The following is a 60,948-nucleotide window of genomic DNA, read 5'->3' as shown; positions in this document are numbered from 1 at the left end:
TTAAAAATAATAAAATGGTGATATCTAGTCATGTGAGGTCCACTTAGGGCGGATGGAGTGCTCCATATGCAATTCCTAAGGTAAAGGAGGTGACACATCAAAGTGGGAGTGGGTGAATTCAAAATTGGTATCATTTCGAAGTGGATTTCGAATTCATAAGTTGGATTTCAAATTCATAAGTTGAATTTTGAAATCATTTCGAAATGACCTTTCAACTTTGTGCAGTTGTCTTCAAATGGCCATAACTTCTTCATTTCAACTCTGATTTCCACACCATTTAAAGTGTTAGACTCCTGGCTTCTGAATATTTGAAACAATATATAGTGTGTATAAAATGGACTCTGATAAATGCTTTAAATTGCCCTCAAAATTAGAGTATATATTGCCATCAGATTTTTAACTTCTAAATTTCTATGCAGTTGAATCTTGTTTCATGCCTCATTTCCCATGTTTTCTTGTCTTCTTTCTTACTCCATAATGGTCATTTCTCATTTTCCAAACTAATGATATCCTTATCTTGCCTTTGCTTATGGTCCATGAGTCACTCATTTACTTCCTCATTTAGTCATTTCTTGATCTTTCAAAATCTAAAGTGATTCAACTTGCACCATTTTCTTCTGTTAAACCTAAGATAAGTCTCCAAAGTAAAAAATTATGGCTAGGACCTTAGCTTCGATTTAGGTCAAGTTGGGTGATTTGAATGTCATTTGGTGCACAAATCATATCGAATATGTGCCATTAGAGCACATATTTTGGCTCAAATCACTAGGTAGATATGTATATCTCATCTCATCAAATCTCCTAACCAGTAGCTCCAAATAAGTATGGTATGGCCTCAACTTCATATCTCTAGTCTTCCAAGTGCCCTGAATTTGACTAAGTACAAGGTTAGGGTCACCGAACACCCCCATTTGTCTGATCCCAAGCTTAAGATCAATCTCTAAACCAAGGATGCATGCCTCATGCTTTACTATGTTGTTCGTAGCAGGGTCACTATCATAAAATGTCAAAAGAACTTATCTCAGGATATGGTCACCATGAGGGGATATCAACAATACACCAATCCCATACTTGAAGTTGTTAGAAACTACATCGAAATACATACACCATCCCGAAAAACCGGTCACAATAGAAATCTCCTCATTTGGAAAGTCATCATCCACTGCTCTACTGCCAGATATTGAAAGTGAGGCCAAATGATATGCGACAATACTCTCCTTAACAAACTTTTGAGAGACATATCGGATGTCAAACTTAGTCAACAACACTAACCATATCATCAATCTACCTATAAATGCAGGTCTGTCAAACAAATATCTCAAGGAATCTAGGTGAAAGATCAAATATATAGAATACCCTGTCATATAATGCCTCAATCTCTGGGTAGCCCAAACCAATGGTAAAAAGAAGCGCTCAATCATAAAATATCTCATCTCATACTCCAACATCCTTTTATTTAGATAATAAATAGATCTCTCATTTCCTAAGTCATTGAGTTAAGCTAACGTGCATCCCAAGGCCATGTCTGAAATTGACAAGTACAAAAACAATGGGTGTCCTAGTATAGGAGGCATTAAAACTAGAGGAGAAAGTAGATACTCCTTAATCCTCTCAAAAGCTTGTTGACAATCATCATTCTAGACTATAGGCTGGTTCTTCCTCAAACGATGAAAAAGAGACTCACATATGTCTATTAATCTAGTTATGAAACGATTGATGTATTGTAATTTGCCCAGAAAACCCCTAATCTCTCTCTTAGTATTTGGCACTAGCATATCAAGTATGACTTTGATCTTATTTAGATCAACCTTTATACCTTACTCACTAACCATATGTCCTAGTAATTTCCCAAAAGTCACTCCAAAGGTGCACTTCTTGGGATTTAACCTCAATTTGAACTTTCGATCATCTCAAAGAATCTTTCTAAAACTGCTAAGTAATCTGTTCTATCTTGGGATTTCACAATCATAAAATCAATGTATACCTCAACATCCCTATGCATCATATCACTACAAGAAAAAAGGTCATTGTTGACATATATTATCTTGACTAAAGGTGATATGTGTCAATATTGCCTATTTAAATGAACAACTATGACATATAAAATTTGTTTAAACCAATAATGACATATATAAAATTTGTTGAATTCTTTCATGACTTATTAAATAGAATTTTGATAGATAATTTATAAGTCAATGTATAGTTAGTATGTTCATATGTCAAGGTACTTAAATAAAAGCAATAATGATAATAATTTGTTTGATATGGGTATATCTAATTTACTTACTAATATTGTAAATTAAAATGACAACAATCAATTTTGATTAAGAAAGTCAATTTTTATTTAATAAATTTTTTTAGTAATGTGAATATCAATTTTCATTTTTTTTTATCAAATTGATTAAATCTTTTTTTAGTCCCTATCAATAGCAATGAAATAAATTTTTATAAATCATTTTTTATTCATTAATTTTAGTAAAATAAAATTTGTTACATTATGGTTTTTTTATAGCTAGATATAAATAAAATCAATAGTAATAATATTAGTTTTCAAAATTTTATTTTTTAAGTTAACTCATACAAATTTAGACATTAGGAAAGAAGAAAATTAATTATGGTAAATTGACATTATAAAAGTTATAAATATATTCTATAAATTGATTCTCATAAAGTTGATTGATAGAATAAGAATTTAAATTTTTTTGTGATAAGATTAATGTTGGTGAAATCTGAACCGTTTATTTTTTAATATTATCTCTACCATTCATTTTAAAGAACCCTAAGAGATCATTTTTTTCTTTCTCACTTCTCTGCCATCACCATTCTTTTTTTTTTTTCTTATTTCCTCCTTCCTATTTCTTTCCCCGTTCTCTCTTCATAGCCATGTCACTCACCCATCTCAACAATACCGCGGCTATCAGTTGTAATGGAGGTGACGCCATTGATCGATGTTGTCTATCTCTCTATCTCTCTTTCCCTCATTTTTTTTCCTCTCTTTATTTCTTTCTCTCTCACTCTCTCACCTTTCCATCTTCATTATACCATCCCTCATCGTCATCGTCGGCTGTGCCAATCATAGTCAACTGCACACCATTTCCACGATCCCACTACAGCGACTCCTTCTACCACCATTCTCATCGTCCACTGTTGACAACCACTTGTCGCCACCCATATTAGCTCCACCACACCTTCTCTTCATGCGCCACCTGTGGTCGTCGTTACCTATTCAGACGATGGGTTTGTGGAGAGGGAGTCTCCTTCTCGGCAGTGACAATGTGACGATCAACATGAGAGGTGATTTTCTTACTACCCAAACAGTCTGATTTCTATGCAACGTTTCTTCCATATTTGACTTTCACATATTTAAGTCTCTTCCTGTTCCCCCACCTCAACATAAAATTTGGTTTCGAACCTCTACACCTTTTCTGATTCTTCCCTTCCTTATCCATTTCTATATCTCTGCAACAAAAATGACACAACATTAACAACACCCATCTCGATTTTCTTGAGAAAACACTAGAAAATATAAGGGTAAAAAAAAAAAACTACAAACTCCAAGAAAACGTTCTTCCAATCACCTTAAGATCAAAGAAAATCCTTCAAAAATATCTATAATTACTCTGCATTTCAACAAATAAACAGTGACCCATCAACGAAATCTCAAACAAAAATCAGTGAATGAAGCTCCAAAGATTAGAAGAAGAACTACAAAGAGAAGAGTCCATTACATAGTAGCAAAAACATAGAAAAATAAGCAAATTTTCTGAAAAAAAAATACTCATTTTCCCTATAAAATAAGACAACCCCAGATTAGTTTTTCCAACTTTTTGCCTCTGCAAGATGTGTTTGGATGCCAAGAAAAATGAAAAAAAAAAAAAAAACCCGGCGTTCTTGTTTTATTTTCTCTAAGGCCTCTCACCCAAAATCCTTCCCTCTTCTCTTTCTGTTCAGCTTATTTTTATTGCTTTTTTATTTGTATTGAATTGAATAGTGGATCTAAAATAAATAAAAAAATTATAATTGTTTAAAAATTTGATGACCGTTAGATGTGAAATGGAGGGTCAGATAAGGTTCCTCTTATGTAGCTTAGTGGGTTAAAGGCCCAAGGGTTTTGGCTATATTCCTATTTGGGTGGTGTTAGGGCACGTGAGGTTAGAGTGAGACTGACCCTTCCTCCCCCCCTTTCTCTCTCTCTCTCTCTCTCTCAAATCTATTATGGATTTTCTTCAATTGAATCAATCCACATTACCCCATTCTTATCCCTTGTGACAAAAATGAGAATCATAGATGCATTATCTATTATGATTTATTAGGGTTTTGTAATTGTGTTGTTTGACATTTGGCAACATTGGTGATAATCTTCACTCTCTTCATGAAAAATTTAGAGGGATTTGGTCTATATGCAAGTAGGCATGAACATAAATGTGATGATATATGTGGAAAATGTATCAAACTTCTAATGGGTACGTATTTCCTTTTATGAACATAAATTACCATTGCACCTCACCACACTACCACCAACTTTGTATTTGCTTGTAAAAAAATAATAGGAAAAAATAACTATTAAAGTGAAAACTTTGAATATCCTATTCTGAAAGTTTGAATTTGTTTTCTTTTTTTAATTTTTAATTTTCTAGGATTTCGCAATGATCATGCATATGATAATTTGTTTTTAGAATTTGAAGGTTCAATTATCATTTCTATAAGGAATTAATTCAATAAACTATGGGTTGTTCATCTAATTGTGTGTCATGTTTTATTGTTGTAAAAATTATTGCAATTAAGATAATTGGTGAATTTTACTCTATTATCTAGTTCTTTGCCGTCTTCACTTTTTCTTTTCCCTTTTTACTCTCTTTGAATATAGAAAAATAAGGAAGATAACTAAAAAAAAGGCATATTAGAATATCTTATTTTAGATTTTTTTTCCCATTCTTTTCTAACATTTTATAAGTGTTTCTTTGGTTTGCAATTTTGAAGCTTGAAATTCATGTTCAATTTCATTTTTATGTTTCAAATTGAGTTTATAAGCATCAATGGTTAATGCAATTATGTGTCTCAATTTTGTTGCACCAAAAATAATCTGATATCTAATGATTTTTTTTTAAACTTTTGTTTTCGTTTTATGCTTGTAAAGGCTAATGTTTTGTTTTCTTTAAATTGATTTCTTTGTTGATCCATAATATTTGGATGTTTTAATTGAAATAATTATGAGTAGATTACCTTTAAATTTTATCTCTACTATTTTCCTTTGCAATTGTATAGAGATACCATTGGACTTTTAATGCAATCTGAAGAAATAGAATTGTATATTTGGGCACACAAAAACAATTTGCATAATGTGACATGGTTTTTTCTTTAATACGGTTAACTATTTAATTTTACTTATTTATGCACTTGAATTTTTTACTTGGGCTCTTTTGGTTTGGTTATTTCTCTTTGTTTTTTTCTCTTTTTAGGGCTAAATTTTAATGTTATGATTCATGATTGTTTGAAACTCTTTCTTTTGTTAAATGTTGATATGCTATTTGATTAATAAGCAATAAATCAACCCTCACAAAATTTTAATTCTTCGATTCATAGTCACAAGCCAACTAAAATTGTTTCTGTAGTCCTTAATTACCATTGTAATGGTATGAAGTATTTTCTTGTTGCTTATATGGGGTCTTCAATTAATTTATGCCATGAAATTTTTTGTTTTAATGAGCACAATTACATTAGGATGAACATTATATTGGGTGCCAATGCAACTCTTATATTTTGTTATTAGTTGCTTTATTAGTTTTAGTTTTTGCTCGGATTAAGAGTTCTTTAATAATTGATAATTGGATGCTTTGTCGGCTTTAATTGTTGATAAGTTTTGAATTTGATGAACATCTAGAGAGGAACATCTAGACAACATTTTCATACTCATACGTAGTTGTCTATCTATGGAATATTGGACATTGTATTTTAACAAGGCATGATAGATATAAATAATATAATTTGCTATTTGTCATTCTTAGTTTACATAGCTTTAAATGGAAATCTACACATTATTTCTATGAACCTTATAGATGTATTCTCACATAACTTTGTGTCAAATATGTTTTCAATTTCACATTAGTTGGAAAAGAATAGTAGTATATTGCATAACTTTTTCCCATTTATGAAGTGTGCTTGATTTTCTCTTTAATTTTGGAGATTTTCCATTTCTTAGACCTTTTTTTTGTTTATTTAATTAATTTATTTCTTTTAAAAATTTACAAATTTAATCTCTCAACTAGATAGCTTGTGCATTTATTAGTTCTTGAAATAAAGACAAAATTTGCACACATAAGATCTATTATCCTATTAGAATTGAAGGAAAATATCCTTGATTTTTTATTTTGTTAAGTTTAGATGCATTTGGTGCTTGAAATTAATAGTTAGTGTGGTTTCTATGAATTTGAATTTAAATATTTCATTATTTATGATTGAGATAATTAAAATTTATGCTCAATTTTAATTTTAACGATTTCTTAGATAATGTGAGTTTTTATCTATTTAGAAGCCAAAATAACATGAAAGATATATTTGAAACTTTTGTTTTCTCTTTTCCTTTTTGCATTCCTTTTAGAAATTAAAAAGAAGTATACTTTTATAGTTATTTAGGTCCATAATATAAAAACACAATAATTAAACTTAGAATTCAATCTTAAAAATATTTCATTGTAGTTAGATATCTAATTTCTCAATTTGAGCTTTTCTTTTTGTTAACATCATTTGTTTTTTCTATCATAGGTTTGAGATAGAGGTGTTGGCAATTTTGGGGTCTTTCTAGAGGGCAGTGCTTGAAGATTAATGCTAGAGATATGGTTTCTACAAATTGCATATATGTTTGATGTATTCTTGCAATTGAAAGTATGTTATAATTTGAAATTTGCTATTTTGATACTTGTTACTTACTTTTCTATTAATGTTTGTGTCTATCCTACTAGGTATTCAAGAAATATAGCAAAAAGAAGAAGATGATGAAGAATTAGTGACCACCTCTTATGACGATAGTATTGTACTTTTCAATTTAAGTTTATATATTATCTTAATTGAATGTTTGTAATTAGTTTTTTTTTTTTTTTTTTTGTATATAGAAAAGAGAGAGTAAGTAGAAAAAGATTTATTCCATTGTGTTTTTAATATTTAAATGTATATATAATAATTTTTTCCCTTGAGTAATAGTTTATTTACATTGTTTTAGGACTTAGTTATTATTATCATAATTAAATATGTATCAAATTTAACTTGGAAACAAGTTTCATATGGTAACAAGTTCATTTTCCATTAAAACTAAAATTATAGTAAAATAATATTAAATTTGTCATAGGCAACCTTCATAGATGGCCAATGCCTAACATTGACATTGCAATAGCTAGAAACCTTGACATATTATACTTATCCTTAACATTTGTTGTAGCAACCTTAATAGAAGAGCAAGTTAACATTGACATAAGATCAATAAATCTTGACATATGTTGAATCCAACCTTGACAAAAGTGAAAGAAACATTAACATATGTCATACTAACAAAGATTCCATCATTGGTAGAAATAGAAACAACCTTGACATAGGTAAATGTCAAGGTAGCTTTAAAGTTTTCTTGAGACTAGCATAGATGACATATATAAATTATAACATACCTTGACAGATATACCCTACCTTGATGGTGAAAAACTGTTAATGAAAGGCTTTTTTCTTATAGTGTATCATGAAACAAAATAGTAGTTGCTCTTTGATAAATGACTTATGCATTCTTCAATCCAAATGGCATGACTCTATAACAATAGGTACCCCACTCAGTGATGAAAACAGTCTTCTCCATGTCCTCTGGAGCCATCAGAATTTGATTATACTAAAAAAACCCATCCATGAAAGACAATATCGAATGACTTGCAGTGCTATCAACCAACATATTGATGTGGGAAGGAAAAACATCCTTAAGACTAGCTTTATTAAGGTCTCTGAAGTCAATACAAATTCTAACTTTGTTGTCCTTTTTGGGAATAGGAATAACATTAACCAACCACTCAAGATACTCAACCATCAATATAAAACCAACACTAAGTTCTTTTCGAATCTCCTCTTTTACCGGTAAACTCCAACGAGGGTGCAATCGTCTCAACTTCTAATTAACCGGTCTAGCATGTGGTAGAATAGGCAAGTGATGCTGGACTATGGAAGAAACCAACCCTAGCATATCTTCATATGACCATGTAAACACATCTAAATACGCTATGAGAAACTGAATAAGGTCAATCGTCTCATCTGTAGACAATGAAGTATCAATCTGGAGTCCTCGAGGCTAATTCCTAATACCAAAATCAATAGTCTCATCTACAAGCTCAACTTTGCTACCTAAATGACTAGAAAGGGTCTTTGAATCTGAATAAGGTGATTGAGGCTCATCATCTATGTCGAAAAACATTTGATGTGGATGGATGTTGTGACAAGCTAAAAAGAGAACCATACACACAGGGAAATACTCAAAATAACTCATATCCATAGATGAAATTGTGGGTACATCATAAAAAATAGAAGAGACAAATCCTAACATGACATCAAAAGAAACATCATGCCCAACAGACGGGCCAACATTAACAGATTCAACGACAAGAATAATAAAAAACTCAGGTACCACTAGCCGAGCTCCAAATGGTGGGGTGACCTCGAGAATCGATGGATCTGTCTCTACAACACTCTCAACAGCCATCACACCAACATGTCAGACAACTTAACTACTGACACTTCAACTAATCTCGACATTTGCGTCACAGCCAATAGGTCCAACTTATGTTGATAATCATCCTTGAGAGTTGCACCATCAAAGAAACCCTTTACAGGATTTGAACTCTCATACTCATCAATCTCTCTAGGAAAATATGCTAGCGTTGTCTAGGGAAGATGGAGTTGCCCTCATAGTAGTGCAAGGACATAAGACTCCATCAACAAGTTGCATCTAACTAAACAGCTGCTCTATAGTAACTTGTGCACTAGTAGAAAGATCATATATCGACACTTCCATAAAATGTGTAGTAATAGTAGAAGTGGGAACAAAATAATATGATCAATCCCGACCATATGGTCATAGAGGATAATCAAAATGTAGGTGCCTCAATCAAGCCAAAAGGCGAGCTTAGTGCAAATGAGCTATATAAATATAATCTCAATGAGTAGGCTCAAACGCCAAACCAAATGGTAAGTCTCAGTTTGCATCAGACACAAAATCAAAGGCTTCCTACTGCCTCCTACCTAACCCCAAACTGGGCAAGTAGTCCATACTCTGCATCATCCCTATCACAGCTTCGCTACCAAACTCATCAAAAGGTAATGGACAAATCTCTAGTAGGATTATCAAACATCTTGATGGTCTGGACCTTATCAAAGGTAAATCTAGTAAAAAACAGGTCGTCATCACTATGACTAATCTCCAATATAGGCTTTGATGAAAGAGCAGTATCATAAGATAATCGAACTGTGATAACTTGACCATAATGAATAAACTTCACATTCTGATGAAGGGAAAATGATATCGCTCTAGCCTCATGGATCTAGTAATAGGTTGATATCGTGGGTACTTTCAAAACCTGGAATAATGTTGGAAATATAAATTACCCAACCTGGATGCCTAGCATCAATGTCCCCATAACCTTTTTGAGCGTATTATCATACACTTTCACAGTTTGTGTAGAATGACCAAAATCAACTAGTCCAAAGGCCAAAGCTATAATAGTAGATAAATGATAAACATTTAATGCCGATTCATTATCCAATAAGACAGATGAGACTCGACAACCTGAACAACCAATAGTGATGTAGAGAGGTTGAGTATGGTCAATGCCCTCAGATGGGAGGTCATTATCAGAAAAAATTATGTAGAAGGCCCTGCCAATTGTCAACATATGTATCAACCCATTCAACAAAGTGGTAGTATCAATCTGTATCCAACTCAAAGCTCTAACTAATGCCTCATAGTGAGTAGTGGAGGTGGCTAACAAGCTCCAAATAGATATGCAGGCTTGATAAGCCTGCAACTGTCTCACAATCTCAAAATCCTCATTTCTCACTTCATCGCTAGAAGCCTCTCCATCAAAAGGTCTAGTCACTATTGGAGGTTGCTTTCAGGTCACTTTCCCACGCCGAATCACATATTGAATCTCCTCGGAGGGATCAAGATTTGAAGGATCAGAAGTAAGAATAAAATGGGTGGTCACACTATAATGAGAAGTAGGAGAAGGAATTGATAGTTGATGCGGAGCCCTAACATCTGAAATCAAAGTAAAACGTGACCTCTGCTCATACATGACCTCATTTAGGGCCAAAACAACATACGACCTCTGACTTGTTAGGGCAACCCCCCTCTCGATAGCCTCTCCAAAATGAGGTCAAATGTGATATGCTTTCGGTCAAATAACCCCCAGCCCATCATGTGGATACTATCCCTAACATCATTATAATTAAGACAATGTAAACTAGTAGGTGGTGATACTATGTGTGTAGAGTGGGTTGGTAAAGGGTTCGTGGCAACACTGGGCATGGCCAGGTTAACCAAACCTTGATCAATGAGGTCCTAAGTATCATGTTGAAGATCAGTCCTATGATTTGTTAGATGCCCTGAAGCTTGGTAATAAAGACCATGCTTATATAGTTGAAAATGAGAAGAAATTGGTAGCGGTAATGGTCTAGAAGACAAATGAGTCAAAATACCTACCTTAGAGAGCTTTTAAAAAGCTCAACTCAGTGGCATCCCTAAGTCTAAGAATTGCCTCGTAAATTTAGGCGTAAGAGGCCTCTGAGGCCTAACTTCGACATATCCTATAATCAGTCTTGCAGTGGTATAAACAGCCATATGGTTGTTGTGGTTGGGATGAAGGTAATGCCTGTAGAGTCAACCATGGCTACACAAAAGGTTGTGGAAACTGGTACTGCGGATGAGGGAACTTGGCTTGAATTGTCAGTGGTCTGGCATGAAACTATCTAAATGATCGATAGAAGAAGGAAGAAACACTCGTTCGTCCCTAATAGATGATAGAGTCTACCTCCACTGATCGGCTAGATGAAATAGGCTTCTTCCCCTTAGGATTTGAAGGGAAATAATCAATTTATAACTCTCGGGATATGCCCTCCTTTACACTAAAAATTGCCTGGCTTAAAGATCGAAAGTCTTGAAAAGTGTAGGACCTCAGGCGCTACCAACTCTCCTAAAAAAAATTGTTATTAGAAAAAGTGTATACCCTAACCTTATAGTGTATTCACCCAAGCGCCCACAACGAACACAAGGGGAGTTGATAGACGCATCCAACCCTCTGATCTGCCAACAATCTCCTCCCCAGCAACACCCTTGGGGTTCAAACTAGTGACCTCAACTTTGATACCAATTGAGAAAATAAAGGCTATGCTTAAATGAGAAAAACACCCAAGAAGGGGGTGAATTGGGTTTTTTCAAAAACTTTTTCAATACAACAAATTCAAGCACAATATAATAAAAAATAAAGAGATAGAGTTAGAGAATTCAAACTCGGGATTTTATAGTGGTTTGACACTTCCTTGCCTACGTCCACTCTCCTCAAGCTCCTAACCGAGTGAGGGTTCCACTAGCTTGAAGCTTCAACCAAGCTTCCAATCCTTTACACTTGGATTTCGGCTCTAATTGGCTCTTACACAATTTCTTCAAGATTCAAACATCTTGAAGGCTTTAACATTTAAGTTTTACAAGAATGAATCCCTTAACCTAGCTTAAAGATAGCTCAAATACAAATCAAAGATAGGATGACTCACAAGGGTGCACTAAAAGAAATGCAAGTGAGGATTTAATACACTAAGAAATAAATGAGAGCTTTTAAGGCAAGAACAAGTAGGTAGAAAATTGATTGCAAGTGTTCTCTATGTCATAAATGAAGTGGAGCTCTCAATTTATAGGTTTCTAAGCTCGGGAGCCAAGAAAAGCAAAAGGCAGCCTCAACCGATCGAGCTGGGGGTCGACTGGTTCACTAACCGTTGGAGCATTTAATGCTTTGGTATGTTACCATTGCCTTGACCGGACCTCGACCGAAGGTCGATCAGGAAGGAGGGAACCTCGACTGGGAAAGAAAGGCTACTGGAAGAGAGAGAGTGTTTTTGACACTCCTTGATTGGATCTTGATCGAACAAGGGCAACCGGTCGACCGATTCCCCAACCGGTCAGCTGGTTGGCCAGAGCCTTGACCGATTTAACCTTTTGGCCCCGAAAACCTATCTTTTTCATTTCTTTTCTTTTCTAACACTTAGGCAAGGTCTTTAGGTAAATTAATATGCCAATTTTGAAATGTTTTTCCTAAGGTACATTTCATAAAACTCGGGTTTTAATGAAATTGCAACTTTAAAGAACAAATCGAGTTTTCCAAATATGCATAAAAAGATATGTAAACTCTAAGTGCACCCATGCATTCATCTTACATTTGTTTCTTATGATTAAAAGTCTTCCGAAAGACTCGATCTTGTATTGATTTGGTCATTTGATGAATTTATGAATTTATACCTGAAATTCTTTACCATTCAAACCAATTAGTCAATTAACCGTGGTTTGTTATCATCAAAACCAGATTAGGAGAACCCTTGGGCTAACAATCTCCCCCTTTTTGATGATGACAAACCTTAGTTATCTAGGAAAAGAAAAAATCTCCCCCTCAAACCAAACATGGATCAATCAATCAAAATTTATGAATTTGAAACCAAGATAATCAAGACATGAGAATTTTCAATAGGAAACAGTGTAAATCATGAAAATAGCATATCATATATATATATATATATATATATATATAGTAAAATCAAATGTACACGAAACATAAACATATAATCTAATCCAAATAGATATGACAATGATATGCATGTAGGTCTCCTAGATTCTAGATATTTCTTCCCCTTTGGAAACATAAAAAAGAAACGAAGGGGGTCTCAATGAAATCAAGGCTAAGGAGGTGGATGTGGAAACACGGAGCGAAGGTAAGCCATCATCTTCTCATGCTGACTCTCCTGGCGACTCTCAATGCGCTTAATCGTCTGTTGGAGATGATCAAATGTAGTCTGCTACTGATCCATGCGATCCTCCATATGCTCAAATCTCTGCTGTAGATACTCAAACTGAGAAGTGAAGCTAGTCTGATATTGATCCATGTGATCCTCCATGGAGTAGAATCGAGTATCACTGACTACTGCAAGCTCCTCCATGCGAGTGCCAAGTAAGCTGATAAATACATCAAAGGTGCATGATCAGGAGTGTGAGGTGCCTGATGAGGTGATGTCTCATTGTGAGGAGGCTTGGTGAAGGATGGTTGAGAAGATGGTCGCGCTATAAACTGGCTTAGACATCATCGGCTCAGGGAATGTGGCCTCAAACTGAACACCCTTAGACTGGAATGGAGGGATGTCAAGCTCGGGCTCTCTCTACTCAAAGCCTCTCCTAGGGTCTAACCCACCCTCCATATCTCATATCTCGGCCTCTACTCCGAGATGCACCTGTCCCTATTCCCAGGCTTGTGTTGGTGGTTGCTCTGTTCTCTTAATCCAGGAGCCATCGGGGGCCTTCTCAAACTTCATCAATCCCAAGGATTGCTCATCATAAGTGTCATAAATACTGGAGGCCTCAAAATCTGTCTTCCTGCTCAAATCAACCCCGACATCCTTGAATACTCTAGTGAGGAAGCTGCCATAGGGGAGTACGCGGGTTGAGCTCTTGCAACGTGAAATCATGTGCATCATCATCAGATATCCCACGTGAATCCGTTTCCTCGTCAGAATAGAGTCCACGAGGAATGCCTCAAGGTAGGAGACCTCATCTCGGAGCCCGCCTCGTGGTAGTAGGATGGAGCAGATCATGTGGTGAAGGACTCGGCAAATCACGGTCAAGCTATGTGTCGTTGGTTTGCCCATCCCTTGGGTGTCTACAAGTCCGCACATCCTTTAAATAACATTTTTAGGCTCGAAACCTGGCACAGTGGGCCAAACCTTGGACTCATACATCTTGAGTCCAACTGGAACAATGTTGAAAATGCGGCAGATGCTCTCCAGGTCTAACTGGATCTCAACACCTCTAACGGTGGAAATGATCGATCCACCAAGTCCATATGTCACTCTCGAATAGAAAGCACACACCGGAGTTGAGAAAATCAGCTCCAAAATCGTCACTACGGGCAACCAACCCATTCGACTGAAGAGACCTCAAACCCGAAATGCCGCGGTTGGGAGAAATTAATACTTCTCCCTGGAACCACTTTCCTTTGAGCGAACTTCTGCTTGTACCTCTGATAATCCTTTACGGAACTAAAGAGAGTCGTGTCAAACCTCGCCTTTCAACGAGCCTCCATTTGAGTAGGCTGAGACGGCTCAGCAGGGCGCTTGCCTTATGCCCTAGAGGTAGCTGTTTCTCTCATAGGAGCCATCAGAAGAACAAAAATGAAAGAGGTGAGGCAAATAGAGAGAGATACAAGCACAACCAAGAGAAAATGAATCCAATCAAAAGCTCTAGGCACTCGAAAATGGAGAAGAAGTCGATTGTGAGGCACGGAAGCACTCCAAAGCTAAAACCCTAGCCTCCAATCGTCCCAAAATCCACTTCAAAGCTTGCAATCGGTCCAATATCTTGCCCAAAATGGTCTTTGGAAGTGGAAATGTGAAGAACCTTGAAGAAATTGAGGAGAACAGTGGAGAAAACAAAGCACGGGAGGCTCTTTAAATTCCTAGCCTCGACTAATCGGTTGATCGGTCATGATCCGATCGATCGCCTGGTCAACGGTCAACGTAGTTTGACTTTTGTCATTTTGTGCATTTTCTCCTTTTGTGATCCCTCCCTGCCATTTTCAGTTGAAATCCCCAATTTTTTATGCCCAATGCCAAGGGAATTTTGATTTTTGGTCCAAAATTGACCATTTATCTAAGTATATGTCTATATGATGCATATGACGTGAAGAATATACCAATTTTTTTTTAAGGATGTACCAAATTTTATGAAGAATATACCAAATTTTGTAAATGATGTACCAAGGGTGTCAAAGTCCGTTTCGAGGTGGGGAATGATTTCTAATCACTTCCCGAGGGTTTCCAAAGGAAGAAATGGACCATGCGAAGGAAGATAGGCGTCCCGTTAGCTTAAGGATTAGATGTATCAAATTTCTCAAGGATGTACCTAGGCTTCCAAGGTTCATTTTGGAGTGGGGAATCATCTCCAATCACTTCCTAAAGATTCCTAAAGGAATAAATGAACCATGGGTAATAAGATAGGGGTCTCGATAGCTCAAGGATTGGATACCAAAGTTTTTTAAGGATGTATCAAAATTTTTCAAAGATGTACCAAATTTTGTAAAGGATGTACCAAAGGTGCCAAAATCCATTTTGAGGTGGGAAACAACCTCCATTCACTTCCTGAGGGTTTCCAAAGGAAGAAATGAACCATGAGAAAGGAGACAGGTGTCCAATTAACTCAATGATTGGATGTATCAAATTTTCACAAAGATGTACCTAAGGTTCCAAAGTCCGTTTTGAAGTAGGAAACAAACTATAATCACTTTCCATAGATCCTTAAAGGAATAAATGGACAATGAGTAATAAGATAGAGGTCTTAGTAGCTCAAGGATTGGATGTACCAAAATTTTTTAAGGTTGTACCAAATTTTGTAAAGGATGTACCAAATTTTATAAAGGATATACCAAGGGTGCCAAAGTTTGTTCTGAGGTGGGGAATGACCTCCAATCACTTCTTGAGGTCTCCAAAGGAAGAAATGAAACATGAAAATAGAGATAGGTGTCCCGTTAGCTCAAGGATTGGATGTATCAAATTTTCTCATGGATGTACCTAGGGTTTTAAAGTTCGTTTTGGAGTAGGGAATGACCTCCAATCATTTTCCAAAGATCCCCAAAGGAATAAAATAACCATAGGTAATAAAATAGGGGTCTCTATAGCTCAAGGATTGGATGTATCAAATTTTTTTAAGGATGTACCAAATTTTATGAAAGATGTACCAAATTTTATAAAGGATGTACCAAGTGGGCCAAAGTCCATTCCAAAGTAGGGAACGACCTTTAATCACTTCCTAAGGTTGTCCAAATGAATAAATAGACCATGGGAAGGAAGATAGGTGTCCCATTAGCTTAAGGATTGGATGTATCAAATATTCTTAAGGATGTACCTACAGTTCCAAAGTTTGTTTCGAAGTAGGAAACGATCTCCAATAACTTTCCAAAGATCCCTAAAGGAATTAATGGACCATGGGTAATGAGATAGGGGTCCTGATAGCTCAAGGATTAGATGTATCAAATTTTGTAAATGATGTATCATGGTTGCCAAAGTTCGTTCCAAGGTGGGGAACAACCTTTAATCACTTCTCGAGGGAGATAGGTGTCCTGTTAGCTCAAAGATTGGATGTATCAAATTTTCTCAATGATGTACCTAGGGTTCCAAAGTCTGTTTCAGAGTAGGGAACAACCTCCAATCACTTTCCAAAGATCCTTATAGGAATGAACAGACCATGGGTAAATAAATAGGGGTCCCGATAGCTCAAGGATTGGATGTACCAAATTTTTTAAGGATGTACCAAATTTTGTGAAAGATGTACTAAATTTTGTAATTGATGTCCAAATTTTGTAAATGATATACCAAGATTGACAAGGTTGATTTCGAGGTGGGGAACAACCTCCAATCACTTCCCAAGGGTCTCCAAATGAAGAAATGGACCATAGGAAGGGATACATATGTCCAATTAGCTCAAGAATTAGATGTATCAAATTTTCTCAAAGATGTACCTAGGGTTTCAAAGTCCGTTTCAGAGTTGGGAACGACCTCCAATCGTTTTCCAAAGATCCCTAAAGGAATAAATGAACCATGGGTAATAAGATGGGGATCCTGGTAGCTCAAGGATTGGATGTACCAATTTTTTTTTTTTTTTATGGATGTACCAATTTTTTTTATGGATGTACTAAATTTTGTGAATGATATACCAAATTTTGTAAATGATGTACCAAGGGTGCTAAATTCTGTTTTGAGGTGAGGAACGACCTCCAATAACTTCCCGGTGGTCTCTAAAGGAAGAAATTGACCATGAAAAGGGAGATAGGTGTCATGTTAGCTCAAGGATTGGATGTATCAAATTTTCTCAAGGATGTACCTAGGTTTTCAAAGTTTGTTTCGGAGTAGGAAATGACTTCCAATCACTGTCCAAAGATCCCTAAAGGAATAAATGGACCATGGGTAATAAGATAGGGGTCCCAATTGCTCAAGGATTGGATGTACCAAATTTCTTTAAGGATGTACCAAATTTTATGAAAGATGTACAAAATTTTATAAAACATGTACCAAATTTTGTAAAGGATGTACCAAGGGGGCCAAAGTCCATTTCGAAGTGGGGAACAACTTCCAATCACTTCCTAAGGCTATCTAAAGGAATAAATTGACCATGGGAAAGAAGATAGGTGTCTTGTTAGCTTAGTGATTGGATGTATCGAATTTTCTTAAGAATATATCTAGGGTTCCAAAGTCTGTTTCGGAGTAGGGAATGACCTTCAATCATTTTTCAAAGATCCTTAAAGGAATGAACACACCATGGGTAATAAGATAGGGGTTCTGATAGCTCAAGGATTGGATGTACCAATTTTTTTTTTTTTTTGAGTATGTACCAAATTTTATGAAGGATATACCAAATTTTGTAAAAGATGTACCAAGGTTGCCAAAGTCTGTTCCGAGGTAAGGAACAAACTCCAATCACTTCCCGAGGATCTCCAAAGGAAAAAATGGACCATGAGAAGGGAGATAGGTGTCCTATTAGCTTAAGGATTGAATGTATCAAATTTTCCCAAGGATGTACCTAGGGTTCCAAAGTCTGTTTCGAAGTAGGGAAAAACCTCAAATCACTTCCCAAAGATCCCTAATGGAATAAATGGACTATGGGTAATAAGATAGAGGTTTCGATAGCTCAATGATTGGATGTATCAAATATTTTTAAGGATGTACCAAATTTTGTAAAAGATGTACCAAATTTTATGAAGGATGTACCAAATTTTGTAAAGGATGTATCAAGTTTTATAAAAGATGTACTAATAGTGCCAAAGCTTGTTCCAAGGTGGGGAATGACCTCCAATCACTACTTGAGGGTCCTCAAAGGATAATATGGACCATGTGAAGATAAATAAGGGTCTCAATAGCCCGAAGATTGGATGTACCAAAATTTCTTAACAATGTACCAAATTTCCTTAAGAATGTACTTAGGGTTTCAAAGTTCTTTTCGAAGTAGGGAACGACCTCTAATTATTTCCTAAAGATCCCTAAAGGAACAAACGAACCATGGGTAATAATATAGAGGTCCCAACAGCTCATGGATTAGATGTACCAAATTGTTTTAAAAATGTGCTAAATTTTGTGAAAGATGTACCAAATTTTGTAAAAGATGTACTAAATTGTCTTTAGGACGTACCTTGGGTTCCAATGTCCATTCCAGGGTAGGGAACAACCTGCAATTTCTTCTTGAGGGTCCCCAAAGGAATGTATGAACCATGAGAATGGAGATAGGGGTCTTGGCTCCTCTAAGAATGGATATACCTAGAATTCCAAAGTTTGTTTTGGGGTAGGCGAGGACCTTCAATTACTTATCGAGGATCCCAAATGAATATATACACTATGATAAGTATGATAGTGGTTCTGGTTCCCCTAAGCATGAGTTTACCTTTTTTTTTTTTTTTTTTTTTTTTTAAGATGTACCTATTTTTTATGAAAAATATATTTTCTTTTATATTTTATTTTAATTTAAAATTAAAGATTTTAACCAAACAAAAAGTTAGATCCACAGTCAATTTAAAATCATAAGAAAAATGACAAAAACACCATTACTTATTGTGATTTTGATATGATAAATTTAAAATGAAAATAAAAATAAAAATAATGTAAATAATAAAATAGTATTACAAAGATATTTTTACTCTTACATGTGATAGAATTTACAAAATAAATAAATCTTTTGTTTAGAATTAATATAAAAAATCTTATATCATATACCTCTAAATAATAAAATAGAAATTTTAAATTTAAACCTTAATTTATCAAATGCATTATTATAACTAATATTTAAAATCATCAAGTATATTATTTGTGAAATAATATTTTCATTTTTGTCCATTATATATTTTTATTTTTATTTAATTTGTTATATTAACTAATTTTTTATATTATTATTTTAAGTTTAATATGTAAAAAAAAAAAAATTAAAATCAATAAATATGGAGAATTTAGAGAGTAAAAAAAAAAAAAAAATTAAAGAAGTTTTATGAGAAAATACATGAACATATTAAAAAGCATATAAAATAAAAAGAGAAAAATAGTGATAAAAACTATAATAGGTGACAAAAGAATATAGTGAAAGGAAAGGAAAGAAAAAAGGAAAAAATTGAGAAAAAAAAAAAGCTGAGAATATGACAAGTGGTGAGTGAGATATATTGATGTGAGATAAATAATAAAAATAAATGCTACATGTACTTATCAATAGGTGATATTAAATTGTTGTACTTTGTCCTTTATTTTTGAGAGTATTGTAAAACGAATTTAAAAGCATTATTGAAATGCATGACAATATTCTTTTTTTACACTAAAATTAAAAAACAAAAAGTAAAATTTATTTATTTATTTTTTAGTTGATGAATGGTTGCATGATTTCCCTTTAAATAAATACGAACATAAATAAACCAAGTAAACTTGACTATGGTATTACATCTCCTCATCTAGATCCTCCACCTTCATGTTACATATTTAGAAACGAACCTATCATGGTTGGGCTTATGCACTCAGCAGTCGCAATTCATAATGAGCATTGAGATTCACAAAATTGAAAAGGAAAACTAAATACTTTATTGAAAATAAAAGAGGGGAAAAAAACAAACAAAGCCTCCCCTATGAACGAATACGTAGATCTCGCTACATACATAAGCCTACTCTTTCAAAGCAGAATTTCCAACATCCATAATTTTTTTTTTAATTAAAATTTATGCAAATATATCAAAAGAAATATTTAAAAACAGAAAATTTTGTGGTTGGAGTGGGAAGACATGACATCCAAATATGAGTAACTTGAGGTTGGAAATGGGCAGTTTTGACTTTATCGAGGAGTAAATTGGAAGAAGGGAAAAAGGATTTTGAAAAGGCGTGATGATAGTTACAAATTAGTAAGGCTGAGTTGAGACTGAAAAGCATCTCCAGGTTTAAAACCTAATAAAAGCAAATACACACAGAGCATAATAATACCCATCAATCAGTCATAAACACAATCTCATCATCACAAATCACCCAAATCCCACTGCTCGCCTCACCCTGCACGCCATGTGTCTCCTGAACCGGACTGCTACTGAACCGGTTACGAAGGGTACCAATGCATAACGGAAATGCTAGGACAGATTTGGATGGATGGAGACTACCTGCCGGAGGGTGGTGCTGTGGTGGCCGGCACGTGTGGATTGACGCGGTGGGAGTAAAGCCGGCGCCAGCGCCGTCGTGGGTCTGTGTCATCGTCGTCATCGAATTAGTGGAGAGTATCCAAGTCTTAATCATTTCTCCACAAATGGCTGCATACGCAATCATTTGTATCGCCTCTATAAATAGCTCTGGGTCTCTCCTCTGTCTACATACCTCTGAGACTTGCAGACGTTGGCTTGCTCAAAAGCTTCAACTAGAATGGCGTTTAAAACTAAGTTTGTTCTTGTGGTTGTAATGGTGGTGGTGGTGGTGTTCTTGGTGCTGATAGAACAAGCTTCTGGTTTGTCTCCCTTTCTTTGTATCAGTTTTGCCATGAAAAATATTTAACTGTGATTCCTCCATTAATGCCAATGAACTCTTGAGCTTATGGAATATGAGTGAATCTCTCTTTATCGACTCGGCGAAGTCTTAGCTTTGTTTGCTAATATTACACTAGTTGGTTTAGTGATTATAATGTCTGTATTTGGCAGATTCTGGTACTGGGTATGGACAGATTTTCGGTGAAGCAGCTTCCTATAAGATTCAGAACAGAAAGGTCTCGTTTTAACCCTAGCTAATTTGAAATGACGTACATGGTTTGATTTTTTTTTTTTTTTTTCAACATAAATAAAGATTTGTAATATTAGTGCGATTTTTGCCCTTCACTCTTGCAGGTAGTGATTGCTGTGGAGACAAAGGAGGAGGCTTTGACGAAAGACGTGCATGGATCCACAAGGAGTGCTGGAAATGGTGCGGAGAAGTTGGTGGATTGGGAACTAAGGAAGGTTCCTTCCGGTCCAGATCCGCTGCATCATAACGGAGGAGGTCCCAAGAAGCCTCGAACTCCATGAGAGTGGCAGAGAAGTGTGAAGGATGAAGAGCTAGCTCTTCGTAATGTTTTGTTCTACGTAGGGATAGTAGTTGGTGGATATATACTATATATACCTAGTTAACAAAATGGGGCGAGGTCTTTTGCCTACTAGTGAAGCCTCATGTTTATGTTCCTTTTCTTCTTCTCTTCCTCCTTCTTCCTGGTCTAGCTAGATATGTTTTCGTTCTTTTGTCCTTTTCTTTTCTTGCTTTTGCCCATGAGCAAACACTTAAAAATGTATGTATTTTCTGCAACTGTGCATGTTAGTATATGTATATCTACTGTGAAGTGCTCTTGAATTAATTTCTTTTGACAGTACTGAAACTGGTTTAGGAAAAAAGGTGGCGAGTAGGAAGGAAGGGAAGACAATTGAGTAGTGGGTGATCAGGAGTGACATCAGTGTGGGACAGAGACGTGGTTTGATACCCCAAGTGTCACACTCAAGCATATGACCATTTGTAGCGAGGAGAGCATTTTCGGACTGACATAAATATGTCCAGGCTGATGGGAAGTGCTGGGGCTCGCCTTCTATCTCTGTGTCTGCCGATAACAACCCTTGCGATTCTATTTTAATCTAAGTTATCACGTAGGGGGTGCCCCCTAGCTGTAATGATGCTTAGCTATAGGCTATACATAGCTAGGACGACTCAAATATTTCCTTTTTCTCTTCTTTTCACTCTTTCATTTCTAGGCTCTCAAGGACTGCCTGTTTTAGTTTATGGTTCGGTTTACAAAACATCACAAGATCACAGTACATATTGGTACATTTTAATCAAAATGTGTTTATGAAGCAAGGTGATCGTAATGCGGGAGAAGGTACTGATTGGAAGCCAAGAAACAAGGAAGAAAAAGAAGAGAGGTAGGCTGTGATCGAAAGTGAAGTGAATTAATCCAGGTCGAAAGGTATCGTACTTTACAGTCACGCCAAGCTTGGCTAATTGGTCCCTTTCACATGCATCACCTGACGTCATGCAGTACATCCCCTAACTAACTACTAAAGAAAAGGTTAGACAGAAAAAGAAAACAGCTGGTTGATCATGAAACCAAAAAACCTAAAAGTAAAAAAATAGAGAGGAAGATTAAAAAAAAAAAAATTAAAAATAGATTTAAAATTAATAAATTAAATTATATATTATTTTAAATAATTTTAAAATATATAAATTTTTAATTAATTTTTATTATATTTGATTTTTTTTTCTATCATAAAACCAAATGGAGCCAAACATAATTTAAATCTAAAAGTTTTATTTGAATGATTGTCAATAATTCATAGGTGATTTTTCATATTAGATGCAAATTTATAATTAAATATGATGAAATCCTCTTATTCTAAACATGTGGATTTCATATTAAGGAAAAGGAAAAAAAAAAAAAAGAAGAAAAAAAAAGAAAAAAAAGAAAGAAGAGGTATTTGATACCTTAGTCAGGAAGTAGGAAGGACTGAAGGACCGAAGGAGAGGTGTTGCGAAAAGCCCAACCAGATGACGCATATATTTATGAAAGGATTATAAGGTAGTTAGGTTGAGAGGGAAGGTGGCTAAAAATTTAAAAAATCACTGCGGAATTCTGTCTCAAATTTGTTGAGCCAATGCCCGCACACAAGCACATACCCTCATTCGCAACTCTCCTCGACTCTTGCGCATCTAAAAGAGACTTACAAAAACTCAAACAAATTCACGCCCGAATCATAACTGTCGGAATTTCTCGCCACGACTTCATTCGAGCCAAGCTCGTCGCCTCCTACGCCTCATGTGCCCAAATGTCCCAGGCCTCTTACATCTTCTCCCTCACCAATCGTCGCCCCACCTTCCTCTATAACTCCCTCATTAGAGGTTACTCGTCTCTCTTCCTTTTCTCTCAATCCCTCTCCATTTTTTGCCAAATGCTTTTCGCCCACAAACCCATCGATTGCTACACTCTGCCTGCAGTCCTCAAGTCTTGCTCTGGCTTGTCGGCTCTGCGCCTCGGTCGGCAAGTTCATTGCGCCGTTGTGGCAAATGGGTTGGCCTCCGATTTGGCCACTATAAATGCTTTGATAAGTATGTACTCTAAGTGTGGTGATTTAGCGGCGGCTCGGAAGGTGTTTGATCGAATGACGGAGAGGAATTTGGTCACTTGGTCCGCGATGATGGCGGGGTATGGGGTGCATGGTGTGTTTGGTGAGGTTTTTGAGTTGTTTGATGGGATGGTGGATGCGGGTGAGGTGCCGGATGGGGTGACTTTTACGGCAGTTTTGGCAGCTTGTAGTCATGGGGGTTTCATGGAGAATGGAAGGAAATATTTTGGGATGATGGAGGAAAGGTTTGGGGTGAGGCCTCGGCTCGAACATTACACATGTATGGTGGATATGTTGGGAAGGGCAGGGCGGGTTGAGGAGGCTGAGGAGTTGATTGAGGGGATGGAGGTGGAGCCTGATGAGGCCTTGTGGGGTGCTTTGTTGGCTTCATGTAAGATTCATGGAAAAGTGGAGGTAGCAGAACGTGTAGCCGAGAAGGTCTATGGGAGGAGACTGAATGAAGCATCTTTGTAATTTGCAAAGGAAGTTGTGTGGTATTGGTACCTCAATGAATTTTGTTGGTTTTGTTGCTTTGAAGGGAGGGATCTTTTTCCTTCTTGGGTTGGTGTGAGCATTGCAGATTTGGTTGAAGAAAAATGGGGGGATTGCAGGCTAGTTTTGCAAAATATAATTCATTCCCGGAACCTTTGGATTGGTCTCATCTCATCTCTTTAAAAGACATTTTTTCTAAGTTCATGGGAGAAATTTAGTGTGAGAATATTGGAAAGATAGAAGAATCTTCGAATTGTTAGAACTTTTTTCATGGCTCTGATTCTAACATGGATTGAAGTGGTTATGTGATGGTAACGTACTATGAGTTTTTGCACTTGCAAATTTGGGAGATGAAAGGAATGAGGAACAACAATGCTATGCCTCAACAGTGATAACCATGATTGAAATGAACTTTATATAAAATGTAAGATAAATAAATCACACTTGTTTTCTTTATAAAGTTGGAATGATGGTTTTTTGGAGGCATTAAGGTTAGCACTTGTACCATTATTTTTTCATTAATATGTCTTGGATTTCCTAACAATTATAACAAGCGTCAAAGATAATTTATTTTTCAAATCCATTTTGTAGTTCTTTGTTGAAGCATTAGTGCCTTCATATGGTTTGAATTTAAATGCTAGAATTGGTGCTAAAGAAAATAGTCAGTCAGCAAATCAATTGGCTCCTCTGTACTTACTTTTCTAAGTTTCTGTGTTTTTGCTTTATTAAGCTTGTACAAGCTGTTTCATGGCGTCTGGAGAGGTTCCACAGACTTGTGCATCTATTGGGGGAAATACTACTTGGGGGCTATGCAATTGTTAGGTTTGGGTTCCAATTTCATATCAATCTAGAATAACATAGCAAGTGGCCGTTTGGAGGTAAGAACCTTGACCAATTGAAGTCGGCGATCGATTCATAGCCCGACTAGCTACCATGCCAAAACATGTTTCAAACCATGCAAGGACACCGCAACCGGTCAAGTGCCCTTGGCGGTCAACCAATCGCAAAAATTGTCGAATCTCTGCTCATTCATATTCATTTGATCCTGACTAAATTACATTTCTCCTTTTACTTTTTGGACATTATCTTGAGTATGCTGCCTCCAGCAGTGAATTTGTGGAATGAACTCAATCAAAAAAAAAAAAAAAAATTGTTTCTGTATTTTCAAAAAATAAATTTCAGTCATGTTCATAAGATTTCCCAACCTCTATTTCAGGAACATAACCGCAGATTCTCAGCTCAAGGAATAGATGATCGAGCATGGCATAGATATTCTGCGTCTCGACATGGGTCTTATCACCGGCCACGAATTCATGAATACTGCCATCCATCTCAATCGAACTGAACCCTGGTTTCTTATGGATACCAAGCGCCTTCATCTTCTTCCTAACCTTGCTCGCACCATCCCACCTTCCAACTGCTGCATATATGTTAGAAAGGAGCACATAATTGGAATCGCTACCGGGATCCACCTCGCACAGATACTTCATTAACCTTTCAGCCAAGCCAACATCTCCATGAGTCCTACAGGCAGCCAGCAAAGAACCCAGAACAACTTCATTTGGCTTCATGGGCATGTTTGCTATAACATTCAACGCATCTTCCAACCTCCCTGCGCGGCTATAGAGATCCACTAAGCACCCATAATGCTCAATTCGAGGCGAGATTTTACGAGTTCTCTTCATGATATCAAAGAATTGGAGGCCCTCGTCAACTAAACCGGAATGGCTACATGCTGTTAGAGCTCCCGTGAAACTGACTCCATCCGGTCTGAACCCTTCTTTGCGCATCAAATTGAAGAATTCCAGAGCCTCCTCCGCATGCCCATTTAGAGCAAAGCCCACGATCATGGAGTTCCATGAGACCAAGCTTCGCTTAGGCATCTGCTCAAAAACTTGACGTGCTAGTCGAATACATCCACACCGAGAGTACATGTCTATCAATGAATTACTTATCTTGATATTGTCCTTAAAATCCTGCTTCATGACAAATCGGTTTATCCACAAGCCCAAACCAAGTGCTCCCAAATTTGCACAGGCTGCAAGCACAGAAATGATGGTCACGTAATCGGGCTCCACTCCAGCCAGTTGCATTTCCCTAAACCATTCCAGAGCTTGCTCAAAACAACCTTTCTTAACAAACCCACCAATCATGGAAGTCCAAGAAATCGCATCTCTTTCAGACATTTGATCAAACAACACAATCGCCTCCCCAACTTCCCCATTCCTCATACACCCATCAATCATAGTATTCCAAGACACCGAATTCCTCACATGCATTTCATCAAACATTAACCAGGCAAGATCCAGCTGACCACATTTCGAGTACATATCAACCAGGGCAGTACCCACCATCACATTTTCAGTATCCAAACCCAGTTTCCGAACATAAGCATGGATTGAACCCCCAAATCTTAGACCCTCTAAAGGGAAGTCGGTGCAGGCAGAAAGAAGAGTGAGAAAAGTTATGTGATTGGGTCTGACCCCGGCAATTTGCATGCGGGAAAACTCTGCGGCGGCTTCGGGTAATTGACCATTGCGGCAGTGGAGGGCGATAGAAGATGTCCATGAGACAATGGGGTCAATAGGACTGTGGGTGTGGCTACGAGTGAGATGGTATTTTGTGCTGTGAGGACGGCTAGGAAATGTGGGTTGATTTGGTTTGGAGTTTGGGCTTGAGTTTGGGTGCGTGACAAGGGATGAAGGTGTGGTAGCTGTGTAGGCGGGAAGGCTCATTTTTCGAATTAACGTTGGTAGAGGGAGGTGCGATTGCCTTTTAGAAAATGGGAGAATTGTGCTTCAGCCCCTTGGGCTTGATAATTAATGTAAGGTCATCTTTTTAATAAATAAAATTACCAATTTGATTCATTTTTGTCTCTATTCCACCACTCTTCACATGCTAACACCAACAAATTCATCATTATTTAACCATTTTTGAATTATTCATCATTTTTTAAACTCTTTTATAAATAATTGAAAATTATATTAATGATTCAAAAACTATTTTGGAAAATAATTTCTAAAAAAATTTATTTAAATAAATAAAAATTGTCCTTTACATTTTAGAGGTAAATAATTTAATGATTAAAGGGAAAATCATCTAACCATGCACTAATTATAAAAAATATGAGATTTTGAAACTTTACTTTTTTCTTTTTAATTTTGGTGTAAAATGAAAAAAAAAAAATTGTCTATTCATACACTCCAATAATGTTTTCAAATTTGTTTCACAATTACCTTCAAAAGTAAAGGACAAAAGTACACATCAATTTAATGCTATCTGTTAACAAGTACATGAGTAATTTAATTTTATTATTTTTTTCATATCAATATAACTCCCTTACCACTTGTCACGTTTCCACTTTTTTGTTTCCACTTTTTTCCTTTTTATTTTTTTTTCCTCTTCTGCCACCATAATCCATTGTCACCTATTATAGTTTTTATTATTATTTTTCTTTTTTATCTTTATATTCTTTTTAATATGCTCATGCATTTTTTAATAAAACTTATTTAATTTTAATTTATTTTTACTCTCTAATTTGTCTATATTTATTGATTTTAATTATTTTTTTGACATATTAAACTTAAAATGATAATATAATAAATAATTAATCTAACAAATTATATATATATATATATATATATATATATATATATATATATATATATATATATATATATATATATATATATATATATAATGTAGAAAAATGAAAATATTATCCCACAAATAATAATGATTTTAAATATTAATTATAATAATACATTGTATAAATTAAGATTTAAATTTAAAAACTCCATTTTATTATTTAGAAGTTTATGATATAAGATTTTTTATATTAAAACTAAACAAAAGATTTATTTATTTTGTAAATTATATCACATGTAAAAGTAAAAATATCATCGTAATACTATTTTATTATTTACATTATTTTTATTTTTATTTTTATTTTAAATTTATCATATCAAAATCACAATAAGTGACGGTGCTTTTATCATTTTTCTTATGATTTTAAATTGATTGTGGATCTAACTTCTTTTTTTTGGTTAAAACCTTTAATTGTTAATTAAAATAAAATATAAAAAAAATATATTTTTCATAAAAAATAGGTACATCCTTAAAAAAATAGGTAAATTAATGCTTAAAAAAACCGAAAACACTATCATACTTATCATGGTGTATATTCCTTTAGGACCCTTGATAAGTAATTGGAGGTCTTTGCCCACCCCAAAAAGAACTTTGGGATCCTAGGTATATCCATTCTTAGAGGAACCAAGACCCCTATTTTCATTTTCATGGTTCATATATTCCTTTGGGGACCCTTGAGAAGGAATTAGAGGTTATTTCCCACCTTAAAACGGATATTGGAACCCAAGATACATCCTAAAGACAATTTGGTGCATCATTTATAAAATTTGGTACATATTTTATAAAATTTGGCACATCCTTAAAACAATTTTGTACATCCAATCCATGAGCTACAAGGACCTCTATATTATTACCCATGGTTTGTTTATTTCTTTAGGGATCTTTAGGAAGTAATTAAAGGTCGTTCCCTACTCAGAAACGAACTTTGGAACCCTAGGTACATCCTTAAGGAAATTTGGTATACCGTTAAGAAATTTTGGTACATCCAATCCTCCGGCTATCGAGACCCCTATCCATTTTCCCATGGTCCATATTATCCTTTGAGGACCTTTAGGTAGTGATTGAAGGTCATTCCCCACATCGAAACGAACTTTGACACTCTTGTACATCCTTTACAAAATTTGATACATCCTTAAAAATATTTGGTACATACTTGAGCTACTGAAACCTCTATCTTATTACCCATGGTCCGATTATTCCTTTAGGGATCTTTGGGAAGTGATTGGAGATCGTTCCCTACTCCGAAATGGACTTTGGAACCCTAGGTACATCATTGAGAAAATTTAATACATCTAATCCTTGAGCTAACGGAACACTTATCTTCATTTCCATAGTCCATTTTTTCATTTTGAGACCCTCACGAAGTTATTGAAGGTCGTTCCCCATCTCATAACGGACTTTGGCAACATTGGTACATCATTTACAAAATTTGGTATATCCTTTAAAAAATTTGATACATCCTTGACAAAATTTGGTACTTCCTTCACAAAATTTGGTACATTATGAAGGATATACCAAATTTTGTGAAGGATGTACCAAGGGTTCCAAAGTGCATTCTGAGGTGGAGATCAACCCCCAATCACTTCCTTATAGGTTCCAAAATGAAATCATGTATCATCCATGTTCAGATGGGGGACCCGAAAACAATAGAATTGGATGTACCAAATTTAATGAATGATGCACCAAATTTTGAGAGGGATGTACCAAGCGTTCCAAAGTGCATTTCGAAGTGAGGATCGGCCCCCAATCACTTTCTTATGGGTTTCTAAATGAAATTATGGATCATCCATGTTTAGATGAGGGTCCCAAAAGCGATAGGATGGAATGTACCAAATTTAATGAAGAATGTACCAAATTTAATGAAGGATGTACCAAATTTTGTGAAGGATGTACCAAGGGTTTCAAAGTGTGTTCCAAAATGGGGATCGCCCTCAATCACTTCCTTATGAGTTTCAAAATGAAATCATGAACCATCCATGTTCAGATGGGGGTCCCGAAAGCAATAGGTTCGGATGTACCAAGGGTTCAAAAGTGCATTTCGAGGTGGGGATCAGCCCCCAATCTCTTCCTTATGGGTTTCAAAATGAAATCATGGACCATCTATGTTCAAATGGGGATCCCGAAAACAATAAGATCGGATGTACCAAATTTAATGAAAGATATACCAAATTTTGTGAAGGATGTACCAAGGGTTCCAAAGTGCGTTCCAAGGTGGGGATCGGCCCCTAAACACTTCCTTATGGGTTTCTAAATGAAATTATGGACCATCCATGTTCAAATGGGGGTCCCGGAAGCGATAGGATGGGATGTACAAAAATTTAATGAAGAATGTACCAAATTTAATGAAGGATGTACCAAATTTTGTGAAGAGTGTAACAAGGGTTCCAAAGTACGTTTCGAGGTGGGGATTGGCCCCCAAACACTTTCTTATGGATTCCAAAATGAAATCATGGACCATCCATGTTCAAATGGGGGTCCCATAAGCAATAGGATCGGATGTACCAAATTTTGGGAAGGATGTACCAAGGGTTCCAAAGTGTGTTCTAAGGTGGGAATCGGCCCCCAATCAATTTTTTATGGGTTTCTAAATGAAATTATGGACCATCCATGTTCAGATGGGGGTCCAAGAAGCGATAAGATCGGATGTACCAAATTTTGTGAAGGATGTACCAAGGGTTCCAAAGTGCATTTTAAGGTGGGGATCGACCCCTAATCACTTTCTTATGGGTTTCTAAATGAAATTATGAACCATTCATGTTTAGATGGGGGTCCCGGAAGATATAGGATCAGATGTACCAAATTTAACAAAGGATGTACCAAAATTTGGGAAGGATGTACCAAGGGTTCCAAAGTGTGTTCCGAGGTGGGGATCGACCCCCAATCAATTTCTTATGGGTTCCAAAATGAAATCATGGACCATCCATGTTCAGATGGGGATCCCATAACTAATAGGATCGGATGTACCAAATTTTGGGAAGGATGTACCAAGGGTTCCAAAGTGCGTTTTGATGTGGGGATCAGCCCCCAATCACTTTCTTGTGGGTTTCTAAATGAAATTATGGACCATTCATGTTCAAATGGGGGTCTCAGAAGCGCTAGGATGGGATGTACCAAATTTAATGAAGGATGTACAAAATTTTGTGAAGGATGTACCAAGGGTTTCAAAGTGTGTTCTCAGGTGTGGATCGGCCCCCAATTACTTTGTTATGGGTTTCTAAATTTAATTATGGACCATGCATGTTCAAATAGGGGTCCCGGAAGCGATAGGATCAGATGTATCAAATTTTGTGAAGTATGTACCAAGGGTTCCAAAGTGCGTTCCGAGGTGGGGATCAACCCCTTAACACTTCCTTATGGGTTCCAAAATGAAATTATGGACCATCCATGTTCAGATGGGGGTCCCGAAAGCTTTAGGATTGGATGCACCAAATTTAATGAAGAATGTACCAAATTTAATGAAGGATGTTCCAAGGGTTCCAAAGTGCGTTCCGAGGTGGGGATCGGCCCCCAATCAATTTCTTATGGGTTCCAAAATGAAATCATGGACCATCCATGTTAAGATGGGGATCCCATAACTAATAGGATCGGATGTACCAAATTTTGGGAAGGATGTACCAAGGGTTCCAAAGTACGTTTCGAGGTGGGGATCGGCCCCCGATCACTTTCTTATGGGTTTCTAAATGAAATTATGGACCATTCATGTTCAGATGGGGGTCCCGGAAGCGCTAGGATAGGATGTACCAAATTTAATGAAGGATGTACAAAATTTTGTGAAGGATGTACCAAGGGTTTCAAAGTGCGTTCTGAGGTGTGGATCGGCCCCCAATTACTTTGTTATGGGTTTCTAAATTTAATTATGGACCATCCACGTTCAGATGGGGGTCTCGGAAGCGATAGGATCAAATGTATCAAATTTTGTGAAGTATGTACTAAGGGTTCCAAAGTGCGTTTCGAGGTGGGGATCAACCCCTTAACACTTCCTTATGGGTTCCAAAATGAAATTATGGACCATCCATGTTCAGATGGGGGTCTCGAAAGCTTTAGGATTGGATGTACCAAATTTAATGAAAAATGTACCAAATTTAATGAAGGATGTACCAAATTTTGTAAAGGATGTACCAAGGGTTCTAAAGTGTGTTTCGAGGTGGGAATCGGTCCCCAATCACTTTCTTATGGGTTTCTAAATTAAATTATGGACCATCCATGTTTAGATGGGGGTCCCAGAAGTGATAGGATCGGATGTACCAAATTTAATGAAGGATGTACCAAAATTTGGGAATGATGTACCAAGGGTTCCAAAGTGCGTTCCGAGGTGGGGATCGACCCCAATCACTTTCTTATGGGTTTCTAAATGAAATTATGAACCATTCATGTTTAGATGGGGGTCCCGGAAGATATAGGATTGGATGTACCAAATTTAACAAAGGATGTACCAAAATTTGGGAAGGATGTACCAAGGGTTCCAAAGTGCGTTCCAAGGTGGGGATCGGCCCCCAATCAATTTCTTATGGGTTCCAAAATGAAATCATAGACCATCCATGTTAAGATGGGAATCCCATAACTAATAGGATCGGATGTACCAAATTTTGGGAATGATGTACCAAGGGTTCCAAAGTGCGTTTCGAGGTGAGGATCGGCCCCCAATCACTTTCTTGTGGGTTTCTACATGAAATTATGGACCATTCATGTTCAGATGGGGGTCCTGGAAGCGCTAGGATGGGATGTACCAAATTTAATGAAGGATGTACAAAATTTTGTGAAGGATGTACCAAGGGTTTCAAAGTGCGTTCTGAGGTGTGGATCAGCCCCCAATTACTTTGTTATGGGTTTCTAAATTTAATTATGGACCATCCATGTTCAGATGGGGGTCCCGGAAGCGATAGGATCAGATGTATCAAATTTTGTGAAGTATGTACCAAGGGTTCCAAAGTGCGTTCCGAGGTGGGGATCAACCCCTTAACACTTCCTTATGGGTTCCAAAATGAAATTATGGACCATCCATGTTCAGATGGGGGTCTCGAAAGCTTTAGGATTGGGTGTACCAAATTTAATGAAGAATGTACCAAATTTAATGAAGAATGTATCAAATTTTGTAAATGATGTACCAAGGGTTCTAAAGTGTGTTTCGAGGTGGGAATAGGCCCCCAATCACTTTCTTATGGGTTTCTAAATGAAATTATGGACCATCCATGTTTAGATGGGGGTCCCAGAAGTGTTAGGATCGGATGTACCAAATTTAATGAAGGATGTACCAAAATTTGGGAAAGATGTACCAAGGGTTCCAAAGTGCGTTTCGAGGTGGGGATCGACCCCAATCACTTTCTTATGGGTTTCTAAATGAAATTATGGACCATCCATGTTCAGATGGGGGTCCCGGAAGTGATAGGATCGGATATACCAAATTTAATGAAGGATGTATCAAATTTAATGAAGGATGTACCAAATTTTGTGAAGAATGTACCAAGGGTTCGAAAGTACGTTTTAAGGTGGGGATCGGCCCCTAATCACTTTATTATGGGTTTCTAAATGAAATTATGGACCACCTATGTTCAAATGGGGGTCCCGGAAGCGATAGGATCGAATGTACCAAATTTAATGAAGAATGTACCAAATTTAATGAAGGATGTACCAAATTTTGTAAATGATGTACCAAGGGTTCCAAAGTGTGTTTCGAGGTGGGGATCGGCCCCCAAGCACTTTCTTATGGGTTCCAAAATGAAATCATGAACCATCCATGTTCAGATGGGGGTCCCATAAGCAATAGGATCGAATGTACGAAATTTTGTTAAGGATGTACCAAATTTTGGGAAGGATGTACCAAGGGTTCCAAAGTGCGTTCTGAGGTGGAGATCGGCCCCCAATCATGAACCATCCATGTTCCGAGGTTTCTAAATTAAATTTGGAAGTGATAAGATCGGATCTACTAAATTTAATGAATGATGTACCAAATTTTGTGAAGGATGTGCCAAATCCTTGAGGTGGGGATTGGCTTCATGTTATGTGAGGAGTTAGTAAAAGGGAGGTTGACCCATTAACACATTGGGAAAGCATTTGAACATTTACACCTTATCCTTAGAATAAATGGAATTTTTTTTATACAATAAAATTAGTTTGGTATGTTATGTGCAGAAGGCAATCTAGGGGTGCACTTTCCATTTCAAAGGCATGCCTATGGTTGAATGACATCATATTACTATGCTACATGTAGAAGGCAAAGTAAGGGTGCACCCTTCGTTGCATAGGCATGCCCATGGGTATGATAACATTATTTTGGTATACTATATGTAGTATGCAAACTAGGAGCACACCCTTAATTTTAGAGGCATGCCTATTGCTAAAACCATTATATTGGTAGGCTATGTGCACTAGTAAAGAGCACAACCTTGGCACATCCTTCACAAAATTTGGTACATCCTTCATTAAATTTGGTACATTCGATCCTATCACTTTCGAGACCCCCATCTGAACATGGATGGTCCATAATTTCATTTAGAAATGCATAATGAAATGATTGGGGGTTGATCCCCACCTTAAAACGCACTTTGGAACCCTTGGTACATCCTTCACAAAATTTGGTACATCTTTCATTAAATTTGGTACATCCGATCCTATCACTTCTAGGACCCCCATCTAAACATGGATGATCCATAATTTCATTTAGAAACCCATAAGAAAGTGATTGGGGGCCGATTCCCACCTTGGAACGCACTTTGGAACCCTTGGTACATCCTTCCCAAAATTTAGTACATCCTTTATTAAATTTGGTACATCCAATCCTATCGCTTCCGGGACCCCCATTTGAACATGGATGACACATGATTTCATTTTGGAACTTATAAGGAAGTGATTAGGGGCTGATCCCTACCCCAAAATGCACTTTGGAACCCTTGGTACATCATTCACAAAATTTGGTACATCCTTCATAATGTACTAAATTTTGTGAAGGATGTATCAAATTTTGTAAAGGATGTACCAAATTTTGTAAATGATGTACTAATGTTGCCAAAGTTCGTTATGAGGTGGGGAACGACCTTCAATAACTTCCTGAGGGTCTCCAAAGGAAGAAATGGACTATGAAAATGGAGATAAGTGTTCCAAAGTCCATTTCGGAGTAAGGAACGATCCCTAATCACTTCCCAAAGATCCCTAAAGGAATAAACGGACCATGGGTAATAAGATAGAGGTTTCAATAGCTCAAATATGTACCAAATATTTTTAAGGATGTACCAAATTTTGTAAAGGATGTACCAAGAGTGCCAAAATTCGTTCTGATGTGGGGAATGACCTTCAATCACTACCTAAGGGTCCTCAAATGATAATATGGACCATGGGAAGATAGATAGGCATCTCGATAGCCGGAGGATTGGATGTACCAAAATTTCTTAACGATGTACCAAATTTCCTTAAGGATGTACTTAGGGTTTGATTCATGCCCAGTTGGGTATTTTAATAAAAAAATATTTATAAATCCTATGACCTCATACTAGCGTAGCAAAGCTACTATAGTATAGTAGCTCTAGGGTTGAACTCTGGGATGGGTTTTCACTCTACCAGTGATAGACTCAAGATTAGAAATTGAATCTGATGATTTCCTTTGTCAAAAACTTAAAGTTTGAAAGAAAATAAAATTTGTTTTGAAAGTGGTGTTTGAAACTAAACTAACATAGAACTAGGTAAAAATGGAAGAAAGAAAGTCTCCCGGAGCTAAAGGTTGCTAGGATCAAGTTCAGAATGCAAAGTGGGAAATTCCAGATTTTTCTCCTCGTATTAGGGACAACAACATAAAGGATGGTTGTTTCCCGAACCGGTATAGGTTTAACAATGAAGATTTAATCCATAAAAGTCAATAGAAATGGTAGTCAAGTTCCATTAATGGCTTTAGACGCTATAGGTCTTCACCTTGACCCACTTTCCAATGGCTCATACATGATAACTAATGGTTTGATGTGGATCTAGCAATAAGTATCCACAGAGACCTAAAGCTTATCATGTATTGGCCATTCAAAGTGATTCTAAGGGATTTAAAGCAAAACTTTAGATTTAAAAGCCATTTATGAACTCCAACTACCTGTATTTAATGCACGAGAGTTTTCCACTTTTGCATCTGGACTTTTCACCTAGCTTCCTTCACTCCAAGAAACTAAAGGTTTAGCCTCTCATCCTCTGGGAAAACATCCTCAGCGGCTGTTTGGCTTCCAAGAAAAAGAAAATAGAAGAGAGAAAAGGAAAGCAAAAAGATCTCTGTATTTCACTAAGTGTAAAATATACAAAAGTTCATCTCCTGGAACAAGCTCCCCAGCGAGAGTTTTTTAAGTGTTTACAAGAGAGTTTATATAGGAAGGTAATTTACCCTTCCTTGAATACTTCCTAGCTAAGGAATTACATGAGTGGCTGAATACAAGGAGAAAATGGAGATTTAGACACAAAATATCAGAAGAAAAAGAGTCGGTGCACAAATATCCCAGTTTCGCACGTTGCATGGTGACTTGAGAAAATTTTGCAAGTTGATTTCGCAACTTAGAATCCACTTTCACACGTTGAGATCCAAGTTCGCAAGTTGCAAAATCACTTTCACATGTTGGGCTTCACCGCGACTACACAGCTGCCATCCACTTTAAATTTCGCACGTTGAAGTTCCAATTTCGCAAGGTGCGAAATTGTCCCTCAGCTTGATGCAGTTGTCTTCTGAAGGCCATATCTTCCTCATTTTAGCTCCAAATCGTACAAGGTTTGAAGCGTTGGATTCTTGACTTCCTGAGATTTGAAATGGTATATAGAATATAGAAAATGGACTTCGGGAAGTACTCCAAAAGTGTGAAGGAAGATTGAAGCTGCTGTCCTCTATTTTCTTCACTCTGTTTTCCTCTCTCCATTGCTCTTTCCTTGCATACTTTGAACGACTAAGGCAAAGGACTATGAGGCTCCAAAACTTGGTTTCTTCATGAATTTGAGCTTCCAAAAGCTTTGCCATGAACTATATACAGCTCTCCCTCATTCTTAAATTGCTTTGGTGAGCAAAAAGCTATCAAAAACACCAAAACTTAACACAAATTCATTAGAAACGATTGCAAGGGTCCCTAACATGTCAATTGAGTTAAAAGGTAATAATTACTACTCAAGGGTGTTTAAAAGAGCTAATTAAAAGCTACAAAATAGCATGTTTTGAGTAGTAATCACTCCCCCCAACCGACATATTGTTAGTCCCTTAGCAATGAAGGAGAGAAAAAATAAAAATAAAAGTAATAAATTTACAAAATCATGTTGATCACTCCAAAAAATGTTTAAGTGGCATGACTGATCAAACTCTCACATGGAACATGAAAGAAATAAAACTCAAACTTCAATAGGAGCTATCAAATAATTTGCCTAGTCACAATTCATAAAGAGTAGGCATTATGCAAATTTAAGCTTCAAAATAATTTCCACTCCCAAAGGTCCAATCCTTACTCTTCCACAAAAATCTATGTGTTATTTATTAGTTTCCGGATATAGTATGTCAAACTAATCTCTCCCCTCAACCTAGTTCTTTTCAAAGCTTAGCAAACTAATCAACCTCCAATAGGCTAAGAACACACCTCTTTTCTTTCACAATTTTTTCTTGTAGGAGTGCAAAGCTTAAAGGCATTTTTTTCTAAATTGTCCATGTAACATGGGTCCATCGATGACTCCCAACCAATCAAGGTTTAGGGCATCAAGCTTTAAGGATTTTTCAACCACTAACTCCTCGGATTTCACCCCGGACTTTTGAGAATGAATTTTTAAATACCCAAGCACCTACAGTATGCTAAACTCCACCTATTCACCCATGTAATGAGCATTGAGGTCGGTGACTCCCAACTAATGAAGGCTTAGGGCACCAGGTTTTAAAGATTTTCGCCATATACCCCTCAGACCTTGCTCGGGTTTCAAGGCAAGTAAAACATTTTTCTTTTTCTTTCCTTTTCCAATGGCTCATTAGCCTTTTATAAGGTGTCTTAACACTATTAAAATGAGGTCAAAGGTACTAAGTCTAAATTTTCCTAAGTCAAGGGGGAAAATAGTTTTTCATCTTATAAACGGAACCTAGTGTGCATAGTGTGTGAATAGCTTAAAGTGGAAGAACTAAGGTTGAAATCAATAGAAGTTTCAACAATTCATCAACTATAATAAACATAATACAAACTCTAAGTCAAGTAAAAAGAACAAAAAAATTCAATTTCTCCCATTTCTTTTTGAAATTTTTTCCTTAATAGCCATGGAGAGTATTCAAAAAAACTTTTAAAAAAAAATTAAAAATTAAGTAAAAAGCAACTAAATTACCAAAATAACTTAGCATTAATAACAAAACTTCCTTCCTCAACTCTTCCCCCAACCAAGCTGAACATTGTCCTCAATGTTTCAAGAGCGATTAAAAAAATAAAGGGATGAAGTGGTACCTCCTGAGTGATACAGAGTCTGAGTCGTATAGGAGAAACCACATGTTTCAAAGATAAAAGAGTAATGAGAAAAGGGAATATAATAAAAAATGATATATATATATATATGTATTACTTGGAAAAGAAATACAATATGCATGATGTTCAAGTAATACATCCAATCCCAGTATATAATACATAAAAAAGATGGGATTCACAAGTCTAATATAAAAAGTAAGTAAAAAAAAAAAAATAACATAAAGAGATCAGATAGTAGTGGGATCATGTGATGGCTCTGCTCTGATCTCCTCATCTGATATGGGCTGCTCAGCTGGTATGGTCTCCTCATCTGGTACTGGAGGCTCGGATGGTCCAGACCTATCATGCCCAGGAAGTGCCTGCATACTCAGATGCTGTTGGATCTGATGAAGGATCGTGGTATGCTGGGTTTGAGTAGCAATGATCTGATCCTGGTGTGCACGAATAGTGGCCATCTGCTGGAAAAGAGAATCTTGAGCGGTGCTCAGTGTCTGCAATGAGTGCACTAAGCCTCTAAATTCTGTAAGAGAAACGGTGACAGTGGGCTTAGATGAAGGAGGAGGTGCTGAGGTAGCTGGCATGACTGGTGGAGCGTCCTGAGTGATAGGAAAAGCAGGAAGTGTAGCCTTAGGCATGTGCACTGAGGTGGGTGCTGCAGGGGCAGGAGGTGTTATGTCAGTGAGAATCTCATCCTGCTGGGCCTGGGGTGGCTGCTCATCTTGGTGTATCTCTGGAGGTGGAGGCACATCTAGGGCTCCTGAGGTGCAAAGTAGGCTGCCAAGTGATGCCATTTGTCGAGAGAGAAGTTCTCTAGGCAATGGTGGCGCCTCTCAAGGTGGGGCTCTGTAGGATAGCCCAGGTGTTCTAAAATCTGGTAGAGGAGCCTCGGAAACAATAACGGTATGGCATCTACCCTCTGAAGCTTCCTCTGATGGACTTTCTCTTCAAAGTTAAGAAGAGAAGTCATAATCAAGTGATGAGGGCCGAAGTAATATCCCTCAGAAATCCTAAATAACGCCTCAAGTATAGCTCCTCTCCTCTGAACTTTATGATGAAGTGGGAAGATGTTGGCGCGCAGGAGCACATCAATAAGGAGCATCCCAGATGGAAGCTCTCTCTTAGTCAACACTGAGGCTGTGGAAGTCCCCCTGGACAAGATATGAACCATGTCCCTCGGAGAGAATGGGGACCACTCCTTGAAGTCTGCCTGACTCACAGGCTCATAAGGTATATGGAGGGCCTCAGCAATGTGGCGAGCTCTAATAATACCCTGGCGCCCATCTATGTTAAAATAGATGAGAGTAGGATTCCGGACGCCTCAAGTAGTCATAGACTGATAAAAGTCTAGAACTACTCTAGGATAATAGAACTGCCTAGGGGTGAGGAGATGCTCCATGTGATACCTCCGTAGCAAATGGAATGAATCCCTGAGCTTTGGCTGCTGTCTGAGAGCATCGATGTCGAACCAGGTCTTTGAGTGGAATGATCGATCTTTGCAATCCAAGTTGCCCTCTATAGGCGGCTCTGCCTGAGGTGGTTGGGATGGCTCTCCAGGACCCGAGAACTTGGCCCTCTTCGTGGGTGGCCGAGAAGCAGGCCTCTTGGCTTTGGTGGTGGGCGGCACAGGGTTAGTGGGTGGCCTCCTGGTGGGATATCGGCGCTGAGAAGGCGTTCCACCCTCAGATGGGGGAACGGTGGATGGCTGAGCATCTAGCCAAGTGGCGTCTCTGATGGCGGACTGTGTTGGTCGAGGCATCGGCGAGGATGGGGATGCGGAAAGGCCTCCCCTAGTCTTTGCCATGGCCGAAATGCTTGGAAGAAAAATGATCAGATTCTAGAGAGGTGGAGATGGCACGCGGGGCTTACGTCTCTTTGGCTTCTCTACTTCAAGGGTTTAAATAGAAATGGGGGAAACTAATTTGGAGTGGTTTGATGTTTAAAAATTCTCATGGCAACCAAAAAGTCGTTTTTGAAAGTTAAGCAAAGTCCTGGGGGTAAAAAAATGGGTTTAAAAGTCAGTTAGGAGTTTTCGCAGCTTAAAATTTCACCATGCGAAATTTTCACACCTTGAAATGTAAATTTCGCACCTTGAATTTTACCGTGCGAATTTTTCGCACCTTAAACTGAGAATTTCGCACCTTGAATCAAGTTTCGCACTCAATTTCGCACTGTGTGAAATTTTCGCACCTTGTTTCGCACGATGCGAAACCATTTCGATACTTAAGGTGATGGCACTCGTGTGCCAAAGAGGTGTTTCGCACAGTGCGAAAATTTTCGCACCTTGAATAGTGGTGTGTGAAACTGACATTTAGAGAATTCGCACATTGGACTGTGATTTTCGCATGTTGGAATGAATTTCGCACCTTGGACTGTATTGTGCGAAATTTTCGCACCTTGATTCGCACTGTGTGGAAATTGGTTTGGGCTGTGTGAAATGTCACTCATGTGCCAGGAGGGTGTTTCGCACCTTGGATTGAGGTGTGAAATTTTGCTTTTGGAATTTCGCACCTTGGAATGCATTTTCGCATGTCGGATTCCACCATGCGAAATTTTTGCACCTTGAAATGTAATGCTCTGTTCCCTTTATTTTGCTCTCCTGTTTTGCTTTTCAAGGCTTCTCCACATGTTTCTTGATTTTTTTCCTGAAATTTAACATCAAAATTGACTCGAATTAAGACAAAGTAAACCAAATTTGAGCAAGAATTAAAATCAAAAGAAATAAAAATAACAATAAAACTATAAAACTATAAAATTCATGGACTTATATAGTCCATGAAACCCTGCTCTCCCTCAAAGTTGCTGTGGTTTAAGGAGGTTGATCTCCTCCTTATCTGCATTGTAAGGCTCTATGAATGGCTTGAGACGATGGCCATTGACTTTGAAGGTTTGATTGCCTTTGGAATTGAATAATTCCACCACTCCATTGAGATGCACTTGGTGAATAATGAAAGGACCTATCCACCTTGACTTGAGCTTCTCGGGAAAGATGTGGAGCCTTGAGTCATAGAGTAGGACTCTTTGCCCTTCCTTGAATTCTTTGTTGGAGATTAGCTGATCATGCCACATTTTCATCCTCTGTTTTGCAACTTTGGAATTAAGGTAAGCATCATTTCTTAATTCCTCCATCTCATTAAGGTCTAAGCACCTTTTTGCCCCTGCTCTGATCACGTCCATGTTCAACTACTTGATTGCCCACCAAGCCTTATATTCAACCTCCACAGGGAGATGACATGCTTTGCCATAAACTAGACGATAGGGAGACATACCAAGAATGGTCTTATAAGCGGTCCTATAAGCCCATAATAAATCCAGGAGCTTAATAGACCAATCCTTCCTATTCACATTCACCACCTTCATCAGTATATTCTTGATTTCCCGGTTGGCTAACTCAACTTGACCACTTGTTTGAGGGTGATAAGGTGTAGCTACCTTGTGCTTGACCCCATATTTGGCTAGAAGAGTCTCAAAAGGCTTGTTGCAAAAGTGGGTTCCTCCATCACTGATAATGGCCTTAGGCACTCCAAATCTTGAAAAGATGTTCTCCTTGAGAAATTTGAAAACCACCTTATGATCATTACTCCTACATGGGATTGCTTCTACCCACTTAGAGACATAATCCACTCCCACCAAAATGTAGGAGTGTCCAAATGACATTGGAAATGGTCCCATGAAGTCTATCCCCCAAACATCAAAGACATCCACTATCAAGATGGGGTTCAAGGGCATCATATTCCGGCGTGTTAGCTTCCCTAACCTTTGACACCGGTCACATCCCTTACACATAGAGTGGGCATCCTTGAAAAGAGAAGGCCACCAAAAACCTCATTGGACCACTTTCATGGCTGTTTTCTGGGAAGCAAAATAACCTCCACATGCACTATCATGACAATGGGATAAAATTCCTAATTGCTCTTGTTCAGGAACACATTTCCTTATGATTTGATCCACACAATATTTGAAGAGACAAGGCTCCTCCCAATAATAGGCATGGATCTTAGCAAAGAAATGCTTCTTGTCTTGAGCACTCCACCCACTTGGAACTTCTCTAGTAACCAAGTAATTTGCAATGTGAGAATACCATGGAGCTACCTCTATTGACATGAGAGACTCCTCAGGGAAGTCATCATTGATAGGTAGACCATGTGAGTCATGTGCTATCACAAGTCTTGACAAGTGGTCAGCTACCACATTTTCTACTCACTTTTTATCCCGGATTTGGAGATTGAATTCTTGAATCAAAAGGATCCATCTTATCAATCTTGCCTTGGCATCTTGCTTGGTTAGCAAGTACTTCAAAGCATAATGGTCAGTGAACACCACTATAAAGGACCCTACCAAATAGGCATGAAACTTATCCAAGGCAAAAACTACTGCCAACAACTTCTTCTTAGTAGTTGTGTAGTTCCTTTGAGCCTCATTCAAAGTTTTGCTTGCATAATAAATCACATAGGGCTTTCCATCTTCTCTTTGCCCAAAACAGCCCCCATAACAAGATCACTTGCATCACACATTACCTCAAAAGGTAATTTCCAATTTGGAGCTCTCACTATTGGTGCAGTTGTGAGGAATTGCTTCAATTCCTCAAAACTTTTCTGACATTTCTCATCCCACACAAACTTGGCATCCTTTACCAAGAGTTCACAAAGAGGTTTTGAGATTTTTGAGAAATCCTTAATGAACCTCCTATAGAACCCGACATGTCCTAGGAATTGCCTAATTCCTTTAACATTTGTGGGAGGTGGCAACTTAACAATTAGCTCCACCTTTGCCTTATCTACCTCAATGCCATTCTTGGAGATTATATGTCCTAAGACAATTCCTTGTTGTACCATAAAATGACACTTCTCCCAATTTAGCACTAGGTATTTCTTAATACATCTTTGGAGAACAGCTTCTAAATGCAACAAACACTCCTTATAAGAACCTCCATATACAGTGATGTCATCCATGAAGACTTCCATGATGTGCTCCACCATATCACTGAAGATGCTTAGCATACATCTTTGGAAAGTTGCAGGTGCATTACATAGACCAAAGGGCATCCTCCTATAGGCAAAAGTACCAAAGGGGCAAGTGAAGGTTGTCTTTTCTTGATCTTCCAAATAAATCTCTATTTGGAAGTACCCCGAGTAACTGATTCGTGCCCAATTGGTGTCTCAGCTGATTCGTGTCCAGCTGGTGCTCCTTGATTGAGGGAGTAATCAACAAAATTTATAACCTATTACACCATATACTAGGGTAGCAAAGAAAAAGCTACTATAGTATAGCGGCTCTAGGATCGTTCACTGGGAAGGGTTTCCAAATTATCAATGATATCAATTCAAAGTGAATTGGTAGTGTTTCATTTCAAGGTTAGCTCAAGAAATAAAATACAAACTTTGATTGGCAAAGATTTAGATTTAAACTAACTAACAAAACAAGTAATGGGAATAACTTAGGACGAAAAGCATTCCTTGGAGAGTCAAGTTCACTGGGGTGGTTCCTCATGCAAAAGACATAGCTTCTGTCAGATGGTTCATTTCCTCGCGTTAGAGATTCAACATATAGTCAATTCTCTAACCGGCGTTGTACAGATACATCCTTTAATTAGATTTCAACTTTAATTCTCTCACTGATGCAACTTGCAATGGTTTAAGCCTCTCACTAAGCCTTAACCATTCAAGGTGATCTTTAACCTTGGACTTCCCTTCTCAAGCTCGTAAGAGATAATTAATGGATGTCTCCTTGGAGTCCAAAAGCTTACCAAGTGTTGGCAATTCCAGAAAATCCTACCTTAAAGTCACCTCCCAGAGGCTCGCAAGGGGTAAACTAGTGCATCTCCATGGTTGGAAATCACTTGCCTTACCAAGTGTTGGCCCAGGTGACTCTAAGGTGTTTTAAGTTAACTAAAAACATAGAAATCACTAAAGGATTTCACTTCCTCTTCATTACTTGCTAAAACCACAAAGCTTTGCATTCTTGCACTTGGAACCTTCCCCGGCAACCTTAGCTCCAAGGAATTAGAGGTTTAGTTACTCATTCTCTGGGGAAAACTCCTCAGAGAGTTCATAACTTAGTAAGAAAATAAAAATACAAAGTGAGAAGGTAAGGCAAAACAAAGGGCCTGAACTTTACTTGCTTTCCCAAAACTTTTCAAAAGGATTCCCTCTCGAGAACAGGCTCCCGAGAGGTATTTATATGAACATAATATAAAATTAATTATTACATGGATATTTTCTCTTTTTACTAACTTAAAAGCTAAGGAATCTTGTAATTGGTGGCTTACAAGGAGTATTTTGGGATTTAGACAACAAAAATATGATGCAAAATATCTTCCAATGTCGGTAGCAAATATCGGGATGCTCCAGGAACCATTTCGCAAGAGAAAATGGTGTCTGCGAGATTTCGCAGACACTCAAGAAGGGCTGCGAAATCACTTCGCAGCAAAAAGCTATTCTCGTAGGGCTGCGAAGTTGGCTTCCACCTTGATGTTCTCAGCTTCTAGCTTGCGGAATATATCTGGCAACTTCAGAAGGAAATACACCCTACTGTACAAAAGGCCGCGAAATCACTTCGCAACAAAAGGGTGATTTCGCAACAGTTTGTAAAATGCTTCCTTCAGCTTGGAGTGATTGGCTTACAATGCCTGACAACTTCTTCGTTTCAACTCCGAATTGCACACTGTTTGAAGCATTGGATTGTTGACTTCCTGAGCTTTGAAATGGTATATAACATGCATCAATTGGACTCCAGAAAGTGCTCCAAAAGTGGCTGCTACGACTGTCATCAAGAATATGCTTCATGGCAGATTCTCTTTACTTTTTCTCCTTGCATTCCGGATTCACTCTTGGCAAATGAATTCCAAGCTTTGCCCAAGATTCCTCATAATTCTCCTCAATCTTGAATTGCTTTGGTGATCAAATTACTAACAAAAACACCAAAACTTACACAAAGTGATTAAAATTGCTTTCAAGGGTCCTTAACATGCCAATTGAGTTAAAAGGCCAAAACTACTACTCAAAAGTGTTTAAAAGGATTAATTATAAGCTATCAAATAGCACTTTTTGAGTAGTAATCACTCCCCCCAACCGACATATTGCTAGTCCCTTAGCAATAAAGGAGAGAAAAATGAAAATAAAAAGCAACTTATACTAAAATTTACAACATCATGCTGATAAAAAACAATTCTCAAGTGGCATGATGATCTAATTTTCTCATGAAACATTAAAGAAATACAAACCCAAATTTCAACAAGAGTTATAACAAACTATGCTAAACACTGTCAATCAAGGGAATGCATTATGCAAACTGAAGTTTTAAAATCATTTCCACTTTCAAAGAACCAAACTTTATTCTTCCTCAAAAATCTATGTGTATTGGTTCCTTAGCTTCCGAGAATAATATGGTAAACTAATCTCTCCCCCCAACCTATCTCTTTTCAACACTTAGCAAACTGACCAAAATCAATAAAGAAAGAACACACTTTCTTTTTTTTTTTTTTGTTTTTTTAAAGAGGCTTTATGGGGTACTCTTTCTGAATTGTCCATGTAATCGGGGTCCATCGATGACTCCCAACCAATTAAGGTTTAGGGCATCAAGTTTTAAGGATCTTTCAACCACTAACTACTCGAATTTTTCCCCGGACTTTTGAGAATGAATTTCTAATACCCAAGCACCTACCATATGCTAACTCCACCTATCCACCCTTGTAACGAGCATTGAGGTCGGTGACTCCCAACCAATTAAGGCTTAGGGCACCAAGCTTCAAAGATTTTCACCATATACCCCTCAGACCTTGCTCGGGTTTTAAGGCAAGCAAACAACTTTCTTTATTTCAAAGGCTCATTGGCCTTTTGCAGGGTGTTTCAATTTTATCAAATGAGGTCAAATGTACCAAGTCCCAAAATTATCCTAAGTCAAGAGGGAAATAGCTTTTCATGTTATAATCGGAATCTAATGTGCACAATGTGTGAATAGCTTAAAGTGGAAGAACTCAATTCAATTTCAATAGAAGTTTCAACAATTGAACCACTTTAGTGAGCATAATCCATACTCTAAGTCAAGTGAAAAACAACAGTTCAATTTCTCCTGTTTTAATTTGAAATTTTTTCCTCAAAATTCATGGAGAATAGAGTAAAAAAAAAATAAAAAGCAAAAACTACAACTGATTTATCAACATAATTGCATTACCAAAATGATTTAGCATACTTCCTTTAACTTAGCATACTTTCTTCCTCATTCCCCCCCAACTGAACTGAGCATTGTCCTCAATGTGATATGAGTGATTGTAATTAAAGGGAGGAAGTGGTACCTCCTGAGTGATATCAATTTCGCATACTGATTGGAGAAACCACATGTTTCAAAAAGAATAGAATATGTGAGAAAAGGAAATAAGGATAAATTAATGCTAACTGTTAACAAGAAATATTAGACTTGTATTACTTTGAATCCATTTGAGTACAATGCAAAAGAAAAGCAATACAAGCAATCCCAAATATGGTACCAAAATAATGAGATTTCTTTCAAACTAAAAAAAAACGAAATACATAAAACAAAAGCAGTAGATATAGATATATTGATCTGATGAGTGGGTGGTGCTGGGGCTAGGCAAATGGGTCTGCTTCTTCAGCTGGTGCTTCAGCTGGGGCCTGAGGCTCTACTGGATGAGAGTGTGGCACTGCTGTGGTAGATGTGGAGGGCTCAACAGCTGGTGGCAGGTCGAAATGAAGCTGGAGCTGCCTTAAGATGGCAGTGTGTTGAGCCTGAGTGGCCAACATCTGCTCTTGGCATGCTCTAATGGCTGCCATCTCTTGAGCAATGCTGCTCTGAGATGCTGTGAGGGTCTCCAATGAACGGCATAACTCTCTGTATTCAGAAATGGGAATGGCCATCCTCGGCTCAACTGAAGTGGATGGCTGAGATGAAGCTGGAGCAACTTGTGGAGCTCTAAGAATGGCAAGAGCAACAACTGTTATACCCTCAGGTATGTGTCATGGGGATGCTCTCCTAGCAGCTGGCTGTGGGCGCTCAGGCTGGTCAACTTTATAAGCTGTCATGTTGTTCCATTTGTCGAGAGTAAATAGCTCACGGCAAATGCGTTTGCGCTCCAGCTGAGGCTTAGAAGGATACCCCAAGTGCTCCAGAATTTGGCACAGCAGCCTTGGAAAGAGAAGGGGAATGGTATCAGCTTTCTGAAGCTTCTTTTTGTGTACCTTCTCTTCAAAATAAAGAAGGGTTGCCAAAATTAGATGATGAGGGCCGAAGAAAAATCCCTCAGACATCTTGTATAGGGCTTTTAACAGGACTCCTCTCCTTTGAGTCCAATGCTGCAATGGGTAGAGGTTATGACGCAAAAATGCATCAATTAGAAACATGATTGGAGGAAGCTCCCCCCTCAACAAATGTGATCGCGTGGCAGCTCCTCTGGATAGGGTGTGCACCATCTCCAGCTCAGTATGACTGGTCCAAGCTCTAAAATCATCGAAATGGCTTGGCTCATAGGGAGTTTGCAAGGCTTCAGCTATATGGCGTGCTCCCAATATGCCATGCCTCCCATCAATAGTGAAATGAATTAAAGTTGGATTCCTGACCTGTTTGGTAGTCATGGATTGATAGAAATCCATGGCTATCCTGGGGTAGAAAAAATCTCTCGGAGTCAGCAGGTGCTCCATGTGGTATCTTCTCAGCAGGTTGAATGACTGTGCCAGCTCCGGCTGCAATCGGAATGCGACTATGTCAAAGCATAGCTCGGAGTGGAATGGCCGCGCTCTACAGTCCAAATTTCCCTCAATTGGGGGCTGAGTTAGCATCGGCCGCCTGATTATTTCTTCCGGAGCTATTTCAGATGGAATTTGGGGCTCGGGAAGCGGTGGCTGAGGCTCTTTAGGCTCTGCTGGCGGCGCCGGAGATGGCACCGGAGATGGAACTGGCGAGGATACTGGAGAGGATACCGGAGATGAAACCGGTGAAGGCTCTGGAGATTGTTCAGTCAAGTCAATGGGTTCTGAGATTTCAACCCTGGGTCTCTTTTGCAGTGGCCGACCCCCTGACCTGGTAAGGTAACGCCTCGCCGGAGGCTTTTGCGGCGCAGTCTTCACCGGAGGAGAAATTGCTTTCGGCTGCGGAGGCTCAGAGATGGGATCTGGAACTGGCTCCTTTCGCAGGCTTTTCTTGCGGCTTGAAGGAGAGGAAGACTTAGCCCCTCTGGTTCACGCCATTTCGGGTTGCCAAAATTTGGCCGGAATGGATGATCGGAGAGGATGATCGGAGACTTGCGCGGTGAGGCTCAAGGAAGGAGATGAACAGTCTGCAAGAATGACGCGCTCTATTTTGAAACCCTTTTCGCAGCTCAAATGACCGGTATATATCAAAATAACGGAAGACTAAGGGTCAAATTGAGTTTCGCAGAAAAATGCCAATTTCACAGCAAAACGCCATTTTCGCAGCCACTTCGCAATGCGTTTCGCAGCTGCGAATTGAGTGTCACTGTGCTGCGAAGTGGCACACGTGTGCCAAAATCACTTTCGCAATTGCGAAATACCCTGCGGAATGGGACTTTTGTTGCAAAATCAGGGCTTTACCGCTTCGCAGACGTTTCGCAGCTGCGAAATGGGGGCTCCTGTGTTGCGAAGTGGCACTCGTGTGCCAAACTCGCCTTCGCAGCTGCGAAAATTCTCGCAGAGAAGTCCAAAGTGTTGCGGAATGGTTTGGCAACAAAATGCTCATTTCTCAGGAGTTTTTCTTTAGGCTGCGAAATCTCGCAGAGCTCTGTTTTCACTCTGTTTTCGATCCGATTTTTTTTTCTTTCAATTTCTTTGCAATTTCTTCCACCTAGGATCATTCAAAAAGATTAAAACACACATAAAAACATGATTTACGATAAAAAACTACGATTAAAAGTATGGAAAAAACTTGAAAATTTACAAAATTTACAAAATTTACAAAAAATTTTGGACTGTGGTAAAACCACGTCCAGCAAACCCTTCTTTGGTTAGGCTTTTTGAGGCTCAAGGAGGTTGATTTCCTCCTTTTCTGGTTTGAATGGCTCCATGAATGGCTTGAGACGATATCCATTGACTCTAAAACTGTCATTGCCATTGGAATTCAATAATTCCACCACTCCATTGGAATATACTCGGTGAATAATAAACAGGCCTATCCACCTTGACTTGAGCTTCCCAGGAAAGATATGGAGTCTTGTGTCATACAGTAAAACTCTTTGCCCTTCCTGAAATTCCTTGTTGGAGATTAGTTGATCATGCCACTTCTTCATCCTCTGTTTTGCAACTTTGGAATTGATATAAGCATTATTTCTTAATTCCTCCATCTCATTAAGGTTTAGATATCTCTTTTCTCCGGCTCTGATCAAGTCCATGTTCAGTTTTTTTATTGCCCACCAAGCTTTGTATTCAACTTCCACAGGGAGATGGCATGCTTTGCCATAGACAAGACGATAGGGAGACATGCCAAGAATAGTCTTATAAGCTGTTCTATATGCCCACAATGAATCATGAAGCTTAATAGACCAATCCTTTCTGCTGGAATTCACTACTTTCATCAATATATTCTTTATTTCCCTATTAGCTAGCTCAACTTGCCCAGAAGTTTGAGGATGATAAGGTGTAGCCACCTTATGCTTCACTCCATACTTGGATAATAGAGCTTCAAAAGGTTTGTTGCAAAAATGAGCACCTCCATCACTGATTATGGCTTTGGGTACCCCAAATCTCGAGAAAATGTTCTCTTTAAGAAACATGAGAACCACCCTGTGATCATTTTGTTTACAGGGGATTGCCTCAACCCATTTAGAAACATAATCCACCCTCACCAAGATGTAAGAATTACCAAAAGACATTGGGAAAGGTCCCATGAAGTCAATGCCCCATACATCAAATAACTCAACTATTAGAATGGGGTTCATAGGCATTTGATTTCTTTTTGTTAACTTTCCAAGCCTTTGGCATCTATCACAACTCCTACACATGATGTGGGCATCTTTGAAAAGAGATGGCCAGGTAAACCCTGATTGCAACACCTTCATAGCTGTTTTCTGAGAGGCAAAATGACCTCCACATGCATTCTCATGACAATGAGATAGAATCCCTTGCTGCTCATCTTTAGGGACACATTTCCTTATGATCTGATCTGCACAATACTTAAAAATAAAGGGTTCTTCCCAATAATAAGCATGAATTTTGGCAAAGAAGTGCTTCCTGTCCTGTGCATTCCACTCACTTGAAATTTCACCAGTTACTAAATAATTAGCAATATGAGCATACCAAGGAGTTTTCACTAGTCACATGAGTGATTCTTCAGGAAAATCATCATTAATAGGTAAGGGATGGGAATTATGTGCTATAACTAACCTTGAAAGGTGGTCAGCTACCACATTCTCCACTCCTTTCTTATCTTTGATTTGGAGATCGAATTCTTGTAACAGAAGAATCCATCTAATCAACCTTGCTTTTGCATCTTGCTTTGTCAATAAATACTTCAAGGCTGAATGGTCAGTGAAGACAATGATGAAAGACCCCACTAAATAAGCACGAAATTTGTCCAAAGCAAATACCACAGCTAACAATTCTTTCTCTGTAGTTGTGTAGTTCCTTTGAGCTTCATTTAGTGTTTTGCTTGCATAGTAAATCACATAGGGCTTCCCATCTTCTCTTTGGCCAAGCACAGCTCCTATAGCAAAGTCACTGGCATCACACATCAGTTTAAAAGGTAGTTGCCAGTTAGGGGCTCTCACTATTGGAGTTGTTGTTAAAATTTTTTTCAATTGATCAAAGCTATTTTGACATCTTTCATCCCATATAAACTTAGCATCCTTAGCTTACAGCTCACAAAGAGGTTTTGAAAGACTTGAAAAACCTTTTATAAACCTCCTATAGAACCCTGCATGGCCAAGGAACTGCCTTACTCCTTTTACAGTTGTTGGGGATGGCAATTTGACAATAAGCTCCACCTTTGCTTTATCAACTTCAATGCCTTTTTCAGAGATGATATGGCCAAGGACAATTCCTTGACGTACCATAAAATGGCATTTCTCCCAGTTGAGCACCAGGTCTTTTTCAATGCATCTGTGAAGAACTGCTTCCAAATTAACTAAGCATTCCTCAAATGTACCTCCATATACGGTGATGTCATCCATGAAAACCTCCATAATTCGCTCCACCATATCACTGAAAATACTTAACATACATCTTTGAAATGTAGCAGGTGCATTGCATAAACCAAAAGGCATTCTCCTGTAAGCATATGTTCCAAATGGACATGTAAAAGTGGTCTTTTCCTGATCTACCACATCAATTTCAATCTGAAAATACCCTGAATACCCATCCAAGAAGCAATAGAACGGATGTCCAGAGACTCTCTCCAGCACTTGGTCAATAAATGGCAATGGAAAATGATCTTTCCTGGTTACAGCATTCAACTTTCTATAATCAATACACACCCTCCAACCTGAAGTGAGACGTGTAGTAATTTCTTATCCTTTTTCATTCTGAACCACTGTGATCCCTGACTTTTTTGGTACCACTTGAGTAGGACTCACCCAAGGGCTATCAGATATAGGGTAAATGATTCCTGCTTGAAGTAGCTTCAGCACCTCAGCTCGCACCACCTCTTGTAAATGAGGATTCAATCTTCTTTGAAGTTGACGAATTGGCTTTGCTTCCTCCTCCATATATATATGATGAGTACAAACTAAAGGACTAATGCCTTTCAAGTCGGATATTTGCCATCATATTGCCTTCTTACACCTCTTGAGAACTTCTATTAAACAATTCTCTTGATGACTGGTCAAAGATGAAGATATCACAACAGGATATTGATTATTTTCTTCAAGATATGTATATTTCAGCTCCACAGGTAGAGGTTTCAGATTGAGTTTTGGAATTTCTTTTTCAGCAGCTATCTCTTCTTCTTTATTGAACAAAGGTAGAATCTCTTCTATCTTTCTCCAACTTTGTAGAGTAGCAAGCCCAGTAGGAGATTCAAACAAACCTTTCTCAAAATTCACAAAACTTTCATTCAACTTGTCTTGCATATTTTGATTACAGTGCTCTTCCACCAAAGTATCAATAATGCACAGCTCTTCTGGACCCTCTTCTTCTTCTGGAGTGGTTTGCTTTTTAGACATATAGAAAATATTGAGATCAAGTGTCATGTTGCCAAAAGTGAGTTGCATCAGCCCATTCATGCAGTTGATGATAGCATTTGAGGTAGCAAGAAATGGCCTTCCAAGGATGATAGGAACTAAATTAGCTTCCTTTACAGTAGGATCTGTATCAAGAACAATAAAATCTACTGGATAGTAGAAATTATCCACTTGAACCAAGACATCCTCAATTACCCCCCTTGGAATTTTTACTGATCTATCTGCTAGAGATAGAGTGATTGCTGTTGGCTTCAATTCCCCAAGTCCCAATTGCTTGTAGACGGAATATGGAAGCAAATTCACACTTGCTCCCAAGTCTAACAAGGCTTTTTCCACTACCTTTCCTCCAATCATGACTGAAATGGTAGGACTTCCCGGGTCTTTGTACTTCAAAGGAGACTTACATTGTAAGATTGCACTTACTTGCTCAGTCAAGAAGGCTTTCTTGTTTACAGTCAACCCTCTTTTGATAGTACATAAATCCTTTAGGAATTTTGCATACGTTGGAACTTGTTTAATCATATCCAGCAGTGGAATATTGACTTTCACTTGTCTCAATACTTCAAGGATTTCAACTGCATTTCTAATCCCCTTTTTCCCATGTAATGCTTGAGGAAAAGGTGGAGAGGTTGATTTTTTCAGCATTTCTTCCTTCATAAGTTCCTTCTCTGGAATTGCATTCATTGTTGAATCAGAGTCCTTCTTTTCTTCACTGATCTCACTCTCTTTATCTTCCATTTCCTTCCCTTCCTTTATCTCTTCTTCTTTCTTAACATGTGGCTCGGGTGTTGGCTTCTCAATTTTTTTACCACTCCTTAGAGTGATCAAGGCTTTGACATCTTTCGTCTACGATGATTCTCCCTCTTGGCTTTCCACTTCATGGACACCTTTGGGGTTCTGGTGGGGTTGAGAAGGAAATCTTCCCTTTTCTTGCAGTGTATTCAAATTTGTAAGCCTTGAAATTGAATATTGGATGTTATCAAACTTTTGGTTCATATCATTTTGCATTCCATCCATCCTTTTATTCAAAGTACTCTCCACTCTGTCAATTCTTTGATTGATTTGAGCATTGGTGGCTTCTTGGTTTCCAAAAAAATCTCCCACTACCTTGCTGAGATTAGCCATTGCTTGTTCAAGACTTGAAGATTGTTGAGATGGTGGATCCGACTGTTGGTATTGAGTTGCTCTGGCCTTCCATGAGAAATTTGGATGATTCCTCCAACTTGAGTTGTAGGTATTTCCATAAGGCGCATTATTATTGGGCTTGAATTGTCCAACAACATTTGCTTGATCTCTAAACATTTCCCTTTCAGCTGAAATTGCAGGGCATTCTTCCACCAAATGTTCATATGATTGACAATTAGGACACAGCTTCACTTGCACTGGTGCTTCAGCAACAGCTTGCACTTCATGTATTCTTTTCAGCTCCAACTCCTCCAATCTTCTTGTCATAGCTGCCAACTTTGCTTTCATATCATCATCTTCTTTCAAGGTATACATCCCAGCCTTTGCATTGAAAGCATTCAGTTGAGACTTCATCTTCCCCACTTCTCCTTTGGTTGGTTCATCCCATCCCCTTGAAACTTCAGCCACATAGCTCAAGAAATCCATAGATTCCTCTGGATTTTTGCTCATGAAATCTCCTCCACACATTGTCTCGAGGAGTTGCTTCATTAAGGAGGACATACCATCATAAAAATAACTCACCAATAGCCAAGTATCAAAGCCATGGTGAGGGCAAGCATTTATAGCTTCCATATATCTTTCCCAACACTCATAGAATTTTTCATTCTCTTTAGCTGAGAAGTTTGAAATTTGCCTTTTCAAGCCATTTGTTCTATGAGTGGGAAAAAATTTCTTGAGGAATTCAGCTTGTAAGTCAGTCCAAGAACGGATACTCCTTGGCCTTAAAGAATTAAGCCAAATTTTGGCTTTATCCTTTAAAGTAAAAGGAAATAACTTAAGCCTCATCATATCAATTGAAGCTCCTCCCTCTTGGAATGTATTACAAACATCTTCAAATTCCTTGATGTGTGCATACGGATTCTCACTTTCCATCCCATGGAAAGTTGGTAGAAGTGGAACAAGATACGGTCTGATCACTAGCTGCTCTGTAGGGGGCACTATACATGATGGTGCACTCATACGAGGTGGATGCATGCGGTCTCTCATTGATCTGAATTCATTAAGGTTGTCTTGACGACCTTGGTGACTATGCTGATCTTCAGGTGTAGCTTCCATGATATTCAAGCTTAATTTGAATTCTTTGTTCTGAGGTGTATCACACTTAACAAGCCTTCCTCCACTATCTCGTATCCACTTTGGCATACACAACTAGTATCTATCTGCAACTTAAATGAAAATAAAGGACAACAACAGAAACAGGGCTACAACAACAATATTAAACTAGGCTAAATTTTAAAAGATAAACTTGGATTATGAATAAATAAAGAAAGAATGAGAATTAGTAAAGTGAAAGAAACGTTACCAACTTGTGATGAAAATCATAAGTGCTCAAAAATGGTATCACTATAAACATGACACCTTCCCCGACAACGGCGCCATTTGATTCGTGCCCAATTGGTGTCTCAACTGATTCGTGTCCAGCTGGTGCTCCTTGATTGAGGGAGTAATCAACAAAATTTATAACCTATTACACCATATACTAGGGTAGCAAAGAAAAAGCTACTATAGTATAGCGGCTCTAGGATCGTTCATTGGGAAGGGTTTCCAAATTATCAATGATATCAATTCAAAGTGAATTGGTAGTGTTTCATTTCAAGGTTAGCTCAAGAAATAAAATACAAACTTTGATTGGTAAAGATTTAGATTTAAACTAACTAACAAAACAAGTAATGGGAATAACTTAGGAAGAAAAGCATTCCTTGGAGAGTCAGGTTCACTGGGGTGGTTCCTCATGCAAAAGACATAGCTTCGGTCAGATGGTTCATTTCCTCGCGTTAGAGATTCAACATATAGTCAATTCTCTAACCGGCGTTGTACAGATACATCCTTTAATTAGATTTCAACTTTAATTCTCTCACTGATGCAACTTGCAATGGTTTAAGCCTCTCACTAAGCCTTAACCATTCAAGGTGATCTTTAACCTTGGACTTCCCTTCTCAAGCTCGTAAGAGATAACTAATGGATGTCTCCTTGGAGTCCAAAAGCTTACCAAGTGTTGGCAATTCTAGAAAATCCTACCTTAAAGTCACCTCCTAGAGGCTCGCAAGAGGTAAACTAGTGCATCTCCATGGTTGGAAATCACTTGCCTTACCAAGTGTTGGCCCAGGTGACTCTAAGGTGTTTTAAGTTAACTAAAAACATAGAAATCACTAAAGGATTTCACTTCCTCTTCATTACTTGCTAAAACCACAAAGCTTTGCATTCTTGCACTTGGAACCTTCCCCGGCAACCTTAGCTCCAAGGAATTAGAGGTTTAGTTACTCATTCTCTGGGGAAAACTCCTCAGAGAGTTCATAACTTAGTAAGAAAATAAAAATACAAAGTGAGAAGGTAAGGCAAAACAAAGGGCCTGAACTTTACTTGCTTTCCCAAAACTTTTCAAAAGGATTCCCTCTCGAGAACAGGTTCCCGAGAGGTATTTATATGAACATAATATAAAATTAATTATTACATGGATATTTTCTCTTTTTACTAACTTAAAAGCTAAGGAATCTTGTAATTGGTGGCTTACAAGGAGTATTTTGGGATTTAGACAACAAAAATATGATGCAAAATATCTCCCAATGTCGGTAGCAAATATCGGGATGCTCCAGGAACCATTTCGCAAGAGAAAATGGTGTCTGCGAGATTTCGTAGACACTCAAGAAGGGCTGCGAAATCACTTCGCAGCAAAAAGCTATTCTCGTAGGGCTGCGAAGTTGGCTTCCACCTTGATGTTCTCAGCTTCTAGCTTGCGGCATATATCGGGCAACTTCAGAAGGAAATACACCCTACTGTACAAAAGGCTGCGAAATCACTTCGCAACAAAAGGGTGATTTCGCAACACTTTGTAAAATGCTTCCTTCAGCTTGGAGTGATTGGCTTGCAATGCCTGGCAACTTCTTCGTTTCAACTCCGAATTGCACACCGTTTGAAGCATTGGATTGTTGACTTCCTGAGCTTTGAAATGGTATATAACATGCATCAATTGGACTCCAGAAAGTGCTCCAAAAGTGGCTGCTACAACTGTCATCAAGAATATGCTTCATGGCAGATTCTCTTTACTTTTTCTCCTTGCATTCCGGATTCACTCTTGGCAAATGACTTCCAAGCTTTGCCCAAGATTTCTCATAATTCTCCTCAATCTTGAATTGCTTTGGTAATCAAATTACTAACAAAAACACCAAAACTTATACAAAGTGATTAAAATTGTTTCAAGGGTCCTTAACATGCCAATTGAGTTAAAAGGCCAAAATTACTACTCAAAAGTGTTTAAAAGGATTAATTATAAGCTATCAAATAGCACTTTTTGAGTAGTAATCAGTAACCATCCAAAAAACAGTAGAAAGGATGCCCTGAGACTCTCTCAAGGACTTGGTCCATGAAAGGCAATGGGAAATGGTCATTCCTAGTCACTGAATTCAACCTCCTGTAGTCTATACACACCCTCCATCCTGAGGTAAGACATGTAGAGACTTCCTCCCCTTTCTCATTCTGGATCACAGTAACTCCATATTTCTTTGGGACTACTTGGGTTGGGCTCACCCACAAGCTATCTGAAATGGGATATATGATCCCTGCTTGAAGTAGCTTTAGAACTTCACCCCTTACCACCTCTTGCATGTGAGGATTCAACCTCCTCTGGGGCTGCCTCACTGGTTTTGAATCTTCCTCCATGTAGATATGGTGGGTGTATACCAAAGAGCTAATCCCTTTCAAATAAGAAATTTGCCATCCGATGGCTTTTTTGCATTTTCTGAGGATTCCCAAAAGACTATCCTCTTGATCACTTGTGAGAGTTGAAGAAATCACCACTGGACATTTCTCATCTTCCTCCAAATATGCATACTTCAAATCAACAGGAAATGGCTTCAAAACAAGCTTTGGAGGGTCCTCCGTAGCTGCTCCTTGTGAGTCCTTCTTATTGAACAGTGGTAAGATCTCTTCCCGTCTCCTCCAAGGAGACATGATGGCTAACATATCAGAGAGTTCAGGTAACCCTTCTTCAAGCACTCCAAGGCTTTCGTTCAAGCTCTCTTCTAAATTCTTGTCACAATGCTCTTCAACCAAAGTGTTGATCAAGCACATCTCCTCAAATCCTTCCTCTTCTTCTGGGTGAAGATGTCTCTTGCATAGGTGGAATATGTTTAATTCCAAGGTCATGTTTCCAAATGTGAGCTGCATCACCCCATTCCTACAATTGATGATGGCATTGGAGGTAGGTAGGAAAGGTCTCCCAAGGATGATTGGCACATAATTTGCTTCCTTAACAGTGGGATCAGTATCAAGCACCACAAAATCCACGGGATAGTAGAATTTGTCCACTTGAACTAGAACATCCTCTATCACCCCTCTTGGGATTTTGACTGACCTATCAGCTAAGGAGAGAGTGATGGTTGTGGGCTTCAATCCCCCAAGTCCTAGTTGCTTATACACAGAGTATGGGAGCAAATTCACACTTGCCCCCAAGTCTAGTAAAGCCTTCTCCACATGTGTCCCTCCAATGTTGACTGAAATGGTGGGACATCCCGGATCTTTGTACTTAACTGGAGACTTACACTGAATGATGACACTTACTTGCTCAGTGAGGAATGCCTTCTTTGACACGATTAACCCTCTCTTGACCATGCACAAGTCCTTTAAAATTTTTGCATATGTGGGGACTTGCTTGATCATATCAAGTAAGGGTATATTCACCTTCACTTGTCTCAAAACTTCAAGAATTTCTGATGAATTCTTGATTCCCTTCTTTCCATGTAAAGCTTGAGGAAAAGGGGGAGGCATATGTTTCTTCATCATATCCTTTTTAATCACTATCCTTGGCTCTTCTTCAATGCTTGATTTAGATGCATTTTTCTTCCCACTCTTCTCTTCTTGGTTATTGCTCTCTTTAACCAAGGTTCTCCTTGACATGAGTTCTTCATCTTGCCTCACCTTAGGCAAGGGTTGATCAACCTCCTTCCCACTCCTCAAGGTGATCATAGCTTTGACCTCCCTCAACTTTGAAGACTCTCCATCTTGGGTTTCAACTTCATGAACACCCTTTGGATTTTGGCTTGGTTGAGAGGGAAACTTTCCTTTCTCATTCACTATGTTGAGGTTGGTAAGCCTAGAGATGGAGTATTGAATATTATCTATCTTCTGAGATAGATCATTTTGCATCCCATCCATTCTCTTAATTTGAGAACTCTCAACATTTTCAATCTTTTGGCGCAATTGGGAGTTGATTGCCTTTTGTTCACCCACAAAGTCACCCATGACTTTACTTAGGTTCACAATGGCTTGCTCCACCGAAGAGGTTTGTTAAGGTGCTTGGGTTTGGGCTTGTGGTTGGTATGGAGGTGGCCTTGGTTTCCAAGAAAAATTTGGATGGTTTCTCCAGCTTGAATTATAGGTGTTTCCATAAGGTGCATTGTTGTTGGGCCTAAATTGCCCCACAACATTGGCTTGATCACCTAACATCTCCCTCACAGCTGGGATGGTTGGGCACTCATCTACCACATGATCACATGATTGGCAAATGGTGCATGGCAAGACATGGGCTTGTGTCTCTGAAATGGCTTGGACTTCATGCATTTTTTTCAACTCAAGTTCTTCCAACCTCATTGCCATTGTTGCCACCTTATCTTTCATGTCCATGTCTTCACTTAACATGTACATTCCACCCTTTGGATTTACAGGAGCTTTCATCCTTCCCATTTCTCTTGAGTTGGGCTCATCCCATCCTCTTGATACCTCAGATACATAACTTAAAAAGTCCATGGCTTATTCTGAATTCTTACTCATAAAATCTCCCCCACACATGGTTTCAAGAATTTGCTTCATGGAGGAAGACATCCCATCATAAAAATAGCTCACCAAGAGCCATGTATCAAAGCCATGATGAGGACAAGCATTGATGGCCTCCATATACCTTTTCCAACATTCATAGAACTTCTCATTTTCTTTGGCAGAAAAGTTTGAGATTTGTCTCTTCAACCCATTGGTCTTATGGGTAGGGAAAAATTTCTTCAAAAATTCGGCCTGAAGATCAACCCAATTCCTTATGCTCTGATTCGCGTGTAACTCAGTTGGGTCACTTAATAAAAAACATTTATAAAACCTATGACCTCATACTAACGTAGCAAATCTACTATAGTATAGTGGCTCTAGGGTCGAACTCTGGGATGGGTTTTCATTCTACCAGTGATATACTCAAAATTAGAAATTGGATTTAATGATTTCCTTTATCAAAAACTTAAAGTTTAAAAGAAAATAAAATTTGTTTTGAAAGTGTTTGGAACTAAACTAATATAAACTAAGTAAAAATGGAAGAAAGAAAGTCTCCCGGAGCTAAGGGTTGCTAGGATCAAGCTAGAATAGAAAGTGGAAAATTCCGGATTTTTCTCCTCGCATTGGGGATTTAACCTATAGTTATTTCCCGAACCGGTATAGGTTTGACAATGAAGATTTAATCCATACACTACAAGAAATAGAATAATTAGCGACAAAATTTTTAGATTGGGAAAAAAAAATTGTCCCTAAATGTATCAATTAGCGACGAAATTAAAAAATTGTCTCAATATTTTTATATACATAGTTTTAGAGACGAAAAATGTATCTTTTTGTTTCCAATTATATTAATATGCAAACTTTCAAAAAAAATAAGTTGTTCATAATCAATTTTGCGACGAAAGTAAACATTTAGGGATGATTTTTTTTTTTTGTTGCAAGATATATATTTTGGCGATGAAATAATTTATTTAATGTTTTGTTACTAAAAATGTTATAGAGATTTAGAGACAAAAATATAGCTTTTGTCGCCAAATATACTGATATGAAGACATTCACATAAGTAAGTTATTCATAAAAAATTTGGCTATGAAAGTAGACATTTAAGGATGATTTTTTTTTTCAAGATATATATTTTGACGATGAAATATTTTGTTGAATTTTTTGTTAGTAAAAAATGATATAGAAATTTAGACACAAAATTTGCCACTTATGGTTATTTTGCAACAACATGATATTTTTATTTTTATATATTATTTTATATTTTTATTAGGATATATTACTAAAATTAGATTGAACAATATTATATAATATTAAAATATATTTAAATTTAATATATTACAATCCATATATGTAGTATGAATTTTCTACTCGAGTCATTAAATTGGATGAGAATTTGATATGAGATTTTAATATGTAAAATTCCTTTGCATTGATTAGTCTTCTATATAGTGAGTTTTTAAAATTTTGTTTAATTAAATATGTGTATGACATAGTTATACTTTTGTAATTGTAATATTTTGTTACATTAAATACTTTTCAATTAATGTTATATGATCCAAAAATAATATTACATTTTTAAATATTATTTTATGTTTTTATTAGGATATATTACTAAAATTAGATTGAATAATATTATATAATATTAAAATGTATTTAAATTTAATATATTTGTAGACCACCCCTTGGGCCCTCTTTCTTTTTGGGCTGTCTTCGGTGGGCTTGGCCCTTTTTTTAAAGAGAGCAGGCTCATTTGAGCTTTTATTTGGGCTACTCTCCTTTTGCACCGATGCTTGGATCTTTTTAATACTTGGCATTTCATGTCCAACTTTCCCATACCATATCTCATGGACGTGGGCTCTTTTCCTGCATGGACATCCACCTATTCCATGCATGGCCT

General features: G+C 37.8%; 2 protein-coding genes across 2 annotated transcripts; one reads left to right on the top strand and one right to left on the bottom strand.

Moving 5' to 3' along the window:
• The first annotated feature begins 22,794 nt into the window (after positions 1 to 22,794).
• LOC100254721 (pentatricopeptide repeat-containing protein CRR2, chloroplastic) lies at positions 22,795 to 24,412 on the top strand. The gene has a single exon (XM_002274136.4). The coding sequence runs from the start codon at positions 22,935 to 22,937 to the stop codon at positions 23,874 to 23,876; it is 942 nt and encodes a 313-aa protein (XP_002274172.1). The 5' UTR covers positions 22,795 to 22,934; the 3' UTR covers positions 23,877 to 24,412.
• A 619-nt stretch (positions 24,413 to 25,031) lies between these two features.
• On the bottom strand, positions 25,032 to 26,719 carry LOC100249599 (pentatricopeptide repeat-containing protein At1g05750, chloroplastic). The gene has a single exon (XM_002274173.5). It carries the CDS (start codon positions 26,627 to 26,629, stop codon positions 25,073 to 25,075), a length of 1,557 nt encoding a protein of 518 aa, XP_002274209.2. The 5' UTR covers positions 26,630 to 26,719; the 3' UTR covers positions 25,032 to 25,072.
• Positions 26,720 to 60,948: the final 34,229 nt, after the last annotated feature.

This window comes from Vitis vinifera, chromosome 6, assembly GCF_030704535.1.
Source record: "Vitis vinifera cultivar Pinot Noir 40024 chromosome 6, ASM3070453v1".
In the NCBI taxonomy this organism is placed as follows: domain Eukaryota; kingdom Viridiplantae; phylum Streptophyta; class Magnoliopsida; order Vitales; family Vitaceae; genus Vitis; species Vitis vinifera.
Note: the sequence above shows the minus strand (reverse complement) of the source record. Positions and strands in the feature narration are given on the sequence as shown.

Bases quoted from the DNA above. Each gene is read 5' to 3' on its own strand.
- LOC100254721 (XM_002274136.4), top strand. From the start codon at position 22,935: ATGCCCGCACACAAGCACATACCCTCATTCGCAACTCTCCTCGACTCT.
- LOC100249599 (XM_002274173.5), bottom strand. From the start codon at position 26,629: ATGAGCCTTCCCGCCTACACAGCTACCACACCTTCATCCCTTGTCACG.